The 72,089-nt window shown below is 43.2% G+C and overlaps 2 protein-coding genes and 1 long non-coding RNA gene across 4 annotated transcripts; 2 read left to right on the forward strand and 1 right to left on the reverse strand.

Moving 5' to 3' along the window:
- Positions 1 to 814: 814 nt before the first annotated feature.
- spartb (spartin b) lies at positions 815 to 23,963 on the reverse strand. Of its 2 annotated transcripts, none has more exons than XM_080532019.1 (8): positions 23,923 to 23,963; positions 22,386 to 23,250; positions 18,486 to 18,683; positions 16,391 to 16,529; positions 6,904 to 7,098; positions 6,193 to 6,351; positions 5,573 to 5,663; positions 815 to 4,558 (listed from the first exon to the last, which is right to left on the reverse strand). In XM_080532019.1, the coding sequence occupies exons 2-8, from the start codon at positions 23,241 to 23,243 to the stop codon at positions 4,339 to 4,341; spliced, it is 1,860 nt and encodes a 619-aa protein (XP_080388145.1). In that variant the 5' UTR covers positions 23,244 to 23,250; positions 23,923 to 23,963; the 3' UTR covers positions 815 to 4,338. The 2 variants fall into 2 exon arrangements, with proteins under 2 accessions (XP_080388145.1, XP_080388146.1); XM_080532020.1 differs by having other exon boundaries at positions 4,434 to 5,097.
- Positions 23,964 to 31,750: 7,787 nt separating this feature from the next.
- On the forward strand, positions 31,751 to 52,426 carry postnb (periostin, osteoblast specific factor b; the record flags this gene model as incomplete). The annotated part of the gene is made up of 18 exons (XM_080526496.1): positions 31,751 to 31,869; positions 32,256 to 32,354; positions 37,362 to 37,426; positions 37,978 to 38,135; positions 38,462 to 38,626; positions 39,093 to 39,239; positions 39,704 to 39,845; positions 41,005 to 41,217; positions 43,446 to 43,580; positions 45,141 to 45,289; positions 46,088 to 46,224; positions 47,423 to 47,553; positions 48,196 to 48,326; positions 49,598 to 49,700; positions 49,779 to 49,846; positions 50,832 to 50,877; positions 51,710 to 51,901; positions 52,365 to 52,426. 18 exons carry the CDS (start codon positions 31,751 to 31,753, stop codon positions 52,424 to 52,426), a joined length of 2,262 nt encoding a protein of 753 aa, XP_080382622.1.
- Positions 52,427 to 54,715: 2,289 nt separating this feature from the next.
- Positions 54,716 to 55,817, forward strand: LOC308165720. The gene is made up of 3 exons (XR_013937673.1): positions 54,716 to 54,770; positions 54,970 to 55,008; positions 55,503 to 55,817. It is a non-coding gene; the product is annotated as an uncharacterized lncRNA (long non-coding RNA).
- Positions 55,818 to 72,089: the final 16,272 nt, after the last annotated feature.

Raw genomic sequence — 72,089 nt, forward strand, 5'->3', positions numbered from 1 at the left:
CATAGCTCCAAAAAAGTATTGGGACAGTTTTCTAAACAGGTGTGTCTGGTTAGTCAGGTTTGTTTTGTCCCATCATTTGTGCAGGCATACGTCTAGTCCCGTCAACGTCTGGTCCTCTAGGCTTTGAATTTACCTGTTTCTATTAGAAGCCTTTGTGAGGCCGGACAACAGAAACACAGCCTGAGGGCTTAACAGAAACAACAGTCTGGGACATCATTAAACATAACATAAGAAAGCACTGGTGAGCTCAGCAATCATACATGGTAGGACAAGGATGACCTCTACAGTGTGGACACACAGCACACGTACATCTAAATGGCGAAACCAACATTTACCAGGGTTCCTACAAGTTTCGCCAAGTTAAATTTAACACCTTTTTAGACCTCTTTGAATAGAATTTTTGACTTACTCGCGACACCATATGATAGCTTTTTGTCATCCTTGAGGTGATGAAGTTAGGGATTTCACTGCCATACAGACAAAAAAGGAAGCGAATTGGCATTTTTTTGGTTCCAGCTTAATTAATTTGATGAATTTCCGTGTAAACAGATGTGGTCGGACTGATTTCCTTGCAGGATTTTTAAGACCTAGCACCAACTTTTTAGACTGAATAACTGAAATGGGAGACCTTTTTAGGCCTTGTAAATTGGATTGCTGGATTTTAGACTTTAAGGCTTTTTAAGACCAGCGCGGGAACCCTGTAAATGGTGAAACCATAACAAACAAATACCCTTAAACAAAAAGAGCGGGAGAATCTTTAACCTCATAGAAATTGTTTAATTCCAAATTCAAACTTTTGGAGTATAGAGCCATAAGAAGAAAACATCCTTTCCTGTCCCAATACTTAGAAAGGCCACTGTATTTGTCCAAATAGATTCCAATAAGCAGAAATACATATACATAATAATAATAAATACAATATAATTATTGTTTGTTTGTTTTTATTACACTACATCATTTTAGTGTATCGTCATCTCGCCATTTGTGTTCACATAATGGTAACAAGCACACCATGTTACCATGGTAACAAGCACACCAAGAGCAATTTTGTGAGATTGTTCAAAGCTTGAATTTGGTTTCTCTAAAGCAGTAATTGAAAGAGAAATATTTGTTTTTGTTAAATAAACCTCATTATCAGCAGCATTTCATGTTCAATGAATACACACGTACAGTACACACACACATTTACTGCCAGACTAATTGTCACACTCAGAAAGCTTTCCACATAGTCTAAAAAGGGTATTCAAAATGGTCAGTTTGGTGCCTTTAAATTATTATTATTCAAACTGTGCCATAATTAAAAAGAGAATTGGTCCCTACATTAATGACATTGTTTGAATGCCTTTTTTTTACATGGAGAATGACATGAAGACGCATGACAGATAAGGATGTCATTTAAAATAATCTATACCCAAGCTCCTTATAATGCTGATATAAATATGATGTCACCCTCTCAACATATAATGAATTGGATCACAGGACAATACCGTAGTAATACAAGTGTTAGGGTTAAGTAAACATAAAACCAGTTCATAACTCTACTGCTTCTATGGGTACAGTGGTATAATATGTTCAATCTGGCAGGATCATGACCTTCAGTGTTACGCTTTGTGATACCTGAGAGCAGTCGTCATGACAACGTGAACACCAAACATAGTAGCTTGTTTTAATGTTGTTTTTCATACCGCAAATATCCACGTCAGCAGGACTCACCCACATTCCTTTACAGTAGTTGAGATTAATTTCAAAACTATTGCAAAACATCTGTACCTCTGAACAAGTCTATTGGCCTGGATTGATTTGGGGATTTTTCTACTGCATTAGGAAGAGATAATCTTAACAAAGATACATATGTGACACAGTCTGATCATTTGGTCCACATGTCGGCATCCAATCAAAATGTTCAGACTTTTCGTTTGAAACACGGAACTACGGAAGTACGAACCACAACACAAACTCGCTAGTCAAACCAAAATGCTGCAACGCAATGGATTGGGTGAGTAATCCCCACTGCTACCTAGTTAACTATAACACTACTTTACATTGTTAGCAGGCTCACAAAACAAGCTGTGTTAGTTGACTAGCGATGTGTCATTGATTTTCAACAGCCCGGAAATGTATTCAGATTTTTCGAAAGAAATGTCTGATCATTACATCGGATCCCGACATGAGGACCAAATTATCAGACTGTCACATATGAGGGGTAAAGTCTATTTCCCCTATTCAAACTCCAGTATGTAGATGTTTGTGGTGTACGGAATAAAGGAATCCAAACATGTTTTCCTACACTGAAGAATATGTTTGGTTTCTTTTGGTTTCAGAACATGAACAACATTCTTACAGCACAAGAGTGCTGTCTTAACTTTCACAGTGATTGTCTTTAAACAGACATATATATAATAAATCTGAAATCTCCAACAGGAACCATGTTCTCAGTTATATAACTATATATATATACATCGATATACAGTGGGGAGAACAAGTATTTGATACACTGCTGATTTTGCAGGTTTTCCCACTTAGAAAAAAAAATCCAGAAAATCACATTGTATGACTTTTAAATAATTAATTTGCATTTTATTGTATGAAATAAGTATTTGATCACCTACCAACCAGTAAAAATTCCGGCTCTCACAGACCTGTTAGTTTTTCTTTAAGAAGCCCTCCTATTCTCCACTCATTACCTGTATTAACTGCACTTGTTTGAACTCGTTACCTTTATAAAAGACACCTCTCCACACACTCAATCAATCAGACCCCAACCTCTCCACAATGGGCAAGACCAAAGAGCTTTCTAAGGACATCAGGGACAAAATTGTAGACCTGCACAAGGCTGGGATGGGCTACAGGACAATAGGGAAGCAGCTTGGTGTGAAGGCAACAACTGTTGGCGCAATTATTAGAAAATTGAAGAAATTTAAGATGACGGTCAATCTCCCTCGGTCTGGGGCTCCATGCAAGATCTCACCTCGTGGGGCATCAATGATCATAAGAAAGGTGAGGGATCAGCCCAGAACTTCACGGCAGGACCTGGTCAATGACCTGAAGAGAGCTGGGACCACAGTCTCAAAGAAAACTATCAATAACACACTACGCCGTCAGGGATTAAAATCCTGTAGCGCACGCAAGGTCCCCCTGCTCAAGCCAGCGCATGTCCAGGCCCGTCTGAGGTTTGCCAATGATCATCTGGATGATCCAGAGGAGGAATGGGAGAAGGTCATGTGGTCTGATGAGACCAAAATAGAGCTTTTTGGCATAAACTCCACTCCTTGTTTGGAGGAAGACGAAGGATGAGTACAACCCCAAGAACACTATCCCAACCGTGAAGCATGGAGGTGGAAACATCATTCTTTGGGGATGCTTTTCTGCAAAGCGGACAGGACGAATGCACCGTATTGAGGGGAGGATGGATGGGGCCAAGTATCGCGAGAACTACAGGAAACGTCTGATCTCTGTAATTGCAAACAAAGGTTTCTTTACCAAATATTAAGTTCTGTTTTTCTGATGTATCAAATACTTATTTCATGCAATAAAATGTAAATTAATTACTTTAAAATCATACAATTTGATTTTCTGGATTTTTTTAGATTCTGTCTCTCACAGTTGAAGTGTACCTATGATAAAAAAATTACAGACCTCTACATTCTTTCTAAGTGGGAAAACATGCAAAATCAGCAGTGTATCAAATACTTGTTCTCCCCACTGTATATATATATATATATACACACACTATATGGACAAAAGTATTGGGACACCCAAACATCACACTCATATGTGCTTGTTGAACTTCTCATTCCAAAACCATGGGCATTAATATGGAGTTGGTCCCACCTTTGCTGCTAAAACAGCTTCCACTCTTCTGGGAAGGCGTTCTACTAGATTTTAGAATATGGTTGCAGAGATTTAATTTAAATTTACCACTGTGTATGGGGGCATTGTCATGCTGAAACTAGAAAAGGCCTTCCCCAAACTGTTGCCACAAAGTGGAAGCATACAATTCTCTAGAATCACATTGTATGCTGTAGCATTAATATTTCCCGTCATGGAACTAAGGGGCCCAAACCATGAAAACAGACATTGCACACATATAATGCAGCGGCTTCACTTCCGCTCATCTAGAACAGGTCCAGAAGTGAACTTTAGCTCATTATAATTGTATAGAGTTGTATCAAACCCTAATTAGATATCTATGAAGTATAGTAGTCAACTAGTCAACTAATGTAAATATAAACTATGTATCGTAAACAGCATTTAAATATAGATAGCTTTATCTTTATATAAGAATACAAATCATGTGTTATTAAGGCTCCAAGGGAAAGAGGGGAAAAAGAACACTCTTTATTTGTCGCGTTTCTCCACCTGCTTTTCCACTCGTTTCTCCACCTTCTCCGGTCGGTCCTGGAGTTTGTAGTCCTCCAGGATGGCCTGGGCGGTCTGCTTGCCTGTCCTTTTCACCACGGCTTTGATCCCCAGGTTGTCGATGTTGAAGGCAGTGACACCCACGTTAATGGCAGAGTTGACAGCGTGGTCTGTAGCCTGTCCCGCTTCTGCCCCATACCTTCAATCAAAATCAATCAAGATTTGGCGAGGAGGAGGGGGTCGGTTAGACTAAAGGTGAGTGGGATGAGGCCTGGACAATTATAAAGGAATTACAAGGAATTGGAAGGACAGAAAAAGACAGCAAAGACAAACACACACATGCACATGCACATGAATCACCAAGAAGTTATATTATGATTATCTATCAGGAAAGGTCATGCATTCTGTGAAGTTGAACCCTAACCCTAACCCAAGGAGAGGATGTTGTTAATTGTGGGATTTTCATTAAAAGCATGAGGTAGGAAGAAAATATGTCTTGAGCTATGAATTATGGGTGCACAGACGCATAGACGCAGAGCTGTGTGTTTAGACAGCACGGAGTCGACCATCAGAAAAATTATTTGCTGAATATTAACAGCCAAACCATCCAAGAAGCTAAACGTTGGCCATGCTTGTAATTATTTATTGAGGATTATTTTGTTAATCTGGGTTTAAGCAAAAACACATTCTGCCTTCTCGTCATTAGGGGGATCTAGGACGTTTTGTAGACCCCTAAATCTGCAAAATAAGTAGAAGAGGAAAATGTAAGTGCTAGTATGTTTTTACTTGTGAATGCAAGTGCAGGGTACACAGCAGAAACTGGTGTGGCAAGCAGTGCTGGGTGGAAATATGAACATTTAACACTAGAACAGCCGTGTCTAGTTTACCTACTAGTAAGAGTTGCCTCAGGGGTCAAATGACCATAGTCTTTACAATGACAAGCTGCTATTTACACACACGTTTTTTGGTAATTAACCTGCCTCCTATACAGAAAAACTAGGTAGAACGCACATATCTAGGAAAAGTCATGAAAGGAGGGTCCTGAAATTTGATCGAATGCAAAGATATAACATTTATTTTACTCGCAGGGTCAAATGACCCCACCCATGGCTGTTCTAGTGTTAATGACCCCACCCATGGCTGTTCTAGTGTTAAGCATGTGATGTGAAGCTATAAATCACGTGTTCAACAGGAAACGCAGAGGAAGACTCACTTGTGCTTCACAGTGGTGACCGTCTCTGAAGCCACACTTGTGGTGATGTTCTTCGCTGCTACTTCCAGCCCCGTCCACATGGTGGCAAATCCTACCGGTGGCAAAGTGTTTAGGTTCAAAGTGTTTAGGTTCAAAGTGTTTAGGTTCAGACAATATTGGAAACAATGACTATGGGGGAAAATATGTGACACATTCTCATGCTTTGGTCCGCATGTCGGCAACCAATCAAAATGTTCAGACTTTTCTTTTGAAACACGGAACTACGTTTCAAAGTTGTTGAAAATCACAACACAAACTCGCTAGTCAAGCCAAACTACTGCAACAACGCAATGGATCCGGTGAGTAATCCCCACTGCTACCTAGTTAACTACAACACTACTTTACATTGTTAGTAGGCTCACAAAACAAGCTGTCGTAGTTGACTAGCAACGTGTCATTGATTTTCAACAACGCAGAAATTTATTCACACTTTTCCAAAGAAAAGTCTGATCATTACATCAGATCCCGACATGCGGACCAAATGACCAGACTGTGTCACATATTGCTATGTACTGTTGTTGTACTGCTGTTTCTAATGACCGCTCCTGGTTAGGGACTGGTGTAATAACATTAAGCAGTACCTTGGACTCCGCTGGCAGCCACCACCATGGCCCCGTCCAGGTTAGAGCGCCCGTCCCGGTCTTTCTTCATGGACTCGGGGATCAGCTTGCCTCCGTGTTTCTTCAAGCGCGGGGCCAGCTCTCTGCCCACACACCCGGCCACGGTGCACACTCCATCCACTGCAGCACACGACAAGAAAAACTCAAACTCAGGCCAGTAAGACCAGTGATCCAGTCCACACCACCACCACCACCACCACCACCAACACCAGAGAGAAATCAAGACAAATTTGCTGAGATAATAATATTAATAATAATAACTTTTATTTGTATAGCGCTTTTCCTGCAAACGTTACAGCTCAAAGTGTATATAATCATTATATAATCATAATTTAATTATTTAGTAATTTAAAGTCAATATTAAAAAGATGGGTTTTTAGTCTTGACTTGAACATATCTGCTGACGTTGCATCCCTAATGCATTCCACAATTTGGGAGCATAAAATGAGAATGCAGCCTCACCACTCACTGTGGTACACAGAGAAAACCAGCGTCAGAAGACCTGAGAGCCCTATTGGGCTGATATGCTAGCAAAAGGTCTTTCAGATATTCTGGTGCTGTGCCAGTGAGAGCTTTATAAACAAGCAGAGGGATCTTGAAATCTATTCTGAACTTAACAGGAAGCCAGTGTCTCTAAAATATGAGTTATAGATAAAGACACATCCTTCTCACCCAGAAACTGGCTGACTTTGACGGCTCCTCCGGTGGCCTGCTTGGCCACGATGAGGCCCTTGGTGACCGAGGGGCTGACGTGGGTGGGCGTGTCCTCTGGAGTGATGTGCTCCCGCAGTTTGGTGGCTCCCTTGTGAATGGCCTTGCCTGTGAACTCAGCTCCCTTCACCAGCCCCCAGCTCAGCCATGACGCCCCTGGAGAGAGACCGCAGTAACAATGAGATGAGTCACACACGAGGCATAGGTATTAACTCTCAATATTACGCTTACTGTCAAACTACGATATAAACGCTTTACATCTCCACAAAAGTCTGATTAAAATGGCATATTTCCTAAGGTCAAACCCATGTGTTTAACATTAGTACAGCTGTGCCTATTTTTATATATTTTTTAAAATTATGTTTATTGTTTTTCAGTTTGCAAAATCACATCAAATTGTACAACAATACAAAACACAGCAAACAAATTTCACCCTGTTCTCCCACCCATAACCCCATCCCTAACAATTGAAAAGACACACACAAAAAAGGAAAAAACCTAAACAATAAATAAATGATATAACCTAAAGAATATTAATAATAAGTAGTAATAATAATAAAATATTAAAATAAAATAAAATAAATTAATATAAAAGGGTGCATTCCTGGTCAATGTACAGTACACGATCATAAAGCTACTCTACTCCCCCAGGGCTTGTTCTTGTTGAAGCAAATTACCAACATTAACATTATGCCTTAAGAAATACTTAAAGGGCCTCCATATATCATCAAAAACACTCTGTTTACGTCTAACAATATACGTTATCTTTTCCATCGACATATTTGACGCCATTTCTTTAACCCACATTCCAATTCTTGGTCCATCAACATTTTTCAAATTAAGAGCAATTGTACGTTTTGCTTGTAATATGTCTATGAATCTAATCTCTTTGCTTCGTAAATGTGGATTGGTAGGATATATACCAAGAATAAAAAGCTTGGGATCCAATGGTAATTTCTTTGATAAAATTTGATCAACCATATTAATAACATCCTGCCAAAAGGTATTCACTTTCACACATTCCCATACACAGTGGTACAGTGTCCCTCTTGCCTCATTGCACTTAATACAAGTATCAGGAATGTTGTCATTAAACTTATGCAACGTAACAGGGGTTATGTATGTACGCATCAACCATTTATATTGTATTAGTTTCAAGCTACTGCTGATTGTCTGCCTCTGTGCCTCCTTACATGCCTCACTCCAGACTTCTACAGATATTTCCTCCTTTATGTCTTCCTTCCATAACCTCAGTTTTGATTCTGACGATTCATCAGATCCAGACACAAACAAGTTATACATAGTTGAAATTAAACCTTTCTCATAACAATGTCTTGTGACTGCTAACTCCAATGTGGAAAGGACAGGTATATCTAACGAATGATTTTGTGATGAGGATATAAAGCTCCTAATTTGAAGATATTTGAAAAAATGATTTTTTGGAATGTCATATTTGGTTGATATTTCTGCAAAGGACATAAATACTTCCTCCTCACTGTACATGTCTTGTACTTTCCTTAACTCTTTCCCAGCCCATATTCAAAATCCCGTATCACTTGTCCCCGGTTTAAAATTGGCATTACCCCAAATAGGACTGAAACGTGACATGGAAGAGTTTATATTAAAATATTTGCATGTATCAAACCAAACATCAATCATGTTCAATATAATAGGGTTGTCTGTATTTTTCTTCAGGTATTTACGCTCCGCTGAATACAGATATAAGTGCAGTGGTAAGCTTTGTGTAAAGGCTCAATTACACTAGACGACTTTTCAAGTTGTAACATCGCTGAGCCTCTCACACTAAACGACCGTCGTGCTGGTGTCCGTGTCGCAGCGGCGCGCAGACGTCGCAGCACAGCGCAGACTACAGGATGTGGCAACGACGGGGGCTCACAGACTACAAGATTCTTCACTTGGTCAGGACGATTCCTTGACATGGACATAAACACACCTGCTACCTTCTTTGAAAGAAATCGCGATTTATTCAGTGAAAACTAGTACACCATTCAACATAGCATAACAATAGCATAGCATTCGAGCAGGACTGTTTACCTCCGCGTCTTCCTGCTTCCTGGTTCAGAAGGACCACGGCAGAGGTGGCCATCGCGCTGCCAGCAGGTTCAGAAGGACCACGGCAGAGGTGGCCGTCGCGCTGCCAGCAGGTTCAGAAGGACCCCGGCAGTGGTAGTATATATTACAACTACAAATCAACTGTTTAGTTTTAGGCCTATTGGAAGGCAACCATGTGTAAATAAATAGCCTAATGTCTCACAATGTGGAATCTGAACAATCAAAGAATGTGTGATGACAATGTATACTTACTTTTTTCAATAAAGTGCAAAGGCTTTTTTCTCATTGACATTTTATTGTACAGATGTTTCTTTCAAAACTCAAAACATACCTGAATACAAAATGGCACAGCAACAAAACTGGCATAAATCAAAGTCAACATTCTTGTGTATCTTCAAAAGCAGTTTCACTCATCAATATGGAAGGACAACACAAAAGGCACCATCAAGAGGGCACAACAGCGGCTATACACCCTGAGAGTCCTCAGGAAGGAACACAGCAAGCAGGAGATACTGGTGGCGCGGCGCAGTGGAGAGCATCCTCACCTACGGCATCTGCAACTGGTTCTCCAGCTGCACAACAGCGGAGAGAAATGCGCTACAGAGAGTCGTGAGAACAGCACAGAAGATCACCGGCGCCCCCCTCCCCTCTCTGGAAGAGCTGTACAACACACGCTGTCTCAGGAAGGCCTCCAAGATCTCCAGGGACCCGACCCACCCTGGGTACGAACACTTTACCAGGCTGCCCTCGAAAAGGCGGTTCAGGACCCTGGCCGCAAGGACAAACAGACTGAAGAACAGCTTCTACCACAGGGCCGTCCAGACCCTGAACACAGCAAAGACCTAAGTTCTGGGCCCTGGACAGTCTGGACGGATTGATGGCAGCTGCTGGACTGAAAAAATCAGGTGTAGTGCTGAGGCACAAACATGTACATTTCAAGCCTGCAAACTGTGACACTTTAAATAAATGTGAAATAATACTATTGTGCAATATGACAACCCTAGTCGTCTATCTGTACAGTATAGTACAGTGGATAGTGTACATAGCCTTTATTTATGTAAACCAGCTCCTTCCCTTCTTGGGAATTTTTTTTTAAAGTTTTTTTTTTTTTCCTTTCCTAACACCAGGGGAGCCACCCCTCCTAAATTTCGTTGTTTGGTACCTGTACTGTAGCAATGACAATAAAGTCCATTCATTCATTCATTCATTCATTCATTCATTCATTCAATAACACGGTGAACCTGAATACAAAATGGCACAGCCATAAAACTGGCATAAAACAAGGTCAACATTTCAACAAGTATCTTCAAAAGCAGTGCAACTGCATGAAAAAAAAACAACGCTAACAAATAGTGTAAAGTAATTGTAAACAACAAATATAGTAGTGCAGATTTTGTAAACGCCTTGAATTACATGTCAATTGTCAGAGTCGTATAGCCTCTGAGTAAAAGATGGCTGAGGAACCTGAGGTGGCATGTACTGAAGGTGGTGTGTTAGGGGTTGTGTTGGTGCCAAGGTGTGTGGGTGAGATGCATACATTTCAGAGTCCTGGGCATCATACAGCAGTGTCATGATGTTTCTTTTGACCCTTGTTTTGATTGATAGGTCTTTTATTTGCCTAAGTTCAATTGCAACCTGACAATGAATTGTTTCGTATTTATTCTGGAAAACCGCTATTTAAAATGGATTGAACTCAACCGACTGTTGCAAGTTAGAATTTGTTTTTCCACGGACCAGTTTTCGGTCGGACCGGAGTTTCCTGTCCCTCAGTGAAAACAGTCCGACTGTTCCTTGGTAGACACATGGACATCTGGAGATGGAGTTGAGAAGTGCCTTTTGTAAATAAATAGACTAGCAGAATGTAGATTCCGTCGGCCGATAAAATGAAACATGTTTGAAAAGATCTGGAGCCCTGCGACGGCCCCTCCGACGGGATCGGCGGTCCTCCGATTGCGTCTCTGAGCCTGTCACACTAAACGAGCGTCGGAGACGGCGCGTCCCCGGGTTTGCAACGACGGGTGGATTTTGTCGCCGACCGCAAAAACTGGTAAATCGGGGTTAAAATCGTCTAGTGTGTAGCCGCCGAATAGGATTCCAAATCCATCCAAGCAGGAGGGTTTCTAGATGAAAAATAAAACATAATGGACCGCAATTGAGCTGCCCAGTAATACCATTGGATGTTTGGGCATTTAAGGCCACCTCTGTCATATGGTAGATAAAGTAAAGTTAGACGCAATCTGGACCATTTATTTTGCCAAATAAAGTTGGTAAACAATTTCTTGATTCTAGTAAACAAAGACGAGGGAGGGGGCAGGGGGATATTCTGGAACAAATAAAGACATTTAGGGAGTATGTTCATTTTTAGAATATTTATCCTGCCAATCATTGAAATAGGTAAAGATGTCCAACGTTCTACTGATGCTATACTAGCCTCCAAAATTGGGTCATAATTTATCTGCGCAATCCTATTCACCTCAGGGACAATCTTTATTCCCAAATATGTGAAGTTATCTGTAGGGTTGAAAGTAGAGGCATAAACATGGTTACTTTTCCTCTCCGATTCATTAAGTAACATTATAGATGATTTTGAATGATTCACTTTATACCCGGATATTTTCCCAAAAGTTTCAATAAGACCTAGAAGTGCGGGGACAGAGCTCTGTAGATTCTTTAGAAGCAAAATTACATCATCAGCGAAGAGTGCTATTTTATGTTCCAAATTACCTATACGAATTCCACAGATGTCACTGTGCATCCTCACCGCTATAGCAAATGGTTCTATTGCAAGGACAAAAAGCAATGGAGATAAAGGACTCCCTTGCGGGCAACTTCTAGAGATGTTGAAAGGTTTAGAAATCATACTATTAGTCAAGACTTCTGCAGTAAGCCCAGTACAAAGCAATCTAACCCATTTGCAAAATGTATCTCCAAAGCCAAATCGGGTAAGCACCTCAAACAGATACGGCCACTCAACACGATCGAAGGCCTTCTCTGCATCAAGTGAGAGTAATGCCGTATCTGTCACCCCCTTCTGGCTGTGCAAAATATTGAGCACTCGTCTGACATTATGAAATCCTTGTCTACCTTGAATAAATCCGTTTTGATCTTCCCCCACCACCCGAGGAAGCAAGCCCTCCAATCGTTTTGCAAGAACTTTACAGAGAATTTTAGTTTCTGAATTTAAAAGACTAATTGGCCTCATGTTTTCACATTTAGTATTTGGTTTTCCTGGTTTTGGAAGTAATGTGATTAGGGCACCCCTCATGGATGTGGGGAGAAGACCATTCTCGAAGGATTCCTGAAACATCTCCATAAGAGGTGAAAGTAATTTGGATTTACATTTTTTATAAATATCTATAGGGATACCATCTGGACCCGCTGATTTTCCAGCTTGCATACAGCCAATCGCTTCAACAATTTCCAACTTTGTAAAAGGTCTGTCTAATGCTCTACTTTCCTCTTCAGAGATTCTGGGAATATTAAGGTTGTTTAGGAATTGCGTCTGCATATCCAGGTTAGAAGAGCACTCAGAGCTATACAATTTCCCATAGAAGACTCTGAAGGCCTCATTAATCTCTGTAGGGTCCACTATAGTTTTACCGTTTGGAGCTTCAATACTGTTGATAGACCTCTCTGTTTGTTGTTGTTTAATACGCCATGCTAGGAGTCTTCCGGGCTTTTCCCCCTGGTCATAGTAGGACTGCTTGAGTCTCAGTAAATCGGCAGCTGCTTTATTAGCTGACAATTAATTATATTGTGATCTAAGTAGGAGTAATTTTGTATGTTTGTCTATAGAGATATGTTTGTTATGGTAGATATCCATTTCAAATTTTTTTATTTCCTCATCTAATGTCTTCATTTCAAGTTGTGCCTTGTTTTTCTTTGAACTAGTAAAAGAAATGATTTGACCCCTAATGAAGGCCTTGAATGCCTCCCATCTCGTGCTAGCAGATGTTTGGGAAGTGTTACATTCAAAATACAAATCAATTTGTTCATCTAAAAAATCGATGAATGTGGGGTCCATAAGCCATCCCGACTGAAAGCGCCATCTTGGGGGATCACTCACTAATTTAGTATCTTTATGAGTCAAGGATACGGCTGCATGGTCAGATAAAACTATGCTGCTATAATGACATTCATCAATTTTGGAAAGAAATAGGGCTGAAACCCAAAAGTAGTCTATACGTGAATGAGTTTTATAAGTGCTGGAATAGCAGGAATATTCTATTGCATTTGGTTTACCATGTCTCCAAATATCCAATAAATTCAATTATTTCATAAAATGTTGTATTGTCTTTCTCGACCTGATATGAGTATCATCTAAACCAGTTGATCTGTCTCTTAATGAATCCAACGTGCAATTAAAGTCGCCACCTATTATGTATCGCCCAGGGAGATTTGAAATAGTCAGAAATAAATTATCATAGAATTTAGGGTCATCGTCATCGTACACATTTATCAAATTTATACTTTCGGACAATAAAGGGCCCTGGACCATGATATATCTACCTGCAGGGTCCTTCCTTAACTATATTTTGAATCTGTAGTGGGACAGATTTATGGATCAGTATCATAACCCCTCTAGCATGAGTGGTATAGGAAGCAGACAGCACCTGACCCTGCCATCTGTTTCTTATTTTAGAAACATCCTCACTCAGCAGATGAGTTTCTTTGATTTCAAGAGTTTTATCCTGCTCAACACTTGCTTCACCTTTGTAAGTTTGTTCAGACCCCTACAGTTCCATGAGGTAAATTTTACCTTACAACTATCAGACATTGATTACAGTAGTACAATGTATCTTTGAGAATCGCTTTGATAGAATGCACTGACAAACCACACCCACATATAAAAACAAAACAAAACAAACCAAAAAACACCCAAAATCCCATGTGAACTTAAAGCCCATGACATGTCCTCTGGACATCCCCCCCTCCCCTCCCACTCTATAACTACCGCTTATAGCCAAAGCGAGTCTCTCTCTAGCTTTAAGTTATTCTCTTCAGCTCTGACTAGCTTTTTTACAAAGTACTAACCACTTAAACGTAAGTATGTAAGCATGAACTATGCAACATTTGCAACCTGTAGCCTACATAGGCAACCGCCACTGTGTTAAACGTCTGCACACAACAAATAGGCCTATACTCACATACCTGGGACCCACGTCGTTCGAGGGATGAAGAAAGCATTAGTAGAAATAGAAATCAAATAAAAATCAAATATAGCCTGCAACCATTGTCCACATCAAATCCGTGATGAGTTGAAAGTAAATAAATGTCATTTCGGCTCTGTCCAGTGCCTGGGTGCACCCATATAAACTAAATGTTATTTGCTGTCCAGTGCTTGGATGCAAAAACGTAAATGTTTCTCCTTCATTTCAATACTTTATTTTTTTCTTCAGATTTTATCCCTTTTTCACCCAATTTGGTATCCAATTGAACCCAACCTAGCATCCAATTATCCCCTGCCTATTGCGTAGGATCCGCCGCACGACCCCGTGGCCGGCAGCCCCAGAGGAGATCGCCAGGCAGACTAGCTGACTGGCTCCTCGAGCCCAGCACCGTTATTCCGGCACCCCGGGGGCGCTGTTGCGCGACGGATCCTTGTCCGGAAATAGTCCTATACCGCCCTCTGGAGCGGCCGCTCAATATGCCGCTCCCTGTGTGCCTCGGCCATATCCGGGTCTGGCGAGACCGGGATTCGATCCCAGTCCCCGGTGGGCAGCTTGCACTAGTGGCTAGTGCTTAGACCGCTACGCCACCGCGGGGCGACATTTCAATACTTTTTAAGCACTGACATTTCAATACTTTTTAAGCACAGTAAAGTTGGCCATAATAATGAGGAAATGAAACTCCACGAAATGAATAGAAATGAAAAGGATAAACAAAAAGAATAATCACGTCTTCATTTGTGGAAATAGTAGGCTATAAAAATAGAGTAGCCTAGGTCTATAGGCTATAACGTTAATAGGGCTATTGCCGTTATGCATTCTCGACGGAGCACTCCATCACCAGGTCCGCCCCGGTCTTTCAAAGAGACTGGACAAACTTTTCCACTTCTGCAGGCGTTTGGAAGGTGTGGGACCTCTCATCGTGTGTCACCAGGAGTCGCGCTGGAAAGATGACTGTGTTTATTGATGCCCTTGTCTCGAAGCCTCTTCCGCACGTCATCGTAGCTGCGCTGCATGCTGTGCACACCAGCGGAGAGGTCCTGATAAAAACGCACTTGCTCCTTGTTGTAAACGACCTTTCCTTTGGTTCTGGCTGCCTTCAATGCTCGTTCCTTGTCCTTAAAGTTCAAGAACCTCATAATAAATGTCCTTGGACGTGTCGTGTTCGAGTCGTTGTTTGGTGGAGCGCCGATTCTATGAGCCCGTTCAATTACCAAGGCAGCTCGTGGGTCCAACCCCAGAGCCTCCGGTAACCATTTTTCCAAAAATGCGACTGCATCCTGGCCCTCTGCCTTCTCCGGTAAACCCACCACTCTCACGTTGTTTCGACGGCTTCTGCATTCCAAGTCGTCCACTTTGTTGGTAAGGCTTTTGACGGTGCTTTCCAATGCGCTGACTTTGGATATTAGCCCGTTGACGCTGTCTTCTGCATCGGAAATCCGTTGTTCCGCATGTGCTACGCGCCCTGTGCATTCTTCTACCTGTTTCCTTACATCCGCAATGGTTGCTTGCACAACATCAATTTTCTTATAAAGACCGCTTTTCAAGGACAGTATGGCTTTCATGATATCTTGATTGCTACTCCTGTCTGGGTCCAATACCTCGCCATCTCCCTCATCGGGGTCATCCTCCATGTCAGCCATGACAGTGCTCGTTCCTTCACTCTCCGAATGTTTGTCGTCAAGTCGTGGTTTTATCTTTTTTGGCACTTTTTCGTGACATTTTGATTCCCAGTACTCTTACAAACGTGTTGCTTGACTTTATTATGATTAGTATTGTAGGATTAATTACATGCTAGCAGCAGAGCTCAAAAGCCGTGACCTCCTAGTACCACGCCATAACCGGAAGTCTATCTCAGCTGTGCCTATTTTACATACTATTAGATCCGCCTCGGGGGTCAAATGACCACAGTCTTTACAATGGGAAGCTGCTACTTACGCATAAAGACCACTAGTTGGCGCGTCTTGTAAATTAGCCTGCCTCCTACACAGCAAAACTGCAAAAAAGCTTTATACCAGCTTATCCTGATGTGATTTTGAAAATGTAAGGATACTGGGTGGTAGAACGCACATATCTAGGAAAAGTCATGAAAGGAGGGTCCTGAAATTTGATCAATTGCAAAGGTATACTTTTGGTACACTTTTTTACTGACTTGGTCAAATGACCTCAACCATGGCTGTTCTAGTGGCTCTGCGTAACGGGCTCACCTGTGAGGATCCCATGAGCCACCTTCTCGCTCCACTCAGGCAGTGGTTTATCCTCCTCTGCTACTGCTGTCTCTGCCTCAGGAGCAGCGATGGGCACCTTCTGACTCAGGTTAACGGTGTCTGACGCCTCATCTGGGGCCTGACAGACAATATAGTTAGCGAGTGTGAAAATAACAGCCTGCCCTTGAGCTACTGTATGCTTCTGTACAGCGTGTCCAGGTGACTTTTAGCATGCGTGCACTAGGCCTACATAGCGCCTATTGGCAGCACAGTGCTGTTCTAAAATTCATTCATCAACACATTTTTCTTGTCATCAGACAGCCCTTTTCAACCATGTCTTCCAGTGACCCTGTGGTCCTCAGTACAATGCCCTTTTATTCTCCCAAAACAAAGACAATGTCCACGAGACATTCGTAGATGTCCCCTTGCTTAAGAAAAACAGTGAGGCTTTGTTGCTAAAATCATCGCTGTTCCCTACAAGTCACAAATCATCTGTTACTAGGGTTGCAAAGTTCCCGTAAGTTTGGGAAACGCACTGATAATTTCAATATGGAAACTTTGGAAATTATCGGAAAGTTTCCCACATTTATGGGAATTTTGCAACCCTGCAATCTGTTTTGCAATCTGTTACACATGAATTTACTCATCCTATCATGTCTAATAAAGAAATCTGTCCGTGAAAAAAAAGTATTCTGTCAACAACATGATGACATCCATTTAATAAGAATCTAGCTTGATTCAGTTCAGAGGCACAACCTCAAACTTCACAACGGTAGTGATTGACACTGGTCTTGTTCACTTTAAGAGACCCTGAGGCTGTGATCTAGCTACGTAAGAGCATTAACACTCATTAACGCTCCTCACCTGCCTGTTCTAAATCCCTAGACTGCTGAGCTGAGGGCTCTTCAGAGAGGCAGGCCAGCTCAGAAGCAAGCAGACACTGTAGCGCCTGCAGGGGTTGATACACAGACATGGAGAGGGCCCATTGAGGGCCCACTGCTCTAGTGGAGTGCAATGTAGCAGCAAGCAGACATTCTAACACACCATACGCATTGCCAGATGCCCTTGTTTAGACAGGTTTATAAAATAAATCACTGAATAATAGCCTACTCTTCTGATTTAGATCATTATTGTTTCACAAATGTGGGTTCTGGGATTAAACATACGCATTATGGACGCATCAGATTAAATCATTACTGAAGAGAGCACAAAAAAGGAGAGATAAATGAGTGGTATTTTCCAAAATCTCCTCTTTGTAAAATTTGCCTAAATCCCCTTAATCTAATTTGGATCCTGCATGCCACTGGGATCATGCAGGGATATATGAAAACAAATTACAAATAGGCTACTTGGAAATCCCTCTACAGCAATTAACTATAGAGGTGGCCTACTTTTAATTCTCTCCACACAGGGTCCATAATAACTGCACGAGGGCACTTGGCAATATGTGGTGTTACTATGCTTTAGTACCTTTGTAAACCCATCTCTTAATGTCTCAAATACACCTGAAATCTGTTAAAAACACAATCAGGTTAAAGACATGCATTTAAAAGACAATTCCCTCTAAGCATCCCCAGCTAGCAGATGAGCAAGGTTAAAACACAAGAAAGTAATTCTTTGTATGCACAGTTTCAAGAGCCAAACCTGGGGGGTATTCCATCAACGTTGCTAAAGGAAAATCCAGGCTTATTCTGATCAAGTCTCGCGATTGTCCTTTGGCCACGTTGATGGCATACCCCCCTGCATCCACAAGCTGGGGTGGCTGTGGCAGAGGAGGTAGAGCCAGTGTCTAATGATCGCAAGGTAGGCAGATCGGCGGTTCGAACCCTGGCTGGCCACATGTCGAGGTGTCCTTGGGCAAGACACTGAACCCCAAATTGCTCCCAATGAGCGGGCCGGCAACTTGCATGGTAGCTTGCCGCTATTGGTGTGTGAATGTGTGTGTGAATGGGTGAATGAGAGGCCGTTGTAAAGCGCTTTGGAATAAGGCGCTATATAATATAATAAGTCATTCCATTTACAAGCTGCCCAACACAAAACATGATTTGCGTATGAATATGTTATGATGACCCTCAGCAGCCAATCAGCAGCTCACCTGCACCCTGAGATCAGTCATCTGGGAGAGAAGGTCCTGGAAGACCTGCCTCTCTGAGGAGGGCAGTTCTGAGGACAACACCACCCCCACATAGGACCCTGGAGCAGGGGCCATCATGTCAGGGAACATGAACACCCCGGTGTTACACAGGAGGACTGGAGAGTCTGTGGCCATCAGCGGGTACAGCCAGTCACACACCTGAAAGATACGAAGATATGAGATGAAAACATTGGTCGGATTAAGTCAGTAGGGCCATTTGTGACACGTTCTAATGCTTAGGTCCTCATGTCGGGATCTGATGTAATGATCTGACTGTTCTTTCGAAAATGTTTAATACATTTACGTGTTGTACTGGCTGAGGGATTTATTCAATCCAGGGTAAAGATCAAAAAACTTTCCCTGCACTGCCTGCAAACATTAGGCTAGGCCACACATTTAAACAGGAAAATAATGCCTCAGAAACTCTAGCCTACTTGTTTTGATTGCACAGAGCAGGGCTTATGAAACCATAGGGAAAGGCATAGTCTGGCGGCCTGCATGTCATGTTTTAAGGCTCCATAAGTAGCCATGCCATAAACAAACTACAATAACAATAACTGGTGGTTCAGTGACGTTAGTTTCTTTGCTTGCATGATTGAGGGACATTATTGAGGTGAGTTGATTCTGTGCCCTTCTCTGTAACAGGCTGACTGAGGGGCTGTATAATGTCAATACCTCTGTTCAAAGAGTAGTGCTGGTGTAATATTTTGTGGATGTGGCATGAGACAGGCGAAGGCAGGGGTTATCATGACGAGACAAGGGGAAAGCACAGCGCTGTCTCTAATCAGCATCAGGCAAGCCTTGTTTAAAAGGTCAGATTCCTCCTGTCTCGGTCTCTAACTTGCTGTAATCATGTCACGGGTAGGGATGGGACGATTATCGTGTTTATCGTTAATCGCGATAAAAACACCCGCGATAACTTTATCGTGGAGAATTTTAATTAGTTCGTGAGTATCGTCATAATCGTTTATTTTTTATTTTATTTTTATTTTTATTATTATTATTATTTTTAAATGACTGGACTTTTTAAATAGGCACTACATTTTATAAACACTGCTTTGTCTGACTGGTGGTCCCCAGCTGATGACCCAGTTAGGCCCACATAGGTGTTCAGTGAGGTGTCACAGCACACCTGTTCTAAAGGCACTGTTGGAGGTGCGTCAGGCAGCAATGCCCAGCAGGAGTACCATCACCTGTATCATGATTTGATCTGTCTGTTTTTATTGTATGTATTAATGTATGTGACCTATGTGTGTTTTTTGTTGTTGTTGTTAATATTTTTATTGAGTTTCACAGAGACATGTACACAACAGGACATAACAACAACAACTAGTATCCGTGGGGGAGGTTATTGTCCCATTAATAGTAGAAAACTAGTTTTGCACTTTGTTATGCAGTACATTGTCCATAAACAATAACAGAAAATGTTCTTTCTCTTTTTTCTTTTTTTTAAACAAACTAACAAACAAAAAACAAAGACAAACAAAACAAAACAAAAACAAAAAAACAGGGGGGGAGGAGGCCATGTCACATATCAGAAATAAACAGAAAAGAAAATGACAACAAATGCCATAATATATGGGGGGATCACCCCCATCGGAGACAGCATCCATGTCTTACAGTCCTAAACACAGCGGCAGCACAACACCAGCACAGTAAATAATATTGTGACCCATACATTGTAGATCTGTTACACATTAGTCTTGTGTACTTTCTTGAGTGTAATCCACTAAACCTTTCATTACAATGGCAGCCAGTCTGGTACCAATATAATCTAAGAACGGAGACCAAATCTTATAGAATGTCTTTATCTTACACTTATACCTATATGTCAGATATTCCACAGGAATCATATCAAAAATTACCTTGTGCCATCCAGCTATTGTAGGCGGTTTGCAGTCTATCCATTTCAGCAATATATTTTTCCTTGCACAAAAAGTGAGGATACACAGAAGTCTTTTGGAATGCATACTTTTAAGTTGTTTGTCTGGCAACCCAAACAATAGACACATGGGGTCCTTATCCAATGTAACATCTAGAATTAGATTAATTTTATCCACTATACCTTTCCAGTAATCATCTATATATCTACAAGTCCAAACACAATGAACAAAGCTCCCAACCTCGGAAATACACTTTGTACACATTTCCGATTTGTTATGATCCATTTTATGTCTAAGTTGGGGAGTAATCTGCAAACGTTGTAGTAGTCTAAATTGTGTTTCCTTCGTCCCATTACAGATTGAGATGTCGTTTGCCGATTGCCATATTAGTGACCAAGTTGCTGCATCAGTATTAATGTTCAGGTCATTATTCCAGTCTTTGGGCGTAAATGCAGGTTTGCCTTTATCATATTTCGAAAGTGCTCTATACCCAAGCCCCAGAATGCCTCTCGTCTTTCCAGCAGAGACTATCTCCTCCAGCGGAGAGGGTTGGTGACAGAGGCCAGTGTCTTTTTGGCTATTTAAACTTCGTATCTGAAGGTATCTGAAAAACTCATTTCGTGGTAGGTCATATTTCTTACATAATTGGTCAAATGAAAGTAGTATTTCCGTATCATATAAATGTCCGATAGTAACCATCCCTTTGCTGTCCCACCGCTTGAAACCCCTATCCGTGGCACCAGGGGAGAAGTCTATGTTGCCCCAAACTGGCGAGAGGGAGGATGTAATAATCGTATGTTATAAATAAATAGTAATATAATTGAGATTTCTCACATGAGCCGCGCGCGAATATCCTCACAGAAATTTGTCTCGCGCGATTGTTCAGCCTGCATGGGTAACGTAACTGTCAAGTCAGCCTTGTCAGTCAGTCACTAACGTATGCTAGCCTTCTCACCATGGCTGCATCGGCCCCGTGTCCATTGCCTCACCTTTCCAGGGTTGCACGCAGGCTTCTATGCATACCTGCAACTAGTGTTCCTTCAGAGAGAGTGTTTAGTGCCAGTGGGCACATACTCACACCTCTCCGAGCACAGCTAAAGGCAGAAAAAGTGAACATGTTAACATTTTTGCACTTTAACCTATCTTGAAGCTTTCAAGTCTCTAAGCCACAAGGCTAGCACTCAGTTTGATGACAGAAAGTGTCAGTGTTCAAGTTTTGTTTGACAGTATTTTTTTCCTTTATTTATGCAGTGATACCTTATAATTTATCATTACCTTATTTAAGATTTTATTAAAGATTTTTATTTTTGTCAAGATGTTTTTAAAATGATGTTAATGTTATTAACATGATTCAATAAAAATACAACAAAATCTAAGTTAAAGTGATTACAGTGTGTTTTATTGGCTTTTTAAAAGTTTTTTTTATTTTTTTATTTTTTATTCTCGCGATAATATCGTGGATCGCGATTATTTTGCCCACGATAATCGTGACATGACATTTTCTAATCGTCCCACCCCTAGTCACGGGACATGTCACGGTGGCCACTGGGGCTTTCCCGGGATGACATCATTTTTCAGAAATCCTTTGGGATTAAGAGCAGTGAGTCACCATTCTCATGTGAAACGGCCAAGGGGATAGAGATCATTAACTAGCCTCTTATCTCACCGCCCTGAAGACGCATTGTCTGAGAGCAGTTAATGAGCGAAGTAAACAACTTATGAAATGAGATTAAAGGGCACTAAGGATCAAGGGGGGGGATGGTGGGTTACAATGACTGGCCTAGATTTCAGCAACACTGATTTCATCACAACACACTCAAACACACTCAAATGTCAGGCGTACCGCGGAGATGCTGATTAAAAGAGTGGCTTGAAAGCCAAAACAGCAATAGTAGTAGACTTAAGTAGAGATCCTACAATTCCCCCCCCCGCAAAAAAAAAAATCCATCAACACATCATATCCCCCTAATTATCTCACCTGTAGGAATGCCGGAGGTCGGCTGGGCATATTCTCCGACCGCTCGCTGGTGAACTTGACCAAGCGCAGGAACCCCGGGTAAGAGGGGGCGCTGACTTGCCCGTCGGGTGTGACGAAGAATATCTGCACCCCGTTGGGGAGGAAGAGCAGCTCCTCTCCATCCTCGCCCAGGTGTTGAGGCGAGGGAAAGGGAGTCGAGTTGGACGTGTGGCTGTAGAAACCGTCCCCGACTAGCGACAGTTCCCCGGCGTCCGTGCCGTAAGAGATACTTAGGTGACCGTCGGCCGCCTGAGCGGAATACGCGGGCGGCAGCTCACCCGGAACTACGGATTGTCTTGACGACGAGAGAGGCGAGGGCACGCCGCTCGTTGAAGGCGTCCCCCCAACAGCGCCGGCCGGTTGACTGTTAACGGCCGTTAGCAACTTCGACGGGGACTTTTCCGCCTTCTCCATCTTAGCTGGGAGGATATTGGGAGGGAGGTTTTGCGAGGAGGCTGTCCCTGTATTACTACTAACTGCCCCGGTTTCTCTCTTGTAGGTAGGTTCAGGTCCCGGGTCTTGACTGGTCTCTAGAACCGCTAAGCGGGTCGTTATGTTGTTCAAAGTCTCCCCCATCTTCTGCTGCATCTGCCGGGCCGACTCCCAGGAGCTTCCGGAACACTCCTTGCCGTGCGAAGGCACACTGATGGCCCGGAGGAGGTGCTGTCGCCCCTGCCTGTACCGCTCCAGGGCCTGAGCATTGTGTCCCGCCTCATCTTCCGTCAGCCCTTCGTTGATGCACTCGAAGGCCCGGTCGTAGCCATCTTTAATCACCTGGAGTCGGGCTTTGTCAAAGGCATCTTGTTTGGCTTTCTCCATCGCCTATCTAGTAGAAGAAAATATGTATCAAACAATGTGAATGAATCAGGTGAATGAATCAGGTGAATGAATGAGGACATTGTTGATTCTACCCGAAAATGTTGCATTTCCCCAACATCCTTATTAAGATACCACAACAATCAACACAGACATTTACATATGTTACAGAGTGATACACTAGTGTTATGATACAAAGTCTGATGTGGAAACAGGTGAGTTTTGTCGCATCGGCGTGCCCATATAAACCACCAAGGAAAGTAATGATACATAATCTAATAGTATAATAATCTAATAGTATTCACTCTCTGGTTTAGCGGCACACTTATTAATGTATAATATTAATGTATCATTAATGTAATTGTAAAGGAAGATACAGATACAATGGCGACGCAGTCTGACACGTTTAGAAACTAAAGTCCACTTTTACTCGAAGCCGCAGGTGGAAAACTCTTAAGTTAATGTAATTGTAGATGTGGATATTAAGCTGCCTTTATAATGTTCGGGATATTTCGTTGTTGCCTTCAAAACTGCAATACGAAACACAAGCAATCAATTGAAATTATCTCGCCAGCTCAGGCCTGGTCGATGCAATGAAACCTGACCAGCATCAGCTCCCTGCTTGATCCTTACAGTCATTATATTATGATATATTATATTATTATATATGACATAAACTTACCAAGTCAGTAGACAAGACGACAGGCTCCTGTCAAAATGGGGTGATCAAGGTCTGACGTCTTTGCTGGCCAGAGACAAGGCTGTCATGTGATCCAACTATCATGTTTGGTTAAACAAAGAACATGTGGCAATAACGAGATTCCCGAGTTGGCCACCAGGAAGTTATTCCATCAACGTCGCTAAAGGAAAATCCAGGCTTATTTTGGATTGATCTCGCGAGATTTATAAAACACCCAGCCATATTTTGATAAATCTCGCGGGATTTATCAAAAAATAAGCCTGGATTTTCCTTTAGCAACGTTGATGGAATACCCCCCATGTTAAGCAATCTTCTTCTTTTTACAATCGCTTGTTTTGTACGGTAAAGTACGAGGGACATACAGAACGCACGAACCGAAATGGCATTGAACCTCTAACCTCCAAATACCTCTTCAATGGCATAGACGGGAAACAGCGTCGTCCTGTGGTGGTATATATATATATATATATATATATATATATATATATATATATATATATATATATATATATATATATATATATATATATATATATAGTCCCAACGATTGTCGAGAGAATAACATGTGTTTTTCCCCCCTTTGGTGACACTTCTATGTGGTTTGATATGTAAACATTGGAATAGCAGAAATGGTTTCCATGGTTTCCAATGGTTTTCCAATAGTTATAGAACTAAACCTGTCTATAACACCTCTCAGCAGTCATAATAAACCTTGGTCTGTAATGAAGAATAATCCTCATCTTTGGCTCAAAATCGCCATTTGCTTGTACCTCATCTTGTATCTTATATTCAGGAGAACTATGTACCATAAAAAAATTAATATTTTTTCATATTACTGAAATAATGTCTCCGACAATTTATTTTTTATTTAAGGTTAACTAGGTTATCCACTGTAGACTGAAGACCCATCTCTTCAGGCTACACCTTGACTGTCCCACCCAAACAACCCCTCACTCCCCACTACACCCCTGTACAGTTCCTCTACTGTAAATAATAATAATAACAAATAAGGAATCCTTGATCTGTCCTTCTAATGAAGATGATTGATGTACAGGTGATTCACAAAAAATGTGTTCAAGTCGCTTTGGATAAAGGTGTCTGCTAAATGACAAAAATGTAAATGTAAATTTAAGGAATTAAGGCTTAGGGTTAATATACAATCCCCATGTATCTGACCTTGGAAACACTGTCTGAGGAACAGTCTAAGTTACAGGCCTAGCCGCTAGGCCCTAGCGTCTGAGCCATAACTCAGTAACATATCGTTAGCCTCATAGCACAAGTCATATTTTGGCCAAATTGAGATATCTGCCTAACTCTACTCTCCTAACACCAGTGACGGCGCCGCCCCCACCTTCACTTCCTAGTTGCGATTTGTAAAAGCAAAAAAAAAAAAAAAAAATGGTTTATTCACAAAATGCAGCTGATATTCTGTCGGCGCCTATCAGCATTCATTAAAAATCCTCCAATACAATAAACATTTTATCTGTGTGTGTGTAAAATTCACTGTTAAAATACATAGGGGGAGGAGTCGGGTCGCCGATCGAATGCAAGTCTATCGCAGGCCAAATACTTTTCGCTTACACGTGAGCTGTAGCAGCGCTCCAATTGGCTGTCTCTATTTCTCGGCCGGGGCGCAAAAAGTTGCGTCCTGAATATCCGGTTGTAATAGCAGACAATGCATTATGCTGAGGACTTCCGACTTCCGGGCTTCCGGAGTATTTTAAATGAACATTCGTAATGTCTGTCTCTGATGTTCATGGTCAATTAAATCAGCCTATTTTGTGCAACTAATAATGTTCCCGCTAATGGATTAACCGAGCAGCCTCGCACCTAACGTGCAAGCACCTAGCTTCGAACTATTCATAGCAATATGCGCGGGGCAAAAATAATCTATTGCCTCTAAAATCACCACGAACAGAACGGCGGAGGTACGGGTAAACAGGGCTCATGTTGGTGTCCTCAAAGGTAAGAGCTGTTTTTCTTTAACTCAACTGATAGCATTACCTTGCTGTTGTTGTTTACCGAATGCTCCATCTGACTGTCACACTGTGATTGTACTTGTGTAAACAGTTAATGAGTAACGTTAGCCGGTTTTGTGCGTGTCCTCTCATAGGCCTACTTCAGTGGTGTAGTCTAGTTTTTTCTAGCGGGTATACTGTGATTTTTCCCTCCCAGCCTCATATCGTTCATAAACATACATCTGCGCTCCCTGTCTATATATATATATATAACATGACATGTTATAAGGCTGATCTGTGCATGATATTGCTGCATTCTGACATATTTCATGTCGCATCTCCCCCTTTTGATGGTATATGAGCTATAGTCAGTCGCAATGGTCCAAAATTCAAGTGCTTCGTAACACAGACGGGTTGAATTTCATGAATGAAAGTGAAAGTTCTGTCACAAAACGCCGTTACGTATCCTCACACATGTTTAAGTGGGTATTGCGTGGGTAAAGTGAAATTACGTCTTTGTTTTGAGCGCCAGTGCGCGTTTTATGCGCGTGCACGCGAAAAAAAACGTGCACGCGAAAGAGGACCCCCCCCGCCACTAATGTGAAAAATCCTGGAGGAAACACTGCTGTGCCCCACCCAAAATGTTTAGCACCAGCCGCCACTGCCTAACACTGCTGATTCACTGTGCATTATTGCCTTTGACACCAGCCTATCAGAATGCTTGTTACATTCCAAAATCACTATCTGCCCAAGTCATCTCTTTGACATAGGCATTTTTGACACTACATACAAAGATGGCTCGGCTGACCACAAGTGAAGCATGACTTAGGGCAACTATGCTATGCTAGGCTAACGACAGAGAGGGGTCTTGTTCCACCAGCCTGGTTGAGTTCTCAACCCCTGCATATTTTACAGCCAACATCAAATGACCTGAATCTCATATTTTGGAGCTGCACACCCCCGCAAATAAAAACACAATAATAATAATAATAATAATAATAATAATAATAATAATAATAATAATAATACATTAGACTTAATATAGAGATTTTCTAGAAACGCAAAGACGCTTTACAAACTGAAAAGATCGAGTAGTAAAATAAAAGAAACAAAAAAATAAAAATAAAAGAGAGTATAGGGGTCTAATACATTTTTAGATTACTAAATCTAAAGTGTCTTTGTAGGTCAATCTACTCTGTATACTGCAAGTATAGGCCTATCTAGATTTCGGGCGGAGAAGCGGCGAAAACAAGCAACGAAAACAAGGCGGCAAATTGATCAGATCAAGTCCCAGTGATTTATGCCCATTAATCTCAATTATAACCATACTGAAACAGCAGGCACGGATAGTTAAACTGACGATGAGCTCACTCACAGACTGAAACTTTGCCAAAGGGAGAGGAAATTAGTTAGGACACATTGTGAATTCCAAGAAGTCTTTCAGTTCTGAAGAACCCCCATACATTTTCAAGTTACATTATCTGTTCTTCAAAGCAGGCTGGCGAATAAAGACATTTACTCATACCGTTTTTCCCACAAAACCAACGCTATTTGGTACACCCTATCAAACTGACACAGTTATTGTCTCTTGATTGTTAATATGATATGACAGCATACTGGCATTATAAATAGTATTTGTCCAAACACTTTTCATGACCTGTGGTGTGCATAGGAATATTGGTGTTTGGTGTTCCTAGCTTCAGCGGTGTGGTGCTATGAGTTACAAATAGTCTGGTTGTAGTTTCAGTGGAGTGTGAGAGAGAGAGAGGGCGGGTCAGATTATTGAGTGGCATCTGGCTCAGGTGACAGGTCAATATATGTCATGTGATAGGTCACGCTGAAATCCTGTGACATCCCGTCTCATTCAATACACTAGCATTATGGCAAGCTGAAAGAAAGTTACAGTCTAGCTAGAATGTAGTTAGTTAGTGATAGTTATAGTGTAGCATTTATGATAAAAACACAGTTGAATCAGACAACAGGTATTATAAGAGAGTGATTGTGTTGTTGTTTTGTTTTGCTGTATAATTTACTTAAGATTTTGGGCGCTAGCTAGCCGGAGCGGGATTAGGCCTGGGCCCAAATCCAAATCGACCCCTTGCCCCTCTCAGATCAACAGGAGTGCCGAGGGGTACGGGAAGGGGGTTTGGGATAGATTTGGAATTCGGAAATTGACGTATACTCGCTATACACACTGGGTGTTGGATACTGTGGTGGGGAATGCCTGAAAATTTGTAATTTTAAAAATCTATTTAAACAATGATTTGTTGTTGTTCAAAGTAATAGCCTTTTTGTATTTTAATCATTCATACAAGTGTAAGCAATCGAGAAAAACTGTAATTGGAAAATACTTGTTCCCCTTCTTACACCTTTTCAGCTATACCTGTACCTATACCTATACCTGATACCTGTTTAACTTTGTAACTATCCAGCTCTCTGACTCTCATCCAGGTTAACATGGTGGAATTGCTGATTTAGGCCAACATTTTGAGAGCCCCATTGTTACTGAAACTGCCATGGAACTTTAGAACAAAACAAAAAAGCAGAACTTACAAAACCGTTCACTCTCTTGGCAGCCAGTTTTTTTCAACTTTATTGTCATTGACAGAGTAAAAGTACTAAGACAATGAAAAGCAGTTTGGCATCTAAGCAGCAAATAGTGCATAGTACAAAAGCCATGCATGTATGGACAGTATGAATGTATGGACAGTATACGGTATTACAGTGAGTATAACTGAATATAAAGTCAGTATAGTCAGTGCAATGAATATGAATATAAAAAGTTTTTAATATTATATTTCAATATATTATGTGCATGAATATCTATATGATATGTACAGTAAAGATATACACTATATGGACAAAAGTATCGGGACACCCGAACATCACACCCAGGGACAGATTTAGGAATGTAGGAGATCCGGGGCTTAGCCCAGATGGGTAATGAGAGTCTATGGAAAGCATGCAAGCCTACACTGTAGAAGTGTCCACACCTCTGACCTGTCTTACAGAATGACGAGGTGGGAGGTTCTGAGAGAAGAGACCTTGGTGTGAGTCACCAGCACTTCAGGTATCTGTCATTGTCATTGCATAAGCAATTCTATTTTATGAACATAGTAGTATTTCATAAAAATGGCGTGTTGATAACAGTGGGCAATCATTTTAAACGTCCTGTCTTGTATTTTTATTACAGCTTTGATGCCCAGCGAGTAAGAGTTCATCTGCCTCGGGTATTTATAGCCTGTCTGTGAACTCTGTCCTCTTTTCTCCCAAACATGCTCCATACCACAGTCTTGACCCTGCATTCCTTTACAACAACTATAAAATCTCTCTGAGTGTGTGTGTGTGTGTGTGTGTGTGTGTGTGTGTGTGTGTGTGTGTGTGTGTGTGTATTGGTATTTGAGGGGAGGGTGAGCATGTTAAGATAGTATTACCATGGTGACCTAGCTGGTACCAAATCCATTGTCTATACTAATGCACTAAACCACAGAGTCTCTCCAGCCCTTTACATGAGTTTCCCCCTCCTGTATGTTCCCATGGATACTAGGGCTAGCTGGCCAGAACAGCATTAGCTTCATGCTCATATTTAAAACACATGCTTGGCTATTGATCACTATGGTATGCTGATGGTCTTTGATGGTCGGTGAAGGCATGATAAGTAAATCATAATATAATAATAATAATAATAATAATAATAATAATAATACATTTTATTTGTATGGCGCCTTTCAAAACCACTGGGGAGCAGTCTAACAAGTTTTCATTTCATTTAATTTCAAACCGTTATTTATTCTTGAAAGGACAGTTGAGGTCACCCACAGTTCCAATATTGTCGAGACGTACAGATTATTCAACAAAGTTATTCAACAGTTAACAATAAACATCGATAAATCAAGGAGCAGTTTACACGGTAATTCATATAAAATATAAAGTACAGAATAGTGGAGGAAAAACATTAAAACAACTACAAGAATCGTCTGACCTTCTGACCGTCTGACGTCTGCTTGCCAACAAGTGTTTCTCCACCAAGTACTAAGTCATGTTTTGCTAGGGGATCAAATACTTATTTTCCTTGATCAAATGCAAACCAATTTATGACTTTAATATAATGTGTTTTTCTGGATTTTCTTTTTGATGTATGGGGATGCACGGTTCTCTCCCCAGTTTCCTCTGACATCAGTTGTTCTCTTGGTTGTGTCATTTCCCTTGAATGTGTTCCTTGTTTCCTTCAGACATCTCTCAGTAATTGCAACCAGGATGATATAGCTGTTGGAATACCACATCAATAATGTCATATCTGTCAGTATGTAGCTTGTAATATTGACTATAGCATATGCATAGATAACCACACGCATTGGGTTCCGCTACCATATCTATCATAGTGTCATATCTCAAAACTAGAAATTATGTCAGCTAATGACCTAATGTATTATAAGAGAATACAATTGTTTTAATCAAGACCAGAATATGTTATGTTCCAAATAGTTCTGTGTTCATTCTTGTCTATATATATATATATATATATATATATATATATATATATATATATATATATATATATATATATATATATAGCTGGCTTTCTCTGTGTACCACATGTACAAAAAAATAAGAGATTTGGTGAGGCTGCATTCTCATTTTATGCACCCAAATTGTGGAATGCACTGCCAGTTTACATTAGGGATGCAACCTCAGCAAATCTTTTCAAGTCAAGACAAAACAAATATCTTTTTAATAATGACTAAATAATTAAATTATGATTATATAATGATTGGAGCACTTTGAATTGCAACGTTTGCAGGAAAAGTGCTATACAAATAAACTATTATTATTATTATTATTATTATTATTATTATTATTATTATTATTATCATCCAATCTGTTCAACTTCATCCATCGGCTTGTCCATGAGGTCAACCTCCAACCCACCACCAGGTGGGGTACACGACATACTGTTACAACGTTTTTTGGCACCAGCATAACATTGCTTCAAAGTTTGTTGTGAAAGGTTTGGTTTTTGGTGGCCACAGATACTTAGCTGGAGGGCTATCAAGTCTCAAACACATCCATCTGGTCTCTGTTTGTCTGCTTCTAAATCTGGAACAAAGCTTCTCTCTGTAAAAAATGACTTACAGCTCCTACTGGTTGGTTTACAAAGGTGACCTATACCTGTCTGTCTGTACCAGAGAAGCTGTCTGTGTCATATGTTTATCAGATAGAACGGCCACACACGTGTGTTTTTCATGGCATAGGTACAATCAATGTGTGATCACATCTGTAAAGTGAACATAATAATCTAAATCTGAATACAATCCCAAGTTTTCTGCTGTTGATTTTGAATACTATAGAATAGAGCAATGGACACAAGATAATCGGTAGTGGGAGCAAATGATAAGTATCAGAAATGATTGTGCCTTCATTATAATTGAATACTTACTAGACATATAATCCTACAACAATATATTTTTCACAAAAATGTTTACATTAGGGATGCAACCTCAGCAAATATGTTCAAGTCAAGACTAAAAACCCATCTTTTTAATATTGCCTTTAAATGACTAAATCATTAAATGATGATTATATAATGATTAAAGCACTTTGAGCTGCAACGTTTGCAGGAAAAGTGCTATACAAATAAAAGTTATAGTTATCATTATTATGTGACAAGACAGCTCACAGCATTGGTGCTTTTAACGTGGTCTTAGAGAGAGGTTCCTTTCCTGGTGATTTAGGGGTGAGTCTGATCTCCCGCAGTCCTCCCAGCGTGGTGAGAGTGACTAGTGGTATATAAACTCTGTCTCTAGGAGCCTGCTCACATTTCTCTGTGTTTGGAGGCCTGTGAGGAACTAAGGATGAAGCTCCTGTTTGCGGCTGCCTTTGCCCTGGTCGTGCTGTCTGTCTTAGACAGGGCTGACTCCTCCGCGTATGACAAGATAGTGACCCACAGTCGCATCAGGGCCAGAAAGGAGGGGTAAGGAACATTATTATTTGTATTATTATTAGGAGTATTCTTTATTAATTATTATTAGTACTACCATTTATGAATGCTGTGCTTGAATTGAACAGGAAAGTGAAACACTTTTTAAAATGAGAATTTTAAGTCAAATTCAAATAATTATGACGTCACGTTGGTACATGGAAGTTAAATCTGAATTGAATATTTTTTTGCTGAATTCATTTTCCAACTATATTGCATCCCGTATCAGATTTGTTCTTGTGAATTGAAATTCAAATGATTTCCATATTGTCAAGGTTAAATTCTAAGCATAAAAAGTTAAAATTGCAAGCAGAAATACTTTCGCCCATCTTAACGTCATTTCATGCTTTGTCTCCTCTCTGTCCCTGGGTACACATCAGACCCAATGTCTGTGCTCTCCAGCAGGTCATGGGGACCAAGAAGAAGTACTTCAGCACTTGTCGTAATTGGTACCAAGGGGCCATCTGTGGAAAGAAAGCGTATGTGTAACTTTATGGCTCCTTCGTTCGAAAAAAGGGACATGACACTCTTCAACTTTAACAAGCAAGCTGTACTGTAGGTTAAAAGGCCCAAGACACAATGACCTATAGATCCACAACAGCGTGGATGGAAAACATACATCTCCTAACTTGGAGATCAGTTTAAACAGTGTATGGATGTTTTACAAGTACAGTATGGATTTCTTATGATATCGTTTTTTAGCTATGGTCTGTTGCATGTATAGTTTAGATCACATCCACTGATTAGTACAAGGCACAAGTCTTCTTCGCCTTCTTTATTCATTGAGCCATTATATTTCTTGAGAAAAAAAGTGCTGACCTGTGCAAAAAAACACCGTACAACTCAGATTACTCTACATACATTCTGATTTTAGTTTATGTAACAGTGTGAAGTTTCACACCATGCAATCTCTAGATGCAGTATTTTAAACTCCCATTGGATGTCCCATCCTGTCTATAAGAAATATTATTATTCATATTATTATTCATATTATTATATAACTTTTCTTTCTTCTTGGGACTGTCTTGCTCAAGAACAATGGTATCCATTCTGTTGCTAGTTCTAGAGATGTATATACTCTTCCCTGTTCATCCAGTGTAAACAGAACAGGAAAAACACTAAACAAAGAAAACCAGAGAGTAGTAGACAGGATACTGTAGTAGTAGGTAATAGATAATTCGTTTTTATTAAAATCCAGATTATTCTATAAAGCCTCCACTCTTGCATGGAACATACTGGAAAAGCCCACTTCATTACAACATAATACGGTCATGGCTGTTATGATTTGGTAGCGTGGTCATTCTTGGATGCCACAGGGGTGAACCGCTGGTTCTCCGCCAGGAGGTTTCAGGCATATTTACGGGCGGAAAAGTGGAAACCAGTTCAGCACATAGAGGCTGCCCACATAGTAGACAGAGCGATTCAGACACCGAATAACCTCAGAGGATCTGTCTCTCATTGTTCCAGTTACTCTCAGCGCCTTCTTGCTGAAGCATGGAGCCAAGCCATGTAGCCTATGGCAATGGAGCTGTGGAAAATATTGTGCTGCTCTTAGAGAACTGCACTGTGTGTCTCGATAATGATAGGGTCCTTGATTACTGTTAAATGTATTTTTTTCATTGGAAAGAACAGGATTCTCTCCATTTGACATTGACATATGCAGTTCCCTCCATAATTATTGGTGAAGTGAAGCATTTTCTTCTTTGTTTTGCTCTACACTGCAAATGTTTTTGGATTAGTTGGTTAGTAAAGTATTAGTTCAGTATTCTCCAGTTTTATTTGAACGTACATAAAGTCCATTCATCATATTGGTTTCACCATTTAGAAATGACAACTCTTTTATACATTGTGCCCTTATTTCAGGATATGAAATGTATTGGGACTGATTCATAATATGTCCAAATTAAGCACTCATATTTAGTGTTTCGTCAACAATTCTTTATATGCAATAGCTGCCCGAAATCTGCGACCTATTGACCAGATGCTTGCTAGCCCTGTACTGTAACCATGGTGATGCTTCGCTAGCCCTGTACTGTAACCATGGTGATGCTTCGCTAGTCCTTTACTGTAACCATGGTGATGCTTTGCTAGCCCTGTGCTGCAGCCATCTTCAGTTGTTGTCTGTTTTGACATCTTTTTGCCTTAAGTCTCCTCAGCAAACTAAATGCATGTTTAATTGGAACACACTCTTTAATCAACTAACACAGATTGTTTTGTGAGCCTACTAACAATGTAAAGTAGTGTTATAGTTAACTAGGTAGCAGTGGAATCCATTGCGTTGCAGTATTTTGGCTTGACTAGCGAGTTTGTGTGAAACGTAGTTCTGTGTAAAAAAAAAAAAAGTCTGAACATTTTGATTGGTTGCCGACTTGCGGCCCAAACGACCAGACTGTGTCACATATGTTTGGGTCATTGTCTTTCTGTGTGCTGAAGCCCCATGCATTTAGTTTGGAGGGATTTGCTTGTACTCCAGCAGACAAGACTGTTTTCTCAATTATCAGGAACAGGACCCTTGGGTCCTCTTCTTCTCTGTCTTCCATTCGCTTCTTCCCCCAAAAAACGTTGGATGAGAATGTGTATGTGGGAGGAGCTTAGATCTGCACCTCCGGTGTGTTTTCAGTAGGACACGAGTGGTGAGAGTCATGAAGTCATGTTCCTAAAACATTAGAGAAGGCTAAGATGTTTCTGTACACAATGACTACACAATGGCACATCATAACATTAAGTCTTCGTGGTCCACAATAACTTTTTTCTTGAACTCTTCAAGCTTTTTTTTGTGTATTTTATAGCAAACTCTAACCTGACCGGTCCTTTTTTGGACCTTTTAGTAGTTGGTTGCTGGTGACCTATTCTGTGGATTGTAGTCTCTGACTGACACATTCACAAACACACAGTCTAGAATCAAGAACACACATTGAGAGCTCTCCTATGCCTGAACAAATGGTGTGACAAAACACACCTGACTAAACCATAAACACCTGTCAGACAATTGTCCTAATACTCTCCATGAAATAGGGACTATGTATAAATAGTGTTGTCGTTTCTAAATCGGGAAAGAAGATGTACACAAATACCCTTGCATAAAAGCTGATGAAAATCCATACATGAACCTCATAGTACAGTACGTGTTTGATTTAAACTCCCAAACCATCGGGATATAAAGCCAAACGAAGAAAGAGTGCTTGACAGTCCCAATAATTACAGACGACACTGTATGTTTGGCTGGGTTACACGTTATCCTCAGTAAGACCCTTGTGGATGCTGAGCAAACAGAAGTTTCCAGCAACATGGCAAAAAAAGGAGTCTGGGTTTCCTCCGTGCGTGGGAGAGAGCTATGTGGGGAGAGGGTGGCAGCCAGCCATGACCTGGAAACCTCCACTCAGAGAGCAGGCTTTCGATAGCGAGTCTGTTCCCATCTGCGTTGTGTCTGCCCCCTCTGATGCATGAGCTGTGGATGATGAGCTTTGAACACCCAGAACACTCAGATGATCTAGAAACACTTCAGATGAACTAGAAAAGAAGTTCCAGAAGGAATGTTGTCACATTTAGTTTTTTTTTAAAGATGGTTTTAAACAATAGATATAGATTTGCTGAGTAATTGAAAGAAAGTGAGATAGTACGATGGAACAATGGATAAAAGATGGTCAGAAGGTAGCATACTGTATAAACAAATAGATAGATAGATAGATAGATAGATAGATAGATAGAAGGTTAATATTTTAAAATGTTTAACAGAGAGCTTTCATCAGGGTTGATGATTTTGTACATTTTACAGTTGGATTGGTGTGAATAGCTTGAAAGGTGTAAGAGCAGTGGTGGTTAATATTTTGTTTTCCATTGACCTCCATGATAAAATGTGCACTTTCACACCCTCAGCAAAATGTTGATTTGTCCTACAGTATATGTTAACAATTCATTGTGCTTAAGAAATTAAATACTCCCTTGGGCAGATCACTAACATGCTGTAAGCCTTTTGCACAAGGCCATAATAAGGCATTTAAGGTCTTGCTGTTTCACTACCTGTGAATGCCTCTGAAATACCCTGAAGCAGCAGAAATGAATGCATACTTGTTCACGTTTAATGAGTCATTCTCTAGCTCAAGTGTCCATCTATGGATGTTTCTCTCCATAAAAACAACAGTGGTTGAAGGTCTCTTCTATAATTAACTCTCTCTCTAAACTCACGCCAACTTGAAGCCCCTGTGGTATTGTCACGTCCAACGGCTACGTGTGAGCATATTACTGTGAGGGGTTTTATTGTTGAATACTGTTTATCTGACGATTGCCAGGGGCTGAAATGTAGATGAGATGCGAGGCCCCCCTAAATGTTCTAAGTGTATAAATCAGGTCTTCGGTGTAGCCTACTGTAACTCGCTATATGTAACCCATACGTGCTCAGACTTGCTCAGTAAAGTGTTCTTCGGCAGCTGTACATTGGGTTTCCCCCTTGTTTTCGTTCCGAGACTGATTTATGCTTATTCTGTCCAGCCATTATCTTCCTTATGAGTTATGGAAGGTGACCTAATACATGTCTACTAGCTAACCAAGTCTAAAAATAGAGAAAATATCAGGCTACATGTCCAAAAAGTAACCAATTCTTGTAACCAAAAACATTAGGCTATTTTGTAGGTTTACCTTAGGCGATCTCCAGTAGTACGTTTTGATATTTCTATAGCTGCATTAATCGTGTTTTTCCATACAGCTTTTTCTCTCCAACTCTTTGTGGTACACATGGGGTTGAATGGTTTCACATCATCATACCCATCATAAAGATTTCCCGACCCAAATGCCAGAACATTTCAATACCAGAAACATAACGTTTTAGAGGTTAACCAAACCTACATCGTGGTCTAAGCTAATTGTTTAGCTTCAAAGACAAGGTTATTAGTAGTTTATTTCCCCTACTGTAATGGCAACATAATCCTGGAGGCAGCATTTCCATTGGGGTTTTTGGCCCGCACCATTGGACCACATGGTCTGCTTGGGCTTGGGTAATGAAAGAGATAATGAGTACCATATGGAAACATGGGACCGTTAATGTCAATTCACCATTTTTATTCAGTTAAAAGTTAATGTCTCCATAATCATGTAGCCTACTAATGCACTGTTTGTTGTAATGGGATGTTCATTAACACTTTGAATCGATCGCATTTAACACTAGAACAGACTTTTTTTTAAATATATCTTTGCACTCGATCAAATTTCAGGACTCTCCTTTCATAACCTTTCCTAGATATGTGCGTTCTACCACCCAGTATCCTTACATTTTCAAAATCACATCAGGATAAGCTAGTATGAAGCTATTTTGCAGTTTTTCTGTGTAGGAGGCAGGCTAATTTACAAGCCGGCCAACTAGTGGTCTTTGTGTGTAAGTAGCAGCTTCCCATTGTAATGACTATGGTCATTTGATCCCAGAGGCAGCTCTTATAGTAGGTACAATAGACACGGCTGTTCTAGTGTTAATATCTCTCTGTTTTGCCCCTCAGGACTGTGCTGTATGAGTGCTGCCCAGGGTACATGAAGCTGGACGGGATGCGAGGTTGCCCTGCAGGTATGTACTGCTTCTGTCCTGTAAGTCATAGTGTACTACACAGCATATTTTGTTAATCCAAATCAAACCTACTACTCACAACACAGACCTAAACTATCCAAACTACTTTGACGTCACAACATATGTGACACATTCTAATGCTTTGGTCCTCATGTCGGGATCCGATGTAATGATCAGACTTTTTCTTTCCACGTTGTTGAAAATGACACGTCGCTAGTCAACTAACACAGCTTGTTTTGTGAGCCTGCCAACAATGTAAAGTAGTGTTCTAGTTAACTAGGCAGCAGTGGGGATTACTCACCCAATCCATTGCGTTGTTGCAGTATTTTGGCTTGACTAGCAAGTTTGTGTTGTGATTCTCAACAACGTTGAAACGTAGTTCTGTGTTTCAAAAGAAAAGTCTGAACATTTTGATTGGTTGCCGACATGCGGACCAAATGATCAAACTGTGTCACATATTGCGCATGGAATTATGTATTTTGATGTGTGAGATGAAGAGGTAGGTTATGAATGTAAACGTTATGGTACCTTTGCGTACCTTTTCTCCTCAGTGGCTCCTATTGACCATGTGTACGGTACGCTGGGGCCGGTGAAGGCCTCCTCCACCCAGGACTACTCTGACATCTCCAAGCTGAGAGAGGAGATCGAGGGGTCTGGATCTTACACCTTTTTCGCCCCCAGTAATGATGCTTGGGATCTTTTAGATGAGGTGAGTTGCCACTAAAAGAACACTAGGATAGTCATTTCTTTCTGCTGGAGAATAAAATGCTTATTGTATATATATATATATATATATATATATATATATATATATATATATATGGGTGTATTGGTGGTCTAGTGGATAGTGAGTTGGACTGGTAAACACCACCACTAGTGTGCCCTTGAGTAAGCCCTCAGTTACTCCACGGGGAATGTCCCTGTAATCTGTAATTGTACATTTCTTTGGATTAAAAGTGTCTGCTAAATGGCCATTTATACACCTTGTGTATGTACAAATGGCAAATTCTAATTAATATATGTTATATCTAACAGACAGTGAGGAGTGCATTGGTCAGCAACGTGAACATTGAGCTCTACAACGCCCTCCACTACCACATGGCTAACAAGCGTTACCTAACTAAAGACCTGAAGAACGGCATGACCATCACCTCCATGTACAACGACCTGGGCCTGTACATCAACCACTACAACAACGGGGTAAGTCTCTTATCTTTTTGTTCCATTAACACTAGAACAGCAGTGCCTATTTTACCTACTATTAGAACTGCCTCAGGGGTCAAATGACCATAGTCTTTACAACGGAAAGCTGCTGTTTGCACACAAACACCACTAGTTGGCGCGTCTTGTAAATTAGCCTGATTCCCACACTGGAAAAAAACTACAAAATAGTGTTATACTAGCTTATCCTGATGTGATTTTGAAAATGTAAGGATACTGGGTGGTAGAACGTACATATCTGGGAAAAGTCATGAAAGGAGTGTCCTGAAATTTGATCGAGTGCAAAGAGATAACTCACTTTTTTTACTCACTTGGTCAAATGACCCTACCCATGGCTGTTCTAGTGTTAAGGTTGTTAGCGTCTTAGCATCTTAAAGGTACAGTACAGTGATTTCCAGTGCCATGATGGAACTCGTAGGAACGATGAGGGTTGTGTTGTGTGCAGGTGGTCACTGTGAACTGCGCCAGGATCATTCATGGCAACCAGGTGGCCACCAACGGTGTGGTGCACGTCATCGACCGTGTCATCACCGCGGTGGGGAACACCATCCAAGATGTCATTGATGTTGACGATGACCTCACGTCTCTGAGTGTAAGTGGAACATTTGTGACACGTTCTAATGCTTTGTGACACGTTCTAATGTTTTGGTCCTCATGTCGGGATCCGATGTAATGATCAGACTTTTCTTTCGAAAAATGTGAATACATTTCCACGTCGTTGAAAATCAACGACACATCGCTAGTCGACTAACGCGGCTTGTTTTGCGAGCCTGCTAACAAAGTAGTGTTATAGTTAACTACATTAGTGGGGATTACTCACCCAACCCATTTCGTTGCAGTATTTTGGCTTGGTTTGTGTTGTGATTCTCCACAAAGTTGAAACGCAGTTCCGTGTTTCAAAAGAAAAGTCCGAAAACATTTAGATCGGTTGCCGATATGAGGAGCCAAAAAGCATTAGAACATGCCACATATTTAAAAAAGTCAATAGACTCTATTCTATTCTACGCATTTTTACAAAACAGCTCGAGTTCTATGCCTAAACAACTTTCTTTTCAGGCTGTGGCTCTCGCGTCGGGCATGCTGGACAAGCTGGGTGAGCCAGGACAGTACACCCTGTTCGCCCCAACCAACGAGGCCTTCGAGAAGCTGGACAAGGACGTTCTGGAAAGACTTATGGGCGACAAGGGTGTCCTGAAAGGTGAACCATAGGCTAGTCTCAGAACTCATCTGGAATCACCTCTATCACCTCTCTGGAATGCCTATTACAAACACAGACATGAGACACTTTAAACAGCTGAGGGGGGGAAACAGTCAGACGTTATATTGATAACAGGTGATCTCCAAACTGAGTCATGTGTGTAATGAGATGAAGTGTAGGAAAAGTATCTCCTGGTTGGCATGTTTGATGGACCCAGACATCACAAAGACCTTTTTTTTCCCTTGTGTAAGCATTTTTTCCTATTCAAAACAGATGGATTTGGAGCGATTATTAGACAGTATGTTGTCAAATTCACCACAGTTGTGAAAGCACGTATTAAAAAAAATAAAAAAGCTCCACTTTCAGATGTTTGGACTTTCATGAATAGTGAAAAAATGAAACGGAAACTTTTAAAGATATTCTTTTGATTATTTGACGCGTTTAACGATCTAAAACTTTTACTGTCACTTTGAAAATTCATGTCTGGGTGGCACGGAGTCTTCTTTCCACTCAGCAACACTTCAGGAAAAAACGTCCCTTTCATTTTTAAATACAACTCGGAAACACACCCGGTGCCCTAGGTAGACGCAACAAAATGTGTGCCATCTGAATAATCGGTAGCGTAATAACAGCACTTGAACATTAACATTATTTCAAATAGTGCCAAAAGCCCGAGAGGCAGGAGGAAGCAGCTGCCTTACTGAGGAGAGCAGGGTGAATTGGCAGCCACACAAATCCATAACCTTTTTATTACTCACAAGCCTGCCCTAAACTGTGAGAACAGACCACTTCACACAAAGGCAAAATATCGCAGTGAAGCAGCCATTAGTCTCCTTTCACAGGGACCCCAGGGATCCAAAGGACCTCCAGGTTACTTATGTCATACGCTGTACTGTAGCGCCGGTGGTGATGTCATCCCACGCACGGCTCTTTCATTTTTAGCAGGCGTCTGGCGCGCTCTAACGTCGCAATTTAAAAAAACGTATCGAATTCATCCGAATCTAATCCGTAATAGGTGCCCGTTAGATGTGCCCCCTTACTGTACATTCCAACGAGGTGGCAGGACTTCTGAGCAGCGTACGCCAATGAAACCAATGAAACCAATATCCTCACAGCCCTTTAAAACTTTAAAAACCCATTTACTTTGCTTCTCTTCCAGCCCTGATGAATTTCCACCTCCTGAACTCTGTCCAGTGCTCTGAGGCCATCATGGCCGGCACCTCCTACGAGACCCTGGAGGGGAACAACATCGAGATCGGCTGCGACGGGGACAGCCTCACCGTGAACGGCATCAAGATGGTGCTGAAGAAGGACATCGTCACCACCAACGGGGTCATCCACCTCATCGACCAGGTGCTCATGCCCGACTCAGGTTAGTCCCACGAAAGTATCTCATACAATGTTAGAACATAATAATAATAATAATGTCTTGGTTTTATATAGCGCCTTTCAGTGGCGGCTGGTGCTAACATTTTTGGGTGGGGCACAGCAGTGTGGCGGGGGGGTCCTCTTCCGCGCGCGCAGCGCATAAAACACGCACTGGCGCTCAAAACAAAGACGTAATTTCACTTTACCCACGCAATACCCACTTAAACATGTGTGAGGATACGTAACGGTGTTTTGTGACAGAACTTTCACTTTCATTCATGAAATTCACTGTGTCTGTGTTACTGTTTACACAAGTACAATCACAGTGTGACAGTCAGATGGAGCATTCGGTAAACAACAACAGCAAGGTAATGCATCAGCTGAGTTAAAGAAAACCAACTCTTACCTTTGATGACAGAACATGAGCCGTGTTTACCCGTACCTCCGCCGTTCTGTTCGTGGTGATTTTAGAGGCAATAGATTATTTTTGCCCCGCGCATATTGCTATGAATAGTTCGAAGATAGGTGCTTGCACGTTAGGTGCGAGGCTGCTTGGTTAACCCATTAGCGGGAACATTATTAGTTGCACAAAATAGGCTGATTTAATTGACCATGAACATCAGAGACAGACATTACGAATGTTCATTTAAAATACTCCGGAAGCCCGAAGTCCGGAAAACCGGAAGTCGGAAGTCCTCAGCATAATGCATTGTCTGCAATACAACCGGAGATTCAGGACGCACATTTTTGCGCCCTGGCCAAGAAATAGAGACAGCCAATTGGAGCGCTGCTACAGCTCACGTGTAAGCGAAAAGTATTCGTCCTGGCATAGACTTGCATTGACCGGCGCCCCGCGTTCTCCCCCTATGTATTTTAACAGTGAGTTTTACACACACACACACACACACACAGATAAAAATGTTTATTGTATTGGAGGATTTTTAATGAATGCTGATAGGCGCCGACAGAATATCAGCCGCATTTTGTGAATAAACAATGTTTATTTAAAAAAAAAACTTTTACAAATCGCAACTAGGAAGTGAAGGTGGCGGCGCCCCAGCGCCCTCTATCGGCCAGCCGCCACTGGCGCCTTTCACAAACCCAAGGACGCTGTACAGATTTTAAAGTCAGACAGAAAAAACAGAGACAGCGACAGAGACAAAATTAAACTATTAAACTAAACTCTATCATCTCATTCAAAACCCACCTCAAAACCCACCTCAAAACTGTTTACGCAGGCGTATCCCTGTTGATTTGCTTTTCCCGTGCTGCTCTGCTGCTGGCTATGTTTTATACTGTATGTTTCTATGTATTTTGTGTTTTGAATTTTGTGGCTGTTTTTAGATTTGTTGTTGTACGGCGACCTTGAGTGCCATGAAAGGCGCCATATAAATAAAATGTATTATTATTATTATTATTATTAGAGGCCAAAGGCCTTGGTGAACAGATGGGGGTTTTTGAAGGCTGATTTGAAGGTGTCCAGGGTAGGGGCGTTGCGGATCACTGTGGGGAGAGAGTTCGGGTAGGTGCTGCCACACTGAAGGCTCTGTCCCCGAAGGTCCGTAGTTGGTGCGGGGAGGGGAGCAGACCCATGTCTGAGGTGAGGACAGCAGGTTCCGGGAGGGGGTATGTTTGGCAGAGAAGGTCAGTTAGGTACTGGGGTACATGTTCAACAGTAGCAAACATTGTAATATCATAGAATCATAGGATTTTGGGAAAATCATCATTTCCTCTGTCTCTTCTCAGTCTCTCAGAGAATTGAATTCAACATCCTCCTAATTACATACAAATCACAAAATGGTCTTGGACCAAAATCCCACCATATTCCTGCAAGGTCCCTAAGGTCAGCTGAGACAAATCAGCTAATCATTCCAAGAGTGAAAACAAAACACGGTGCAGCAGCTTTCAGTTACGATGCTGCATGCTCCTGGAACAAACTCCCAGAAGAAATCAAACAGGCCCAAACCCTAAAAATATTTAAATCTAAGCTAAAAACCTTCATGTTTTGCAGCTGTTATGATTGAACACTTCTATCAATGTCTTTTATCCATTAACTATTGTCTCATTAAATGTTTGATCTATTTACTTCTTAGATTTGCTTCTATCATTGTCGTTTTTATTTTCTTACTATGCTCCTCTTCCTCTCTAAATAATGTATGTAAAGCACTTTGAATGGCCTCTGTTGTATGAAATGTGCTGTACAAATAAACCTGCCTCGCCTTGCCTTCTAAGCTAAGCAGGTTATGGAGCTGGTCGGTTCCTCTCAGTCCACCTTCGGCGACATGGTGTCTGAGCTGGGCCTGGCTGCTTCCATGAGATCAGAGGCAGAGTACACTCTCCTGGCACCTCTCAACGCAGCATTCACTGGTGAGTCACACATATCTCCCCTCCCTGAACATCCATCACTCTCTCCCCTCAAACAGGTGGGGGAAATACACTACACGCTACACTCAGCTTTGTCCTGGGAAGCTTGGGCCTGGGAAATAGTCTGATATTCTTCTTGCTGACTCACAAGTGAGCTATAACCTGTACATATAAGGCCAGGGCTCCCAAGGGATGAGGGTTGGGATGTCACGTTGCTAAAACTTGCCTGCATTGTAAACCCCTAAGAATAGAGCATTACCAGTATCCAGGGAACATTCTAGACCTCACAAGGAGCCAAGCTGTCTATGAGATGTCTCATACCTAGAATTTAGAATTTGCCATTTAGCAGACGCTTTTGATCCAAAGCGACTTACTCAAGGGCACACTAGCGGTGGTGTTTCAGGTGGAATTTGAACTCACAACCTTCCAATCACCGGTCCAACTCACTATCCACTAGACCAAGACCACCACTACCCCACCATACCTTAATCCAGAATTTGTAACACATGTGACTAGATGAAGCGGAATACATAATAATCATACAAGATATACTGGCCCTTAAAATGATAGGGGGGGATAATGCTCCAGATAATGCTCCAGGCTGCCTGGTGTGGGGGGTACATGTACATGTTTCTCTTCGACCCTAAAACATGATTTGTCCATGGTCCACATACAGCACTGAACAGTATGGTTATCTCACAATGCTCAGCCACAATTAGACCTTCCTCCAAGTATAGTTGAGCCTTTTCTGACAGGAAGTCATTTTTTAATCCTAGCAGGAAATCAGTATGCAAGGCATTATGATCCCTTGGGAGTTATGTTATGTTGAGGAATACATTGTGCCATGATCAATCTGTCCACAGCAGGGTGCGTAATGAGTCGTTGATTTACTAAGAAATAAGGTTGATTATTCACTGACTTCATTATAACTTAATGACTTAATATGGCATAAATATGATGATATCAAAATCTTACATTTGTATCTTTAAGATTTGTGTAAAAAAAAAATTGTGAAGTTGCATTCACACACTCAAAACTATGCAAAAAATGTTGTTTATTGTGCAAGCTTTCAGTCATAGAACTTCTTCAGGCATATCTTTAATTAACCAATATCACACGAGAGGGAGTGTGTTATACTGAATATCAGCACGGCTGTGATTCGGTCGTAGGTACGAGGCCGCAGGCCGAGTACCGAAGAAGATTTAGCGCGATTTATTAGTTAACAGTAATAAGCGACAACAGATTATGATTTGTTTGTTTATTTAATCATAAAAATAAACAAAGAATAGTTCCGCAACTGAACTTCAAATGGACTGTTGCCTAGTAACCTGAACACAAACAATGTAGTCTAATTAACGGTCATTTAGTAGAACATCTGTGTGGCGGAGTGATATATAGTTATATAGATATATAGTTATATAGATATATAGTTAAAAGTCCCAGTGCTGTTATACTGTATATCGTAACTCATGGAATGCCTCTTGTCCAATCAAATTACTTGGTCGGAACTAACTGTTGTATAATAAGATTTGACAAGAGGAATGAAATCTCTTTCCCTCACAGATGAGATCATGTCGATGGACCAGAGGTTCCTCCGGGTCATTCTGGAGAACCACATCGTGAAGGAGAAGATCGTCCTCGGCCAGCTGTACAACGGTCAGCGCCTGGAGACGGTTGGAGGGAAGTTCCTGAGGGTGTTCATCTACCGTACTGTGAGTGCAGCGCTTCCCCTCTCTGAACTGGCGCCCAAACACAGAGAGCGTTCATAAATTAGATCTGAGAGCGCCGGAGCGTCCAAGTGACTGCCTCTTGGCCAATCAAATTACTCGGTCCCTTTATGACATTGAACCCAGTGTGTGCTCCGTCGAATTTACAAACGCAGGCACAGTTGCTGGTTGAAACACATACCACATATCCCTTTCAGTAGGCAATCCATCTGCCCAACTTGTAACACCGAACCTCGCTGGTTCAAATCATGCTAGGGACACTCCCTGTTTTTTGGTGCTAATTCTTGTTGCTTATGCTAATATTTGCTAACGCCTTCCCATGACAAGTTACCCTAACCATAACCAGTCAAAGTTAATGCCTAATACTAATGCCTAACCACCACGCGAGTTGTAATTCACGTGGTCAAGCATATGTAAACAAACATAGGTCATATTCTGAGGGCATGAACAATCTGAACATTCTTATGTCTCGAGGGGCGGCTGTGGCGCAGGAGGTAGAGCCGGCGTCTAATGATCGCAAGGTTGGCAGATCGGCGGTTCGAGCCTCGGCTGGCCACATGTCGAAGTGTCCTTGGGCAAGACACTGAACCCCAAATTGCTCCCAATGAGCGGGCTGGCGCCTTGCATGGTAGCTTTGTGTGAATGGGTGAATGAGAGGCCATTGTAAAGCGCTTTGGATAAAGGAGCTATATAAGTGCAGTCCATTTGACCATTTCTTATGTATGGGGGTGATGATATCCGGTTGACATATAAACTGTGACCTGTCTGTCTGTCTGTCTGTAGGCTGTCTGCATTGAGAACGCCTGTCTGGTGAGGGGCAGCAAGGAGGGTTCTAACGGAGCCCTTCACCTGATGAAGATCCTGATGAAACCTGCTGACTCCTCCATGTTCACAATCCTGACAGAGAACGGAGGATTCAAGTAAGCTGTTAAACAATGTACATTTTAAAATGTATCGTTAGCCTCATAGCATAATTGCCTCATGTCATATTTTGGCCAAATTGAGATATCTGCCTAACTCTACTCTCCTAACACTGCTGATTCACTGTGCGTTATTGCCTCTATGACATCAGCCTATCAGAATGCTTGTTTACATTCCAAAATTACTATCTGCCCAAGTCATCTCTTTGACACTACATACAAAGATGGCTCGGCTGACCAGAAGTGAAGCCTGACTTAAGCAATTATGCTATGAGGCTAACGATATGAAAGAAGAAAAAGAGCAGATCACTGATTGCAACATACCCTTACACAGATGATTGAGCCATACAGATAAGCTAACCCTTATATCCAGGGGTGCACATAACTTTTTGGGGCCAGTGCTCAGAGGAGCACCTAGGGATGCTGCTTGGTGCTCCCCGAGCTCGCGAGTCACGACCCGTCCCACAGGATGGATGAAAAAGGGATACATGGATAACTTATATTAGCACAACGACATTTATTCATAAATAAAGATGAACGAACAAATGATTGTGTGCAAAACAAAAGAAACAAATGCAAAATCGAATGACTGCTCTTTAAGCATGAAAGTCTGTCAGACTCCTTTAAACACAATGAAATCAACTGATCTCTTTAAGCACTGCTCTGTTCTGTAAACACTGAAATCAACTTTTCAACAAAAAGTTACAGCCTAAGCATTTATTTATACTACAAGCTTAATCGTCATCATCACTGCTCTCTTGACTGCTGTAAATTATCACTGTCCTCAATTTCAACCATGGTAGAGGATGTTTTTTTTGTGATCAACTTTTTTTTTTTCTTTTTTTTTTTTTGGTGCGCAAAAGCGCCCTCATGCGGCTGATCTGCCGCGCAGCATGCATTTTGGCGACGCATGCGCACTGGCGCACCAGTTATGTGCACCCCTGCTTATATCCCTAATTAATTACATGCATCAGACGTTCCGCCTGGATTCATTTTGTTTTATTTGGCTGTAAATGTGTCAGAGAAAATGTCTCCGGAGTAAAAGTGCTTTTGATTCTTTTAAACCAGGATGACTTCAGCTTCCAATATGCAGTTGTGTAACATTACTGTATGTGTAACAAGTTTAAAGTGGTTGCAATGGGACAGATACTTATGGATGACAAGTGAGGTAACCGTTTGTGCTCGACCTTGCTTGAAGGATCTTCCTGTCCCTGATGGAGGCGGCTGGCCTGACTGATCTGCTGAAACAGGAGGGAGACTTCACCCTGTTCGCTCCCAGTGACGACGCCTTCGCTGGCTTGGACGATCGGGATTTCGCAATGTTGAAAAGTTAGTGGTCTCAGATTGTCTTTCCTTGGTCTCTCTAAAATAATCATCAATGCTAGTTCAGATGCAGGACTAGGTGGTACAATCTCTTGTTTTGCACCACGTACCTTGACACCTTGTTGTTAGTGGGAGTGGGAACTGGGAACAACGTTAGCTTCTCAGGGTTTTTCAAAGGTCGCCCTCCTTCCTTAGTGTTTCACTGATGAGCCCTCTACACATCCACTATGTGACACATTCTAATGCTTCGGTCCTCATATCGGGATCTGATGTAATGATCAGACTTTTCTTTCGAAAAATGTGAATACATTTCCGCGTTGTTGAAAATCAAAGACACATCGCTAGTCAACTAACACACAGCTTGTTTTGTGAGCCTGCTAACAATGTAAAGTAGTGTTATAGTTAACTAGGTAGCAGTGGGGGATTACTCACCCAATCCATTGCGTTGTTGCAGTATTTTGGCTTGACTAGCGAGTTTGTGTTGTGATTCTCAACAACGTTGAAACGTAGTTCCGTGTTTCAAAAGAAAAGTCTGAACATTTTGATTGGTTGCTGACATGCGGACCAAATGATCAGACTGTGTCACATATTAATACACATAGTATGTGTTATTTGTCTAATTCCTATGTTCCTTTGTTTCGTGAGCAGGTGACATCAACGCCCTCAGAACCATCCTGTTGTACCACTTCAGCAACGGCGTCTTCATTGGCGGAGGTCTGGAGACCGGAGTGACCAACCTCCTCAAGTCTCTCCAGGGCAGCAACCTCAGAGTGCTGTTTGTAAGTAACTCAACAAGCTTGTAAGCAAGAACAGCGGTGCCTTTTTTACCTACTAAAAGAGCCGCCTCTGGGGTCAAATGATCCCCTCTTTACAATGCTCAAGCTGCTACTTACACACAACGACCACTAGTTGACCGCTTGTAAATTGGCCTGCTTCTTATACAGAAAAACGGCAAAATAGCTTTATACTAGCTTATCCTGATGTGATTTTGAAAATGTAAGGATACTGGGGTGGTAAAACGCACATATCTAGGTCATGAAAGGAGGGTCCTGTGCAACTAGAACTGTAGAACTAGAACTGTAGAACTGGCTGTTCTAGTGTTAACAGGAAACCCAGTCCCTCTCAGCTGGTTGACATATTGTTCACACGTTGCAAAAAAAATGTGTAACCGGTTGTTGTCTTGAAAAAATAAACAAATAAATACACAAAACATTATTCAGAGCAAATACTTCTGGGAACACTTCAAACATCTTTTGGAGAACAGGAAGTGGGAAATAATCAGCGAGCAAACAGTGATCAAAGTAAATCTATATTTAGTGGAGGGGAACTTTCCCCTTGTTTTCCCCACGTTGTATTGCAAAGATGTTTAATGCAAATAATGACTATAAACTGTTATTTACATACCTTTTAAATGTATTTATATTATATTGGGAGGTCTTGTACCATATGATATTCGCAGCCTTGTGATTTAGTTTTCTGGCCTGAACAATAAACAGAAACAGAATCTGTTTATTTGTTATTGTTTATTACATCTGTTTACTGTTTATTTTATCCGTCTGTGATTGGTGTCTTGAAAATGTGCAAATCATCATCAGCAATTATGATGTAAACTGTCTGCAAAGAAATATTGATAGAGTAAGATAGAGTACAGTGTCAGTGAACAGTTTCAAAAATAATTTAACACTAGAACAGCCATGGAGGGGTGAGTAAAACATGTTTTATATCTTTGCACTCAATCAAATTTCAGGACCCTCCTTTCATGACTTTTCCTAGATATGTGCATTCTACCACCCAGTATCCTTACATTTTCAAAATCACTTCAGGATAAGCTAGTATAAAGCTATTTTGCAGTTTTTCTGTGTAGGAGGCAGGCTAATTTACAAGCGGCCAACTAGTGGTCGTTGTGTGTAAATAGCAGCTTAGCATTGTAAAGAGGGGCGGCTCTTATAGTAGGTAAAAAAGGCACGGCTGTTCTAGTGTTAATGTGTGGTTTTCTTGTCTGTAATAATTTAATCAATGTATTCATCAACGAATGAATCCTTTCCTTCAGGCAAACAGCAGTGTGCAGGTGAACACCGTTACTGTCCCTGAGCATGACATCATGGCCACTAATGGAGTTATTCACTTTGTCAACAGTCTCCTGTACCCTGGAGGTAAGAGTGTCAGTTTCTTTGTTTGCTATTCCTCCCCCCCCCCCCACCTCAATACCTAACACCCTGTCCTTGATCTAGATCAACCTGTTGGAAGCCAAGATTTCCTCGGGCTGTTGAGGAGACTCATAAAGTACATCCAGATCAAGGTATCAGGGAATACCCGCATTATAATTAACACACAGTTATCACATTGTCACACCAGGCCAGGCATTTCTAATTACTGTATGCATGATTATGATTTTCCTCTTGCTAACCGCTGCCAAGATACAATTTCATTCATGTCATTATCCATAACCTGCAATACAGGCACATACAGGAATCTCTTTGCTACAAGATTACCTCTGGCTACAGGTGCCATGTAAACCGTCAAGCAAAATACAGTAATAATAATATAATAATATACTAGTAACAGTAATCAACACATGAATGAATTAATGAATGGTCTTTATTGTCATTAATACAGTACAGGTACCATACTCCCCTGGTGCTAGGAGAAAAATACTAAAACAAGAAGGGAAAGAGCTGGTTTACATAAATAAAGGCTATATACACTATCCACTATACTATACTATACAAATAAAACACTGTGCTGTACTCTATGCTATGCTATAAATATCCTAACATTTCCTATCTCTGAACCTTATGTACACAAGGGTTGTCATATTGCACATAGTATTATTGCACATTCATTTAAAGTGTCGCAGTTTGCAGGTTTGAAATGTTCACAGTTGTATTTCAGTATTGCACTTGATTACAATCTAGTAGCTGCCATCAAACTGTCTAGATTGTCCAGGGCCTAGAACCTAGGTCTTTGCTGTGTTCAGGGCCTGAATGGCCCTAGGGTAGAAGCTGAGCTTCAGTCTATTTGTCCTTGCGGACATGGTCCTGAACCGCCTGCCTGAGGGCAGCCGAACAAAGTGTTCGTTCCCAGGGTGGGATGGGTCTCTGGAGATCTTGGAGGCCTTCCTGAGGCAGCGTAATAGAGGCAGATCTCTCTCCAGCTTACACTACTCCCAGGCAACAAATAAGCATGCTTAGTGTTGCCCTCTGGATGATAGTTATGTGGAACAAGGTGTATAAAATACATACTGTATATGATAGTGTTTCTAACCCTTTCCCTTCTATTCACAGTACGTGTCAGGATTCAGATATCAGGAAATCCCTCTCACATTTCTGAGTAAGTCAAACAGGATATCCACTATGTGTCCCTTTTTTTGAAACTACAGTATTTGTACTTCTGCTGGCAACACAACTCTTTTTGTACAATCTCTAACCGCTTGTGTCTCCTGTCGTTGTTAAGGGAGGACCATCACTCATACTCATACTCATACCATTCAAGGAGGTACAGTAAAGGATTGTTCGATATATTTTTATTTGAATAATCATACATTGCACTTAACACTTGAAAAGAGTTGAGACTTGTACATGTGCTGAGTTGATGGAAACGTTGGCACACGTCAAACAGGGAGGGGTCCCTTGCTTTCTATGAGACAGGATTTCATGACTGACATCCAAGATGAAAAACCATTATGGTTATTATTATTACACACACATACAAGCAAAGACGTGCCAGCCGTGTAGCAGACACCTGGTGTTGTTTTATAGCTTTTCAGAACACAGCTTTAATTGTTGAGGCATGCACTATTTCCAACCAACGTCAGGATCTAAACATTAATCAAATGAGAGAGGATACATCCATAAAAGCCTGGAATGACACTGGAAATGTAGGCTGTACGAAAGGGTCATGACTCTCTTTTTTAGAGAGTGAAAGGTCGGTATTCATGCTGCTTGTATGGAAGGAGTAGTCTTTACACGTATAAATCAAGGAATAGACTACATCTTTATCTTCCTCACTGACATCAAATGTGTTTACTGGATACTACTGGGTATTCAAGCTCGTCCTACGGCTTAAGATCTTTCCAGTTTGCCTTTTTAATCCTGCTATCATTTCGTTGTTCCCTTTGACGCTGTTAAATAAATATGTTGCAAATCTTCTTTTTGCTTTAAAGCACCAGAGATTACCAAGGTTACCAGGGTTATCCAAAGTGACCCGACTATAACCAAGGTCACAAGGGTGATTGAGGGGGCGCCCATTATGACCAAGGTCACAAGGGTGATCGAGGGGGATCCTACTTTTACCAAGGTGACCAGGGTCATCTCGGGAGAACCAACTATCACCAAGGTCACCAGGATAGTCTCAGGTACACCGCACATTACTACCTTTGTACTACTGTATATTGCACATGTCTCCTGACATAGCTTCTTTTATATTCTGCACATTTGATACTGTATATATAACTACCTCACTGTACATAGCTCATAACTGTATATTGCCCATAACTGTATAAACCTCTAAACTATACTGATGTTTACAATACTATGTCTGCACATACTGTATATTACATAGTTACCTTATCACTACCTCTTGTTCTATTTATATCTGTATCATGCCCTTATATCACTATTTGCACTTTTGGTTGGATGCTAAACTGCATTTCATTGTATTGTACTTGCGATGACAATAAGGTTTAATCTAATCTAATCAAAACATGCAATGTTTTACTCTGATCCATTATGTCAAGATACAGAGATATAAGAAAATGATAGACAAAATAATACCTGATCTTATTATCTCAATGAAGACCTGAACGCTCTCATCCACAGGTCCCCAGTACGCACACGGCAGAAGTAGCGTCACCAACGTACATGAACATGAAGGTCAGTAGGTCAGAGGTCAATCCCTCCATCCTCATATGGGGATAGTCAAATTAGATATATAGATATTTTTTCTGAGTGGGGCTGTCCCACTCATATCTTTCATTTTATTGGACAGATATAGTGAAGACAGAGAGGAAAGTAAGGAGTGAGGGCATGTCAGCAGGGCATGGGCCGGATTCGAACCCATGCCGACATGGGCACACGTGTGACCTGTGGACCGCGGTGCTAGACCACTGGACCACGTGGGGATAGTCAATTTATGAAAGTTGACAAAATATCGAATAAAAATCCAAACCCTTTCACAGAGAGTGCACAATGTTAAAAGGACATTACACTGGGACATTTGAATTTGTTTGGTGCTTTTAGACCTCAAAGGTAGTCTAATGTCAATATAAGTCTATGTCCCATGGCATATAACTGTATGACTCAACTCATAACAGAATAAGATCAGGAAATTACAGTTAGGTCCAGAAATAATCTGGACAGTGACACAATTTCCACAATTCTGGCTCTGTACGCCAACACAATGGACTTGAAATGAAACAATCCATATGTAATTGAAGTGCAGACTTTCAGCTTTAATTCAAGGGGTTGCATCCATGTTTATACACAATCCCCTATTTTCAGGGGCTCAAATGTAATTGGACAAATTAACAAAATCATAAATAAAATGTTCATTTTGAACACTTTGTCGAGAATCCTTTGCAGGCAATGACTGCCTGAAGTCTGGACCCAAGGACATCACCAAATGCTGGGTTTCCTTCTTTGTGATGCTTTGCCAGGCCTTTACTGCAGCTGTCTTCAGTTGTTGCTTATTCGCTTTCGCAGTATGTTTTGTCCATCTGTACTGTGAAATGCCGTCCAATAAACGTTGCTTAATTTGGCTGGATCTGAGCAGACAGTACATCACTAAACACTTCAGAATTCATCTGTCTGCTTCTGTCTTCTGTCACATCATCAATAAACGCTAGTGACCCAGTGGCATTGGAAGCCATGCTTGCCCATGTCATCACACTGCCTCCACCGTGTTTTACAGATGATGTGGTAGGCTTCAGATCATGAGCCGCTCCAAGCGTTCTCCATACTTTTTTCTTCCCATCATTCTGGTACAGGTTGGTCTTAGTTTCATCTGTCCAAAGAATGCTGTTCCAGAACTGGGATGTTTTTTTAATGTTTTTTTGGCAAAGTCTAATCTGGCCTTTCTATTCTTGAGGCTTATGAATGGCTTGCACATTGTGGTGGACCCTCTGTATTTGTTTGTGTGAAGTCTTCTCTTTATGGTAGACTTAGATAATGATATGCCTTCCTCCTGGAGACTGTTCTTCACTTGGCTGGATGTTGTGAAGGGGTTTTTCTTTACCATGTAAAGGATCCTGCGATCATTCACCACTGTTGTCTTCCATAGATGTCCAGAACTTTTTGTGGTGCCGAGCTCACTAGTGCGCTCTTTTTTCAAAAGCACACAATTATTGACATCACTAAGAGCCAATTACATTTTTTTCCTGCTATGACTGGTGGATAGACCTCACCGCAGTATGTTTTGGGTCATTGTCCATCTGTACTGTGAAGTGCCGTCCAATAAACGTTGCTGAATTTGGCTGGATCTGAGCAGACAGTACATCACTAAACACTTCAGAATTCATCTGTCTCCTTCTGTCTTCTGTCACATCATCAATAAACACAAACAATGACCCAGTGCCATTGGAAGCCATGCATGTCCATGTCATCACACTGCCTTCACCGTGTTTTACAGAGAATGGTAGGCTTCAGATCATGAGCCGCTCCAAGCCTTCTCGATACTTTTTTCTTCCCATCATTCTGGTACAGGTTGATCCTAGTTTCATCTGTCCAAAGAATGCTGTTCCAGAACACCCCACACATGCCAGGCCCTCACCGTGCCACCACCGTAGCTCTGCCCCTGCCCTGGCCCGAGCATAGGTTACTTTTGTCCTGCTATGACTGGTGGATAGATGATTCAATTACTTAGTCAAATGTATTTGCTGTAAGTCGCTTTGGATAAAGGCGTCTGCTAAAATGCCAAAAATGTAAATGTAAAATGTAACATGAATATGGATCTACACAATGATGATGATGTAGGACTCCTACAAATTAGAGTAGCGGTACATTTGAGGTCTGAAAACCCGTTAGAAAACGTTTATTTTGGAGTGTAATGTCCCTTCTACTCTACCACTCTACTGTATACAATTCAAGATTGCTGAATGTTATGTTGTTATAATAAATACATTATTAGTTTAACAACGACAAGTGTGGCTAATAATCCTGTCTCCTCAGGGGTGGACTTCGCCAATATGGAGGACTCACACGCTGACAGAATCACAAAAACCATCCAAGGTCAGTGCCTCGTCAAATAATAATGAATATTATATCTTCTTCTTCGGCGTATGGGTTGTTGTTTCCTCTCCACTCCACCAGGCTCGGGGCCGAGGGGCTACCCTTTTACCACCCCGAGACCTGGTTGAGGGGCTCATTATATCTTGTTTTTGTTAAGAAGGGTTGTGTAGTGACCGGAGGTTTGCGTTTGTCATTACAGGAGGAACCATCAGACGGGTAGTTGATGGCAGAGGACATGGTCAGAACTACTGACTCCTTCATAATACCAACACATGATTCCTTCATAATACCAAGAAATGAGACACGTTCTAATGCTTTGGTCCTCATGTCGGGATCCGATGTAATGATCAGACTTTTCTTTCGAAAATTGTGAATACATTTCCACGTTGTTGAAAATCGATGACACATTGCTAGTCAACTAACACAGCTTGTTTTGTGAGCCTGCTAACAATATAAAGTAGTGTTCTAGTTAACTAGGTAGCAGTGGGGGGATTACTCACCCAATCCATTGCGTTGCAGTATTTTGGGCTTGACTAGCGAGTTTGTGTTGTGTTCTCAACAACGTTGAAACATTGTTCCGTGTTTCAAAAGAAAAGTCTGAACACTTTGATTGGTTGCCGACATGCGGACCAAATGATCAGACTGTCACAAATGATTCCTTCATGATTGAAACATGAAAAATGGTTAGATTGGTATTGATGTATTCATGTCTTATTATCTCTCTATTACTAGCTGGTCAAATGAGGAGAACTAGACTAAACACGAAACCTGTTTGAACGAAGAACACTTGAACACTGAAGCTGCAAAAAGCAACCAAGAGGATGTCCATGGGCTCCCCTACAAGGTCAAAGGTCAATACCCAAGATGATCAAATGTTTGTATTCAGTACTCTGATGAAATGAGACAAATAAAACAATTTGCAAAAAACAATTAATCGGTGCTAGTACCTAATATGAGCAGTATTGAACAAATGATGTGATTCAACCAAGGGTATTAAAAACAATCAATACATGTACATATTGTACTCATCTTTGTGGATTTGTTGGGGAATATTGAAGATTTGGAGACAGAGACAAAGCTATTAGATGCCTTTACCACAGGTAAAGATGTATGTGATGTGAGGATTTTATAATTTACCTCTGCATGATTTGGTGGTGCTTACTTTTGTTTAGAAAAGGTTTTTGCTATTTTCTGTAACTTTTCTACCAGATAGTAATTTTCCATTCAACCTGGATCTAGTTGTTAGAATAGTTACAGTGTGTTAATTAATTGTGTCAGACAGACAGTCTTTCAAACTCCTCATGTAGGTATTGTTCTTGTTGATGGTGTAATTGTTACAAATGTACATTTTGACATACACAACTCCTCTCATTCTTTCACTAGCATTTTACTTTCGATTTTTAACCTTTTCAATAAAGTATATCGTTCTTGGATATGGCTCTATTAATGCAATTTATTAGGGTGCAACCCATTCAATGGATACCTTTCAAATGATACAGTTGTAAATAACAACTTACCCAAACCAAGATACAATTTCAACATCTTACTGTATAATCTCAGTGCAGGTATAACAACTGCATGTGAGTAAAACCTGAACAGTTTCAAACATTTCTCAAGACAAATGTTACAACAATGTAATGTACATGACAATCTTATGTGCATCTATGCTCAATATGATATGAGGGTTTTAGAAAAGGAGGATGTCTGTGTTTTAGATCTCTTAAGTGCTATAAAACGCTCTGACAGTGCTGCAAATGTCAGTCCATTTGTCCTGCTTTTATTTATTTTTTTATTGATTGATTGAGAATGTTTATTTTGGTCCCTTTTTAAAAAATGTTTTTTACTTATACAATTCATAATACAGATATAAAAAATGTACACAGTCACAATGCGTAACACCAGGACCAAAAAGGTGTAGGCTGAAGCCATGGCTTATTGCGCCTACCCTTTTTACATGTATGTTTTTTTCCCCATGAGTACATAATCAAAACATTGAAACTTTTATAAACAAAATTTCACTTACGCATCTTAACAGAAAGCTCAAAAGTACCAAACAAAAAGCTATACTAATGTGCCTACCCTTTTTACATGAGTGGTTTTCCCCTTATGAGTGCATAATCAAGACATAGAAACATTTATAAACTAAATTTTACTTACTAACAAAAAGTTCAAAAATACCAAACAAAAACTATATTTATACCTCTTAAATCGGTACACTTTAACAGAGAAAACTGCATGAGAATTTAAAATCAGACTGACCTTGTGGGAAAGTTGAATTTTGTCCCACTCAAAATATGGTCGAGTATTTTAGAATAAGTAGTAGATATTTAACATAAATTCAGATTATGTATAGACAGGTTATTCAGCTTCAATAGCCACGGGAAACACAGAGCTTCAGTCAAGATCGCAGTTTATTGCAAACTTCACAGAATGCAACAAAAGAGTGAGCGAGTACAGAATCACAAACTTTATATAGGGAAATGTTGTAGATATTTTTAGAGAAATATAGTCATCATCTTATTCAGTAGATCAGATAAAGCCTGGTACCCGATTTTGGCCCGATTTCCCCCCTTCCGACCAAGGACAGCAAACACCAGATTATCGGATGGCTCTAAAGATTATCCTACAAGATTATCCTGTGGTGTGAGTGTGCTCCCATTCGACATGTGGACATGTAAGTTGTGTCATCATCAAACCCATTGAGTACCTTATTGACTCCACACAGCGAACCTGTATGTTTATTGGTCCCTAGCCAACCTGCCAGTAAAATATCGGATATGAAGGGTATACCGCCGTCCAATAGGTGGCAGTATGTCGTTTGTTATGCTGTCCGGCTCAGTCAGGAGTCGGCCATGTTATTATTTGATTCGTTTCAGACGTTCATGTTACGGTGGCCGTCTATTAAGCTGTCCACCTAATTCCTGTAAGTTTGTTATTCAAATGTTCCTGCTTAAGTTATATATTATACATTTACCCTGCTTATACTTTATCTCAATTCATGCTTCTATTGTTTGTATCACTGCAGGGCTTCTTCATCTTTGTCATTAAATACTTCATTGACATTGAGGAGCGTATTTCTTCATGAAGAAGCCAGGAAGCCATGGTCGTCGTTGTATGCTCTGTCCCTGGCTGCGCTTTCGGAACTGAAGACGTGTCTGAAGCAGTGGCGGCTGGTGCTAAACATTTTGGGTGGGGCACAGGTTATGGGGGCATGCTCCACGGGGAAGAATATCAACTTTAAAATCTGGATTTACAGTCGATTTTAACATGAGAATAACAGTGTTTCCCCTAGGTTTGCTGCCTTGGGGGGGTGGCATGGACCGTGGCATGGACCCCCCCCCCCCCCCCAGGGGGTAAGACCCTGCGACATACCAGCGTCATGTCCAGGGGGTGTACTAACTTGTCCATTAAGCCGCCTCACGCTACGGAAACAGGAGATAGGCTCCTTCCCTATGGGCCATTAGGCTCGAGAACCATCGGTTCTCAAGGCTACTTACTTATGTGGTCTTGACTACCTGTCCACTTTCTCACCTGGTTCTTGCTCTCTCTCTCTCTGGTGTGCCGACACCATCCTGCTCTCTCTCCTTCTCTCCCTCCCTATCCTCCTCTCTCCCTTTTGCTGTCAACCAAAAGGCAAACATAACAACCAGAGTATTTATAATCTAATAAGAGGTATAAATTGATCCATATCAATTGTTATTCATATATACATACATATCATATATTCGTCATAGTCAGGGACTCCAATTAAATGTCTCGTAGCCTATAGGCATCGCCATCAATCCAGGATTCATTACATTGTCTACTGTCACATTGCCCATATAGTGGGCTGTTGTTCAGGTATTGATGTTAGCCATTGATGTAGTCAGGATTATAGAGTTGGTTTAATTACCTGGATGTAGTGTGCCATGGCCTCTCTGTGGTCCGTGAAGGAGGCAGTGTTGTTAGCAAATGTGACAATCAGCTTGCGTGGAAATAACAGCCCATACCTCACGTTAGCCTCCCGCAGGGTTGAGGTCCCAGCTTGTCGGCACCAAACACGTCGCATAACAGGGAATTCATAAAAGCAGTGGGATTGCCTTTCTCACTGTCTTCAGGCAGTCCCAACACTCGAATATTAAAACTGCGGCTACGTGCTTCAATCTGTTCAATTTTCTGTTTCAGTGACATATTATCCGACTGTGATTGAGAAAGTTTTTGTTCGATATCAGTTAGACGGCGTTCCGTCTCGTTAGCGGCTGTTTCCAGGTCCTTTACCTTGGTCGTATTGGGAATCATATCCTTGCGGAGTGAATCCAGACATTCTTTAATTGGTTTAAGTTTCAGATCAAATGCGGAGTCAAGCTCTTCACGTATGACTTCTCTCATAATTGATGCAAGTTCTCCGCGGTCCATCACCTTAACTTTTTGTTTTAGATCGCTTCTTAGATTTCTTAACTCTCTGCTGCCAGCAGCGTTGGCCATACAACTTGAGTAACCTATATCAAACAATCAACAAACAGCCGGTGCGGAGATTGCGACCACAAACGAGATAAGTTTGACTTCGGTAATAGGTCCAGTTGCAATATCCTCAAGTTAGGAACAAAAGATGCCTCCTTCTAATCCATTTGTTCAATTTGTTTACAGAAATAAATCCTCCTTACATTGTAAAAAACTTAATTTGTTAGGAGAGCAGTCGTGCGTGCGTTCAATCCATGCTGCCCCGGAAGTCGGAAGTCCTCAGCATATGCATTTTCTGCTATACAACCGGATATTCAGGGCGCAATTTTTGCGCCCCGGCCGAGAAATAGGAGACAGCCAATTGGAGCGCTGCTACAGCACACAGATAAAATGTTTATTGTATTGGAGGATTTTTAATGAATGCTGATAGGCGCCGACAGAATATCAGCCGCATTTTGTGAATAAACAATGTTTATTTAAAAAAAAAACTTTTACAAATCGCAACTAGGAAGTGAAGGTGGGGGCGGCGCCCCAGCGCCCTCTATCGGCCAGCCGCCACTGGTCTGAAGCACTCGCCATTGCCCTGTTGACTAATCATGGATTTGCCCATCAAAGCACATCGCCTGTCACAGCCTCGCCGACCCCCCGAGGCCCGAAACTGGATCGGCCTAAAGTCGACGTAGGCGTATCAATTGAGGAATGGAACGTGTTCATCCGTCGTTGGGACGTCTTCTGCACTGGCTCAGGCATAGGAGCCGCCGAGGCCCCTTTCCAGTTGTTTCAGTGCGCTGGGCCTGAACTTGGTGACAGCCTGTTGAAAGTCAACCCCAACGCCGCTTCCGAACCTTTGCCACACCTAATTGCCGCCTTGCGTTCACTAGCAGTCATTCCAGTCGCCACATGTGTCCTGCGCACCGAGCTGCTCCAGTTACGCCAGAAGCGTGATGAGACATTCCGCGCCTTCACTGCCAGAGTGCGGGGGAAAGCGGAGACATGCGCCTATGTTACAATATGTGGCGCGGTGTGGTGTGGCGAGGATGTGGACTATACCGACCACATCATCCGCGACGTTCTAGTCAATGGTATCTCTGATTCAGACATTCGCAGAGAGATACTAGGGACGCCAGACATCCTTAAAATGCCAGTGAATGACGTGGTTGCACTCGTCGAAAATAAAGAGATGGCCCGCAATGCTCTCCCGTCATCCGCCCTTTCGGCCATGTCATCGTTCCAGCACTTAAAAAATAGTCCACAGGCGAGCCCCACCCCGACCCCAGGCCCAGCGGACGTGGCGAAACGAGCCCCGTGCCCAGAGTGTAAGAGGACCTTTGATGTCTTCACAGAGGGATCTCGCGGATGGAATACCAAGCCCCACCAGCTTTGTATCGACTGTTATAGGGTCCGCCGACGCAAGGGGCGACCGCAGCCGTCTACCAGCAGTCAACAGGCCGCCGTAGAGTCAGAACTAGGGCTGCAACTAACGATTATTTTGATAATCGATTAATCTGCCGATTATATTTTCGTTTAATCGATTAATCGGATACAAAAAAGCGGGGGGAAAAGATTTAAAAATAAAGTTTTTTTTTTTTTTTATTAAAAAAGATTTCTTTTGCAAATTTTATTTTATGTTTTCTAAATCAGCCAGGCCTATACATATACATGAATAAGTAAAATGCAAAGCAAAATGAATAAGTATTAATAATTTTAAAATATATATATAAATAAAAAAGGCTTTGCTACATCAAATAGGTTTAACAACAGGCCATGGACTATGGCGGTTTCAATAAAGTAGTTGAACTCTAGCTCAATACATGCATTGTTTTAGGTAATAACTTTGCTTAATGTAAAGGTCAGTAACCCAAAGTGCAATATAGGCTACAGACAAGACACTAATGTTTTTATATAACAGATATGCTCCAAAACAATGCAATGTGTCCTCTCACTCCATACAATAGGCTAGGCGACAGTCAGTGCCTCACTCTAACTCACGGGTAGCTTGGTAGGCTACCACTAGCTAGCCTTTAGCTTATCACCTCTGCTCTACCACTGACGTTAGCCAGCTAGCTAAATACACTTGTCATGCAATATTGAATTCATGAATGCGAGCAAACACTCACTGGCTATCGCATTACATTACAGTCATTTAGCTGACGCTTCGCCAGAACTCACACTAACGCATTTGCATGGAGAGCAGGAGACCATGGAAGGGCTGAGCCCAGCAGGACTTATATAATAAAACAATAGGAAGTTAGCTGTAACCCTCCTCTATAGAAACATAGTTAGTGTAACCCTCCTCTATAGAAACATAGTTAGTGTAACCCTCCTCTATAGAAACATAGTTAGTGTAACCCTCCTCTATAGAAACATAGTTAGTGTAACCCTCCTCTATAGAAACATAGTTAGTGTAACCCTCCTCTATAGAAACATAGTTAGTGTAACCCTCCTCTATAGAAACATAGTTAGTGCTCTGGTTCTCAGCACAGCTACGCAGACTACAGCTGGACGAGCAGCGTAGTGACAGTCAGCTAGCGGCAGCAGCGAGCTAACCCTGCTAGCTAACTCACTAGCATGTCCTGACAGCAGACAGCAGACAGCTTCACTCTCAAGGCTTTTGATTAGCATGATTTAAATGTAGCCGCCGCGCCGGTGTAGGTACCGGATTTTCCCACTTTTCCGGTTCCGGTCATAGGTTCTGCCCTTTCCGGCCATAGGTAGCGCTATGATTCGCTATGATTCGCGATGCCTACACCGGCCGCAAGACAGCGTGGCGTGCGTCAACAGGAAGTAGGTTTGTTATGGAAACAAAACCCGGGAAAAAAAAAAAAAAAAAACGACGACGACGACGAATCGATAATGGCATTCGTCGCCAACGAATTTCGTTATCGATTATTATCGATTTAATCGATTCGTTGTTGCAGCCCTAGTCAGAACCGATCTCCCAGATTTCGTCGGTTCAGTCTGATGCCCGCCCTGGCCGACGTCGTGGGAGTCACCACCAACGCCACTTCCCCACGCCTATCAGACTTGAGCACCACATTTTCTCCAAGGGTGAATGGAGAAGGGCCAGGCTGAGAGACCATCCCCGAGCGCTGATCACTATCTTGGTTGACATGCCTGTCGGTCCGAGTGCAGGCACCAGCGACCGTGGCTCGGTCAACAGGGCGAGGGTATCCGCCATCGCGGACACTGGTGCACAGTCGGACCTTTGGTCCCTAGAGGAGTTCATTGCCTGCGGATTCTCACGTGACGACCTGCGTCCCGTCCATCTCAGCATGTCGGCCGCCAACCGCTCCCCCATAGCTGTCGAAGGCGCATTCTTCGCTAGACTCTCGGCAGCCTCCAGCAGCGGTGGAGTGGCGTCCTGCCACTCCATGGTGTACGTGAGCAGCTCAGTCCGGGCCATGTACCTATCCTACGAGTCGCTGCTCAACCTCGGCCTCTTGTCTATGGACTTCCCATCAGGTGACATCGTAGGGGGGCCCAACGACGAGCGTGGGTCTTACACGCCAAACCAGCCCCTGTCCGTCAATGCTATGAGGTCCACCAACGGCGGCTGCGGCGACCCGAGTAACCCCCACAGCGCCCAGTGCTCATGTCCCCAGCGTACGGTCCCTCCGGAACGCCTTGCGGCGCTACCTTTCCCTGTCACACCAGAGAACAACAGCCCGGATGAAGGATTGGCTACTCGGGAGATACGCCTCATCCACATTCAACACTTGCCCTCATCGGGCGCTGCCGAGCATGGAAGGGCCACCCATTGAAATGCATGTGGACCCCGCAGCCACGCCAAGAGCATGCCACACCGCGGCCATTGTGCCTCTACACTGGCAGCAGAGAGTCCATGATGACCTTCTCCGGGATGAGGCCCTTGGTGTCATTGAACGTGTGCCATACGGCGAACCAGTCACATGGTGCCATCGTATGATGGTCACTCGGAAGCACAATGGCTCCCCCCGCAGGACCGTGGACCTCTCACCTCTCAACAAGTTCTGCCTACGTGAGACTTTCGCCACCGAGTCCCCATTCCACCTCGCACGTCGTATCCCAAAGGACACCTGGAAGACTGTCACGGACGCCTGGAATGGCTACCACAGCGTGCCCCTGCGTGAATCGGATCGTCATCTGACCACATTCATCACGCCCTTTGGCCGCTGGCGTTACACCAGGGCGCCACAAGGTTTCCTATCGTCGGGGGATGGCTACAACCGCCGTTTTGATGCGGTCCTCTCGGACTATGAACGCAAGGAACGTTGTGTGGATGACACCATCCACTATGACACCGACCTGGAGCAGCACTGGTGGAGGACCAACGACTTCCTTACTCGTGTCGGCCGGGCAGGCATCGTGTTGAACCCGGACAAGTTTCAGTTTGCGGAGAGGAACGTCGAGTTCGCTGGCTTCAGGGTGTCGGACACGACTATCGAGCCACTCCCCAAGTACTTGGACGCTATCCGAGACTTCCCCACCCCGGACTCCACGACGGATGTCAGGAGCTGGTTCGGCCTTGTCAACCAGGTGTCAAACTATGCCCAGCTGCGCGACACGATGGCTCCATTCAAGCCATTCCTCAGCCCACGCTGTAAATTCTCATGGTCACCCGAACTGGAGGAAGCCTTTCAAACGTCCAAAAGTGCTATTGTTGGGGCCATCCGTGAGGGCGTGGAGATCTACGACATGCAGAAGCGCACCTGCCTCCGCCCTGACTGGTCCAAGCGCGGTATTGGTTACTTCCTGCTCCAACAACATTGTAGCTGCGCCTCGGGCATACCAGACTGCTGCCCGGGAGGATGGAGGATCACCCTCGCTGGTTCACGCTTCCTGTCCCCGGCCGAACAGCGCTATGCGGCCATCGAAGGAGAGGCCCTAGCCGTGGCCTGGGGTCTGGAGCAAGCACGGTACTTCACGCAGGGGAGCGACAACCTCGTCGTAGTTACAGACCATAAGCCCCTGGTGAAGATCTTTGGCGACCGTACGCTAGATGAGATAACAAACTCACGCCTGTTTAGACTCAAGCAGCGTACCCTCCCATGGTGCTTCGACATTGTTTCCTGCCTGGAAAGAGCAACTATGCCGCTGACGCAACCTCAAGACATCCGTCTCCATCAGGCTCAGCGAACGGCCTCTCACTGGGATTGCCGGGCGTGCCTGACGCCGTGGAGTCAGCACTTATGGCTTCCATCCGCGCCGATGCACAAGAGCTCGGAGCCGTCTCTTGGACCCTCCTTGCACGAGAAACAGCAAGTGATGCATGCCTCAGCCACCTTCTGCACCTGATCGAACATGGGGACAGGGTTGATATGAACGACCCCGCCCTGGCGAGTCTATCACCAGTCTGTGAGTCCATTTACGCACAGGACGGCGTCCTGCTATATCATGACCGCGTCGTGGTCCCTCCATCCCTCCGCGACAGCGTCCTTCGACACCTCCATGCCGCCCACCAAGGGATCTCGGCGATGGGGCAACAGGCCTGTGCCATAGTCTACTGGCCAGGGATGTCAGAGGACATCCGAGCCGCCAGGTACGGATGTGCGGACTGTAACCGGAACGCTCCGTCACAAGCAGCCACGCCCCCCCTACCATCCTCGCCACCGTCCACCCCATTCGAGGCGGTGTTTGCTGACTTCTTTGACTATGGAGGTCGTCACTACCTAGTTATCGGAGATCGACTATCGGGCTGGGTGGAGGTCCTATGCTCCACAGCAGGCACTGATATGGGAGGCTCAGCTGGGCTGGTTCGCCACCTCCGTGCGTTCTTTGGCTCCTTTGGCGTGCCGGAGGAACTTTCGAGCGACGGTGGTCCGGAGTTCACAGCAGGCCAGACACAGGACTTCCTCCGTTTGTGGGGCGTCAACCACCGTGTGTCCTCTGTTGCTTTCCCACAGTCAAACGGAAGAGCGGAAGTTGCAGTGAAGTCTGCGAAGCGCCTCCTGATGTCCAACACTGGCCCGACTGGCAGTCTCGATCATGACCGCTTTCTGCGTGCCATGATACAGTTACGCAACACGCCTGACCCCGACTGCAACCTCTCACCGGCGCAGATTATCTTCGGTCACCCCCTTCGAGGTTCGCTTTCCTTCGTCAACAGGCTTGAGAAGTTCTCGAACCCACATATCCGACCGCTCTGGCGCCAAGCATGGGCGGCAAAGGAGGATACCCTTCGGACCCGGATGTCCCGTACCACTGAGTCCCTGCAGGCTCACTCGAAGCCACTCCGCCCATTGGCACTTGGTGAGAGGGTGTTCCTCCAGAATCAGCAGGGCCCTAGCCCTAACAAGTGGGACAGGTCAGGGGTGGTGGTGGAGTCACGTGATCACGATCAGTATCGGGTTAAGGTTGATGGGTCTGGACGCCTGACTTTACGCAACCAGCGGTTCCTCCGTGGCTACACCCCCTATGCTCCTCAGCAGCCAGCTGCTATGTCCCCTCCACCTACGCCCCTGGTACACCGCTCCCTACCTGTCCAACCGTGCCCGGTGGTGCCCCAGGGGATCGTCCAGCAGCTGGCGGATGGACCCTGTGGCGCGGCCCTGGGTTCCTCCTTGCCGGCGCCTGCTGGTGAGGCGGCCCCTGGCCTCGGGTCCCAGGGCGACCCTGTCCCCACTGATGCCACCCCGAACGCATCGCTTCTAGTGTCGCAGTCGCCACTGTCGCTGCCCCGTCCTACGCGGCCTAGCCGTACAAGGGAGCCACCCAAGCACTACGAGCCCGAAACAGGCCGTTGGACGCGGGACTGAGTCCGGTTACCTATTTCAGTTTATAGCTTTCCGGACTGGGGGGGATGAAGGGTATACCGCCTTCCACTAGGTGGCAGTATGTCGTTTGTTATGCTGTCCGGCTCAGTCAGGAGTCGGCCATGTTATTATTTGATTAGTTTCAGACGTTCATGTTACGGTGGCCGTCTATTAAGCTGTCCACCTAATTCCTGTAAGTTTGTTGTTCAAATGTTCCTGGTTAAGTTATATATTATACATTTACCCTGCTTATACTTTATCTCAATTCATGTCCAACACTGCTTCTATTGTTTGTATCACTGCAGGGCTTCTTCATCTTTGTCATTAAATACTTCATTGACATTGAGGAGCGTATTTCTTCAGGATATGTATATCAGCTGAGGGACCAGACCCCATTGTCTGCTTACAGAGTGTCTGATGAACAATGTGTCACACTTCAACATTGTTGAACAATGAACTACAAAATTAATTCCAGTCCCTGAGTAAAGTAGTGACTCCCCTTGGCCAAGACGTCAGTTAAAGGTGAGTGTTGACCTTAATTTATATACAATTATTAATCATACTGTGGGGAGCATGGCGCGTTCTGGCCTGCAGAGGGAGCCAGAGGGAACCAGACTGTCGGTGAGGGATGGGTGGCGACCTGATTGCGGACAGGTGTCAGTAATCAGGCTCGTTACCCAACCGGTCTTTTTAACCTGTGTGTGTTTGTTCCCCCGGCAGTGAGGAGGGCAGTGGAAACTGCGAGAGAGAGCGAGACGGAGAGAGAGAGAGAGAGCGAGACTCTCTCAGTGAAACAGCCGACGAGCGTTCCCCGAAAAGGGGAACTGACGCCGCGGCAATCCCTAATCTTTAAGTTTGTTTTGTTTTATTTGGAATACTAAGCCGGCGACACGTCCGTGACCAGGGGCGGGGCTAAGGGGTGGCTACTTGGGCTCAAGCCCCGGATGTTTTCTGAAAAGCCCCGAATGTTTTACTTAAAAAATAAATAAATAAAAAAAAAACATTGTGAGTAACGTGCAGTACCGGAGTCCAACAGAGAGGCAGCAGCTGCGCGACATTAGCCTGCGTACTGCGTAGCCTGCCCTGCCCTGAAGAAGAAGTGATCTCAATCAGTGCCTGACTTGCAACATTCTAAGGATGGATATCTGAAAGTTTTTTTCAACAAAACAAGCGCCAATAACTGTTGCAGCAGCAGTATCAGCAGCTGACAACAATGACATCACCAGCAGTGATGACATAGATGATGTTTCAGGTTTGTGAATCTTATTAGAAAGGTGACTGACTCACTGACACTACTTTTCCGGTTTGCTAATGCTAGCTGGCTATCATAACATAACGTTATGTTATGAATGAATGAATGAATGGTCTTTATTGTCATTGCTACAGTACAGGTACCAAACAACGACATTTAGGAGGGGTGGCTCCCCTGGTGTTAGGAAAGGAAAAAAAATCACAAGAAGGGAAGGAGCTGGTTTACATAAATAAAGGCTATGTACACTATCCACTGTACTATACTGTACAGATAGACGACTAGGGTTGTCATATTGCACAATAGTGTTATTGCACATTTATTTAAAGTGTCGCAGTTTGCAGGCTTGAAATTTACATATTTGTGCCTCAGCACTACACCTGATTTTTTCAGTCCAGCAGCTGCCATCAATCCGTCCAGACTGTCCAGGGCCCAGAACCTAGGTCTTTGCTGTGTTCAGGGCCTGGACGGCCCTGTGGTAGAAGCTGTTCTTCAGTCTGTTTGTCCTTGCGGCCAAGGTCCTGAACCGCCTTTTCGAGGGCAGCCGGGTAAAGTGTTCGTGCCCAGGGTGGGTTGGGTCCCTGGAGATCTTGGAGGCCTTCCTGAGACAGCGTGTGTTGTACAGCTCTTCCAGAGAGGGGAGGGGGGCGCCGGTGATCTTCTGTGCTGTTCTCACGACTCTCTGTAGCGCATTTCTCTCCGCGGTAGTGCAGCTGGAGAACCAGTTGCAGATGCCGTAGGTGAGGATGCTCTCCACTGCGCCGCGGTAGAAGGTCACCAGTATCTCCTGCTTGCTGTGTTCCTTCCTGAGGACTCTCAGGATGTATAGCCGCTGTTGTGCCTTCTTGATGGTGTCTTTTGTGTTGTCCTTCCAGGTCAGGTCATCCCGCATGTGCATCCCCAGGAATCGGAGGGTTGAGACTCTCTCCACGCTCTCTCCGTCGATGAGCAGGGGCTGGATCTCGGACTTTTTCCTCCTGAAGTCTACGATGATTTCCTGGGTCTTTGACTTGTTCAGCAGCAGGTTGTTAACCTTGCACAGCTTGCTCAGTTGCTCTACCTCATCCCTGTACGCCGCCTCGTCCCCCCCCGAGATGCATCCCACCACGGTGGTGTCGTCTGCAAACTTTACGATGTAGTTGCTGGGGTGGACGGGGGTGAAGTCGTAGGTGTAGAGGTTGTAGAGGATGGGGCTTAGCACGCAGCCCTGGGGGGACCCAGTGCTGAGTCTGAGGGCTGTGGAGGTGTGGGGGCCCACCCGCACCCTCTGGGGGCGGTCGGTCAGGAAGTCCTTGATCCATGCACATATAGAGTGTGGTAGACCCAGGTCTAGTAGTTTGGTCACTAGCCTGTCTGGAAGGATGGTGTTGAAGGCGGAGCTGAAGTCCACAAAGAGCAGTCTCGCGTAGCTGTTTCCCCTCTCCAGGTGGGATAGAGTGGCGTGGAGAGTCGTCGCGATGGCGTCCTCTGTGGACCTGTGGGCTCTGTAGGCGAACTGGTATGGATCCAGGTTGGTCGGGAGGCGTGTGAGTATGTGGGCCTGGACTAGTTTCTCGAAGCACTTCATGATGATTGGTGTGAGTGCCACCGGGCGGTAGTCGTTTAGGCAGCTCACCGTGCTTTTCTTCGGGACTGGGATGATAGTTGAGGTTTTCAGGCAGGGTGGGATGGTGGCCTGGGACAGGGACTGGTTGAAGATGTTGGTGAAAACCCCGGCCAGCTGGTCGGCGCAGTCCCTCAGCACCCGTCCCAGGACGCCATCCGGCCCCGAGGCTTTCCTGGGGTCCACCGCCTTCAGCACGCGTCTCACTTCATGCTCTGTGAGGGTGAGGCTGCTGAGAGCTGGAGAGAGTGGTGTTTGTGTTGTGGTTACCTCCGTTCGCCCCTCGTCGAACCGGGCGTAGAAAGTGTTCAGCTTTCCCGCCAGCAGGGGGTCGTCCTCTGCGGCTGTGATCCTGTTGGCTCTGAAGTTTGTCATGTGCTGAACCCCCTGCCACATCCGCCTGGAGTCGTTGCTCAGGAAGCATTCCTCAATCTTCTCTCTGTGGTCTGCCTTGGCCGCTTTGATTCCGCGCTTTAGGTTAGCCCTGGTGGTGCTGTACAGCGGTGTGCTCTTCCCTGCGAAGAAGGCGTTGTCCCTCTCGTTGATCAGTTTTTGGACCTTCCCAGTCATCCATGGCTTCGTGTTGGGGTAGACCCGGACCCGTTTGTCCACGGTGACTGAGTTGGTGCAGTTCACTATGTGGTTCAGAACCGACGACGTGTACTGTTCCAGGTCCTCATGCTCATATTCCTGCCATGGGGTGTCATTTAGGCAGATCTGCAGTGGAGCGGACCCTTCTGGCCAGGTTCTGACAGTCTTAGTGGTGATGGGAGCACTTTTCCCCATGGTAGTGTATGCTGGGATCAGGAGGATTGACACATGGTCAGACATGCCTAGATGAGCTAGCGGACTAGCCTTGTAAGCACGTTTGATGTTGGTGTATACCTTGTCCAGTGTTTTTTCTCCTCTTGTTGCACATTTCACATGCTGATAGAACTTGGGTAGTACTGCGTTCAGGTCGACATGATTGAAATCTCCTGCTATAATGTGAATTGCCTGTGGATCTGTGCTTTGTTGACCACTGATGACGTCATATAGCCGCGCCAATGCTAGGCTACCATCCGCGCTAGGCGCAATGTAAACAGATGTTATGTACACCGCGTTGAATTCCCTCGGGAGGTATGTGGGTCGGCATTTAACAGTCAAGTATTCCAGGTCTGGGGAGCAGTGGCTACTTACAGTTTTCGTGTTTAAGCACCAGCTATCCTTCGTCGATATTATCAGGCCGCCTCCGCGGGACTTACCGCTGAGCTGCGTGCGGTCTGCCCGGTGAAGTGTCCGTCCCTCCAAGCTAATAGCGGAGTCCACGATAGTTTCATTTAGCCAGGTTTCAGTGAGAATAATCACACAGCTATCTCCCACGATGTTATTTTTGGCAACTTGTAGTCTCAGTTCATCCATCTTATTCGTCAGGGACCTGACGTTGGATAGGAAAATACTCTGCAAAGCAGGTTTGTCTGGGCTTCTCCTCAGCCTAGCTAGCAGGCCTCCCCTTGCTCCTCGGCGTTGTTTACGGTCTCGCCTCCTCCGCTTACGCCTTAGTGTTGGGATAGCGTAGTACTGTTCACCCGGCGACCGCGCGAGGTCGAATGGAATCCTTTGTTGTTTCAAGAATTCCGCCGTTACAGTCCCCTCGTTTTTCGCACCAACTTCTAGTAAGTCTAGTCTGCTGTAGGTACTATTTACACAACCGTTCCCTATAAGTACTAAAATAAAAACATACAAATGTACTTAAAAACACTAAAAAACACCAGCGTTGAAGCCACTCCAAGCCTCGCGTCTGTGCGCGCCGCCATCTTGGACATGTTATAATGAAAATGAAACATAGCAAGGTACTGTTACGGTACATGGTAAGAAATCAAACAAAGGATAATACTTATACAAATAAAGTGAATAACAGGCTGATAGTCTTTGATATCTGCACTCTGGTTGACTGAGTAACAAGTGAAAAAGAATGATGTAACGTTAATGTTACAGCTAGTAAACATGGAGTAACCACATTAAGTATGCCCTTATGGTAGTATGTATGTATACAGAACATGACTCAAATTTATCCTAAGATGTAACGCTAACTAACTATGTTTGTTTAATGTCCCAGGGGGAATTTGATTTCACAGTACTATACACAGGCCAACAATACATGTAATATATCGTCATATAACACAGGACAAGACTCTAAATACAATATAAGTGGTGAGCACAGAGTCTGCCCTGATATACATACTGTAACATAACTAGCCTCAGCCCATCAATTATGTAATTCTATTCAAATATAAATGATGGTGATTGACGTGTGTGTGTGTGTGTGTGTGTTTACTGTCTATTTTGTAATACAGGTCAGCTGCTATCCAATGGCGCATTCTGGCCTGCAGGGGGAGCTACGTGTGCTGACCTCCCTCTGTGCCCAGAACCACCACAATTAGTTTGCTTCATTAAAGGGTGTGAATGTATATGTGTTCTCCAGTGCCTTTTGTCCGCTTTAAGGTGGTGGTAAGTTGAAGGTTGAAGGCAAATTTTTCCGGCGCGCTATGCGCGCACATTATATTCTCCCTCTGGACTAAGCCCCGGATCTCCTCCAATCCTAAATCCGCCCCTGTCCGTGACGTGCGCGGCGATATTGTAAGCTCTGAATAAAAACGCTCCGATTACACCGTTCCTCTGTGTCGACCTCCCTCTGTGCCTAGAGACTCTTACATCTGGCGCCCAACGTGGGGCACAGTAGGGGGGTCGGCACAACCCACACAGGGGGATGGATTCCCCTATAGGCCAGGTGGTGGCACACCTGGTTCAGATGAACCAGCAGCAGCAGCGCCTGTTCACGGAATTGGCCCGGGGGCAGACGGAGGACCGGGCCATGTTCCGCGAGTTCCTCCACCGACGCCGGTTCCGGGCCCTGGCCTTCCAGGAGGGCGACCGGGCCTTCAGCTACGGACACCAGCTGCGGGACCCGGAGGCGAAGACAGGCACGGAGGTAATGGAGCCGGTGGTCTTCGAGCGCTTCATCGAGGGACTGCCAGCGAGAACCTCCGCCTGGGTCCGCTACCACCAGCCCGCCGACCTCGCCTCCGCCATCACCCTCGCCCAGAACCACCTCCCGCGAGTCCCGTTACCGGGTCCGGCTCCGGTCCCGCGTCCTGCCCCGGTCCCGGCCCCACGCAGGTGGGCAGGCGGGGCGTGAGCAGCGGCGCGACCGGGGGTGGAGCCGCGGCGGGTGCCACCGACGCCTGCCCCGAGGACGGGGTGGGCCACACACGGGGGGCAAACCTCCACCCCACAGACGGCCCCACGGACGGCAG

Source organism: Nansenia antarctica (genome assembly GCF_963989245.1).
Source record: "Nansenia antarctica genome assembly, chromosome: 1".
In the NCBI taxonomy this organism is placed as follows: Eukaryota; Metazoa; Chordata; class Actinopteri; order Argentiniformes; family Microstomatidae; genus Nansenia; species Nansenia antarctica.

What these genes read in the sequence shown, in the direction of transcription:
- spartb (XM_080532019.1), bottom strand. Translation starts at nt 23,243, where the DNA reads ATGGAGAAAGCCAAACAAGATGCCTTTGACAAAGCCCGACTCCAGGTG. An exon ending in TGACTGATCTCAGGGTGCAG is followed by an intron (nt 16,530 to 18,485) that starts GTGAGCTGCTGA and finishes ATTGTCTGTCAG; the next exon opens with GCCCCAGATGAGGCGTCAGA. An exon ending in GGCTCATGGGATCCTCACAG is followed by an intron (nt 7,099 to 16,390) that starts GTGAGCCCGTTA and finishes GTCTCTCTCCAG; the next exon opens with GGGCGTCATGGCTGAGCTGG.